Here is a 72089-nt window from a genome sequence, read left to right on the forward strand (position 1 = left end):
CACTCCATGGATTCCTTTGACATGCAATCCCCCACATCGCAATGAGTCAGTAAACCGGATTTATTTAGTCTACAGGTTTTTCCCTCAGGCTCTCAGGTGTATTGGGCTAGGAAAAGACCATGTCTTAGATTTTAGAGTCTCCTTTAAGCACAGTAAATTATCTGTATTTTATCCTATTCCTTAAGCAGAAGTAAAAAAGTGATCTGGTTGCAAATCAAAGTATGTTTATAGCTGAAAGTTTCCATGTTATAAACATAAAAAATTCTTAAGACCAGAGACAGAAAAAAAAAAAATCAGTCTTTAAAATGAAAACAAAATAAAACAAAACAGAGCTGGTTTCCTTTCACTTTGCTAAAACTCAGGCTGTGCCTCTTAGAATACAACAATGGCCAACAAGAGGGGGTTTTCTCCTTATTAATATGATGAAGCAAGTAATAGGATATGACCATTGCATCACTTGAGAGACACTGATAAACTTGAAATATGAACCTCCAAAAACCTTCTTCCCAGTCCTCATTCTTGATCTATCACATTATTTTCTAGCTAACTGAGAAGCAGAAAACAACAATAACAACAAACAGAAGATAATATGCTCCAACTCCCACCACTTTTTCCCACCCTCTTGCAATTGCACCTGGATACTATTACTATGGGTGACCTCTCTGTGCACCTAACAAAGGCTATCCCTTCTGCTCTCTTGCTAGATCCCACCTGCTCATGCCCATTCAAGGGTATTATTCCAGTATTTCGCTTCTTTTTTTCCCTAGTAGTCAGCATCCAGGTCAGTCCCCAGCAATCTCCACTCCTGGTATCTATGCCATCATGTAATCTCTTCTCTCACTGAATCAGGGAAGAACCACGTGACCCACAGAATACTGTGAAAGCAATAGTGTGTGACTTCAGAAGCTACGTCATAAAGGACAATGATACTTCCACTTTTTTAATTTCTCACACTGGGAAAAGCTGCATCATGTCATGAGAACATTCAAGCAGTCCCAGTGTGAAGCCCATGTGAAGAGGAACTGAGGTCTTCCACCACCAGCTAGACCCAACTTGACAGTCACGTGAGTAAGGAAACTTGAAGGTAGAGTCTCTAGAACCACATCTTCAGATGTCTGGAACCTCAGCCAACACCTGCAGCAGCTTTAGGAGACATTCAGTGAGAGTCCACCCAAGATGCTCCTGAATTCTTGACTCCCAGAAACTGTGAGAGATAATAAATGTTTTGTGTTCTTCAAGCCACTCCATTTGGGGATAATTTGTTGTGCAGCAGTAGATAACTAGTACATCTCCTGTGATCAAAATACTTCCGTGGCTCCCAATTTTTCTCAGAGAAAAAACCAAAGTGCTCTTGATGACTTACATCCTATTCATCGTTACCTCTCCAACTTCATCTCCTCTCTCACTTTAGTCCCAGCTAGAGTGACCTCCTCACCATTCCTCAGATATGCTTCAGGGCCTGTGCTCGCCATTCCTTCTCCCTCTCCCCTGCCTCTTTCAGGTCTTTACTCAAGTGTCTCTCTCTGGGTGAGCCTTTTCCTGGCTGCTCTTCCAAGAACATAGCATCCCTACATGCACTCACACCCACACACATTCTCCATTATCCCTTTCTCCTGTTTCTTTTCCCCCAGCATATATTACTATTTAATATACTATATATATTCCTTATTATCTGGTTCCCCTTAGTAAGGCAAAAGCTGAGTCAATGCAGGGAATTTTGTTTACTTCCAATGCCTGGGGCAGTGCCTGATTTTTTATAGTACACACTCCATAAAGATTTGTCCAATGAGTATATGAATGGTAAGGCTGTAGGGATACTCCATAGTAGCTTTAAAAATGCTTCAGACATAGACCTTTTGTGACCCACTCCAACTTTATAAAGCTCCTTCAAAAATTTACTGCTGGAAAGGGCTTTTCTTTCCTAAGTAATTATTTCATCAAAAAATGCAGTTAAATGGTAAACTATCCAAACCAACTGTTTGCCTTTTTCCTTGTAAAACTCAGATGAAAATTGAAATTAAACTATAGTAATTATGTGAGTCCTTAGGGTCTGTGCCTTTTGTTTCATCTTGATTGTTTTTCTTTTTTTAAGTTCCCTGTGTTTTATACTTCATTCTTATTATTTCACTGTGTGTTCCCATTCTACACTGCTTCAAAGACATTATGAAATTAATATAAATAAAAACAAATAATAAATACTGTTTTCTTTAACTCACAACAGGAGATTAAAACCATCATTGGTTTACTATACTTATGGAAATACGAACTTTTTAAGGAACAAAGCTTTAACTCTTTTGCGAACCCTTTTAAAAAGTCAACATAAGGTAATAGTTTTATTATTCATCAAGATAAACTTTATTGTAAAATATTTTACTGACAAATATGCTATGAGTCAAGACAAGAATACTTATTTCAACATTAAGTCATCAATTTTGAGTACCGTAGTAAATTTTATCCAATTTCAAATTATTCTTGGAAAATTTTATTTGCTTTCATTATATAATAAAACTCTTCTTGAAAATTATTTGTGTTAAAGTGTTTCCTTCTTTTCCAAAGAACCTAGGAAGAGTTCTTTTAAACACTAAAGTACAGGATTACACTATCTGACAAATCAGCAGGGGTTTTTTTTTTGTCATCCCACAATTCATAATTTTTCATTATATATAGAGACCCTCAAAATGGGGAGCGGGAGCACACATCCTACAGGATTCTCTAGGATCACTTAGCAACTAGGGCAAAGAGAGAAAATAACTGAGATTTTTTTAAAGTTGTTATATCCATACCTACCCCGATGGATCATAAAATGATAAACACAAGTTTAGAGATTACATATGGGTAACAATTGGTTTTGATTCTATAAGAAAGTAAAATAGTACTTGACAGTAGATGTTTACTTTGTAAATACTTCTCATAGTGAATAGTCGAAAAAGATCAAATAATATATAAATTATATAATATATATACATATGTATGTATATAACCATATTTTAAATGTTATATACTTGGTACAGTTCATCTGACTGAGAAAAGAATATAACTGCTATAAAATAATCACAAACTTAAAGTGATATTTTCATAGATTTTAATTTTTAGAACAGTTTTAGATTTACAGAAAAAATGAGAAGATAGGACAGAGTTTCTATATACCACCTTTCTCCCCTCTCACATTTCCCATATTATTAACATGTTGCATTGGTATATATCATTGCACATTAATGATGTGTTGCATCATTACAATCAATGAGCCAATATTGATAGATTATTATGAACTAAAACCTGTAGTTTATATTAGGGCTCATTTTTTAGGTTGTACAGTTCTATGCGTTCTGAGAAATGTGTAATGCCATATATCCACATTACAGTATCATACAGAGTAGTTTTACTGCCCTTACAATCTCTGTGCTTCACATACTCATTCATCCCCTCCTTTCCTTGAAATCTTTGCAAACACAGGCCTTTTTCTGTCTCTATAGTCTTGCCTTTCCCAGAACACAGTTGGAAACATATAGTGTGTCTTTTTTTCAGATTGGCTCTTTTCACTTAGCAATATGCATTTAAAATTCTTCCATGTCTTTTTGTAATGTGATGGTTCATTTCTTTTTATTTTTAAACAATATTCTATTGTACGATGTACTATGGTTTATCTATCCACTCACCAATTAAGAGATCTCAGATGATTCTCGTTTTTAGAAATCATGAATAAAACCGATATAAACATTTGTGTAGGCATAAATTTTAATTCATTTGGGCAAATACGTAGAAATGTGATTGCTGCATAACATGATAAGACAATGTTTAACTTTGAAGAAACCCCTCAACTGTCTTCCAAAGGAACCATACCATTTTGCATCCCCACCAACAAGGAATGAGAGTTTTGGTTGCTCCACAGACTGACCATTAGGTCACATTGTCAGTTTTTTGGATTTTAGCTATTTCATTATGTATAAAATGGCTTTAAAATGCAATTTAATTTGCAACTGCTGTTTTAATTTGAAATTGCCTAATGATGTATTATTCTGAGCATCTTTTCATATGATTGTTTGCCATTTTTGTATATTCTTTAGTAAGACATCTGTTTGAATCTTTATTCCACTTTTCAAGTCGTATGGTTGGGTTTTAAGAGTTTTAAATAATTTTAGATGAAAGTTGTTTATCAGGTATGTATTTTGCAAATATGTTCTCCTGTATGAGGGTTGCCTTTTCATTTTTTTAATAATGTCTTGCAGGGTAGTACTTTTTTAATTCTAATAAGTCCAATTCATCAGTTGTTTACTTCATTGATTGTGTTTTTAGTGTTGTTTATGAAAACTCATCACCAAACCCAAGTTCATCTAGATTTTGTCCTATATTATCTTCTGCAAGCATTTAAGTTTTGTGCTTTACATTTAGGGTATGGACAATATTAAGTTAATTTTTATGAGAAGTGTAAGGTCTATATCTAACTTTGTCTTGAACATGGGTGTCCAATTGTTCCAGCACCATTTATTGAAAAGCCTATACTTTCTCCACTGAATAGCCTGTTTTCCTTTGTCAAAGAATAGATGATTACATACGTGGAAATCTATTTCCTTGGCTCTATTTTCTGTTCCACTGATCTGTATCTATTTTTTCATTAATACCACATTGTCTTCATTGCAATACCTGATCATAAGCCTTGATCAGGTTATAGGGTTGGGTAGTGTCATTTCTCCAACTTTCTTCTTCTTCAGTACTGTGTTACTTATTCTGGATATTTTGCCTTTCCACATAAACTTTAGAATCGATTTGTCAATTTTCACAAAACAACTTGTTGAGATTTTTATTGGGATTGCATTGAATTGATAAAACAAGTTGGGAAGAAGTGATATCATAACATTACTAATTCTTCAATTCATGAACATGGGATATCTCTCCATTTATTTAGTTCATTGATTTCATCCATCAGAATTTTGTAGTTTTCTTCATATAGATCTTGCAAGTATTTTGTTAGATTTATAGTATTTTTTTTATTTTAGTGAGTGCTAACATAAATAGAATTGTTTTTAATTATAAATTTTATTGTTCATTGCAGGTATACAAGAAAACAATTGACTTTTCTATATTAACCTTGTATCCTGTAACCTTTCTGTAAGTGTTTATTAGTTCCAGGAGTTCTCTTGGCAATTCTTAGGAATTTTCTATATATACAATCATATCATTTCTGAACAAACACAGTTTTATTTCTTCCTTTCCAGTCTGTATACCTTTTATTTCTCTTTCTTCTCTTATTTTATTAAGTAGGACTTTCAGGATAATGTTTAAAAACAGTGGTGAGAGGGATTACCTTTATCTTGCTCCTGATCTTAGGGGGAAAGATCTAGTTTCTTACCATTATGTATGCTTGCTGTAGGTTTTTGCAGATGTTCTTTATCAAGTTGAAGAAGTTCCCTCTCTTTTCCTAGTTTGTTCATGAATGGGTATTGGATTTCGTCAAATGCTTTTGCTGCATTTATTGATAAGATCATGCACTTTTCCTTTCTAACCTGATGATATAATAGATTACAGAAACTTATTTTTATTGTTGAATCAGTTTTACATAGCTGGGATAAATCCTATTTGGTCATGGCATATAATTCGTTTTTATACATTGTTACATATTAGCTAATATTTTGATGAAGATTTTTGCATAAATGCATCTATAAGAGTTATTGGTCTGTAATTTTCCTTTCTTGTAATTTCCTTATTTGATTTTAGTATTAGGATAATGCTAGCTTCACAGAATGACTTAGGAAGTGTTTTTGTTGCTGTTTTCTGGAAAAGATCATAGGTAATTAGTATAAGTTATTCCTTAAATGTATGATTCACCAGTGAACTCATCTGGACCTGATACTTTCTGTTTAGAAGGTTACTATTAATTGACACAATTTCTTTGATAGATATAGGCTTATTCAGATTATCTATTTCTCCTTGAATGAGTTTTGGCAGATGGTGTCTTTCAAGGAATTGGTCTATTTTATCTAGATTATCAAATATTTGAGCATAGCGTTTTTCAGAATATTCATTATCCTTTTAACATCCAGGGGATCGGTAGTGATATGTCTTTTTCATTTCTAATAATAGTAATTTGTGTCTTCTTTTTTTCTTTTTTTAACTAGTCTGGCTAGAGGTTTATTAATTTTATTGATCTCTTTAAATAATCAGTTTTTTGTTTCATTGATTTTCTTTATTGATTTCTGGTTTTCAATTTTATTAAGTTCTACTCTTTTTTTTTTCCTTACTTAGGATATAATTTGGTTTTGTTTCTGGTTTCCTACTGTATACAGTTAGATTATTTATCTCAAAACTTTCTTTTCTGATGTATGAATTCTATAAGTTTCCCTCTAAGCACTGATTTCACTTCATTTCATAAATTTCATAAAGAGCATTTTCATTTTCATTTAGTTTGAACTTTATTTCATTTTGAGAACTTTCTTTGATCCATGACTTATTTAGGCATGTTTTTTATATTCCAATATTTTGGGATTTTCCAACTATCTCTCTGTTATTTATTTCTAGTGTAACTTCACTGTGGCCTGAGAGCACACATTCTATGATATTTATTCTTTTAAACTTGTCAAGATGTAGTCTATGGTGGTCAGTGCTCTATGTGAGCTTAAGGAGAATGTCTAGGCTACTGTGATTGGATGAAATATTATATAACTGTCAATTAGATCCAGATGATGATAATGCTATTCAATTCAACTATATCTTTACTCATTTTTTGCCCACTAGATCTATCAATTACTATTGGAGGGGTGTTGAAGATTCCAACCACAATAGTAAATGTGTGTTGATTTCTTCTTTCAGTTTTAACTGTTTTTGCCTCCTGTACTCTGACACTCTGCTGTAATGTGCATAGATAAGATTGCCATGTCTTCTTGGAAAGTCAACCTCTTTATCATTATGTTATGCTTCTCTTTGTCCCTGATAATCTCCTTGTTCTGAAATCTTCTTTAAAATTAAAGTAACTATTCTCAGTTTCATTTTGATTAGTGTTACCATGGTATATCTTTCTCCATCCCTTTTAATCTGTGTCTTTATAATTAAAGTGGGTATCCTGTTAATAGCATGCATCTGGGTTCTGTATATTATTTGCTCTATTGTTTAATTAGTGTATTTAGACCACTCACATTTAAAATGATTATTGAGGGCGCCTGGGTGGCTCAGTGGGTTAAGCCTCTGCCTTCGGCCCAGGTCATGATCTCAGGGTCCTGGGATCGAGCCCCGCATCGGGCTCTCTGCTCAGCAGGAAGCCTGCTTCCCCCTCTCTCTCTGCCTGCCTCTCTGCCTACTTGTGATCTCTCTCTGTCAAATAAATAAAATCTTTTAAAAAATAAATAAATAAACAAAATGATTATTGATAGAATTGGATTAATACCTACTATAGTTTCCTATTTGTTATCCTGTTCTTTGTTTCCTTTGTCTTCCCCTTTTTTTCTACTTCCTCTGGTTTCAGTTAAGCATTTTATTTTTCCACTTTCTCTCTCTCAGCCTATCAGTTAAACTTCTCTTTTACCATTTTTTAAGCAATTGCTTAAAGTTTGCAGTATACATTTACAACCAATTTAAACCCACTTTCAAATAACACCATACCTCTTCACAGATAGTGCAAGTACTTTATAGTAAACTATTCCCAATTCTTCTCTCCTGTCCCTTCTGACTTTACTGTTATTTTACTTATTCTATAAGCTATGTAACCATGTAAGCTATAACCACCTAGTATGTTCTTGCTCTTTGTTTTGAAGTTATCTATTAGGGCAATTAAGGATGCAAATAAAAGATCTTAGTTTTGCCTCCATTTATTTTTTTTTCTAACGTTCTTCCTTTCTTCATCTTGATCCAATTTTCTGAACTATATTTGTTCCTCTCTATGAAAAACTTCTTTTAACATTTCTTCCAAGATAGGCCTACTGGTGATAAATTAATCAACTAATTAATTTTAAAAATGCTTTAGTTTTTGTCTGAGAAAGTCTATATTTCCTCTTTACTTTTAAAAGGATAATTATACTTAATTCAGATGTCTAGATTGATGGACTTTTCTTTCAATATGAAATATTTCACTATATTCTCTTCTTGCTTGCATGGTTTCTGAAGAAAAGGCTGATAAAATTCTTACCCTTGTTCATCCGTAGATAAGGTATTTTCCCCCAAACTGCCTCCTTTCAACATTTTTCTTCATCCGATTTTCTGCAATTGAATATGATATGCCCACATGTAAATATTTTCTGGTTTTACCTTGTTTAGTGTTTGTACTTCCTAGACCTCTGATTTGGTATCATCTGTCATTAATTTTGGAAAATTTTCAGCCATTATTACTTTAAATATTTCTCTTCCTTTCTCTTTTTTCTTTCCGTATTCTCATTACCTTGTGTTACACTTTTTTGTGTGTAATTTTCCACAGTTTTCAGATATCCTATTGAGTTCTTTCAATACTATGTTCTCTTTACATTTATGTTTGCAGAGTTTCTATTGCCAAATCTTCAAGCTCACTGACTATTTCTTGGCTGTAAAAAAGCATTCTTCATTTCAGTTGCAGTGTTGGTTTCATTCTTAAAATGAATGAAAAGCACTTTCTTTTCATTCTTAAAGTTTTCATCACCCATATTACACATTTTGTCTTGTATGTTAACTTTCTCCAACAGAGCTCTTACCATATTAATAATAGGTATTTTAAATCTGAAGTCTGATAGTTCCAAAATCTCTACCATATCTGAATTTGGTTATGAGGCTTGCTTTATCTCTTTAGATGTGTTTTTTCTTGCCTTTTAATATGTCTTGTAATTTTTTTTACAAGCCAGATACGATGTATCAAATAATAGGCACTGTTGTAAGCAGGCCTTTAGTGTATATGTCATAGGTTTCAGTTTCTCCTAATATCCTTCCTTCTGTCTCCTGTTTTGTTTTTCAGCTTTCCTAGAAAGTCCTTAAACTGTGTCTGTGTCTTGAAGCCCTCTCAGTTGTAATCCACTGTTATTGTTGGAACACTTTTAATATGCTCATGAGGTATTGGGGAGTGGAAGCACTCTATACTCTTATGAGTAAATCTCCATTTTTAGTGAGCCAGGATCCCTGAACTGTAACCCTCAGAGAAGTTTCCTAACCCTTTTTTTTCTTCCTGAGAGACAGGAAAACTAGAAGGGGCTCAGATCACCCAATTATTCTTCTTCCAAGTCTGATAAAGCTCTGATAAAGATGTTTATCTAGAAGACTAGGCTTTATTTCAGAGAACGGAGGTTCTGGGCATGTTTCATAACGGCTACATTTCCCCTCCCTTTGCCTGAAGCAAGAGGAAATTTTTCTCTGATCTTTACTGTGAGAACCTAGCAAGACTCCTGAAGGTCAACTCCTGAAGGTATGGGTGCTCCCTGGTCACTGGGTCCTCACCATTACTGTTGAAGAGCCCTCTACCCATTACTGGCTCCAGTGAGGTCATAAGGTATGATTCTCTGCATTTACCCACCTTTGCAGTTTTCAGGGAGGTGATTTACCTTGTGACCTCAATTATCTGGTAGATGTAAGAAGAGTTGCTGATTTTCAGTGTGTTCAGCTTTCTTCTTATCTGCATGACAGGAGTGATAACTCCCAAGGTCTTCAAATGCCATAGCAGAAACCAGAATTCTAATGATATTTTTTAATACATTTTATCTTTCGACCACATAAAAGGATGAGGTACACAGATCTTATTATGTCAGTAATAACATAAAAAGGCAAACAGGTTTAGAGAGAGCAAATGAATTTTCTAGAGATAAGTGGCTAGTATACACAGCTAACCTGGATCTTCTATTGCCTTCCCAAACTTTTCCAATATAGGCTTTTATGTTTAGACATTAATGCATATGAAACAACTCAAAAGAAGAATTTTAGTTTAAACAGAGGACCATCTGGGTTTGGATTAAGTCTATGGCATGATGTGAAAAGCACTGGACTTGAGACATCCTTTAATAAATGTCCTCAATCCTGACTCAGCCCCCAACTCACTTTAAGATTTTAGGAAATTCACAATAATGTGAGTCTCAGTTTCTCAATGTGAATCTGAAGCAAGAATGAACCACATGATCATTGAGGTCTCCTGAAATCATGAAGTGAAACAATTCAAAGTTGAACTTAGGCACTCACTCATATTTTGGGGTGAGAGAGGGTTTGTGAGGAAAGGAGAATTTGTTTCCTCAAAATTTTTCTGAACTCTGAATTTCTGAATTAATCTCTTACCTTAGGTGAAAAGCCTTAGCTTCCTTAATTCTTTATATAATGTGATACTTTTCCTTCCTATCTGCTGCTTACACTATTGGGTGTGTGTTGTGTGTGTGTGTGTGTGTGTGTGTGTGTGTGTGTGTGTGTGTGTGTTTTGAGAGAGAGAGAGAGCATGAGCAGGGAGGGGCAGAGGAAGAGAAAGAGAGAGAGAGACAATCCCAAGCAGGCTACACACTCAGTATGGAACCTGAGGCAAGGCTCAGTTTCACAACCCTGAGGTCATAACTTGAGCCAAAATCCTAAGTCTGCTGCTTAACCAACTGAGCTATCCAGGCACCCCTGCTTTTTCATTATTGTTTATGAATATGACTACTATTAAAGATTTCATTTTTATTTATTTATTTGACAGAGATCAAAAGTAGCAGAAAGGCAAGCAGAGAGAGAGGAAGGGAAGCAGGCTACCTGCTAAGCAGAGAGCCTGATGCGGGGCTCAATCCCAGGACCTTGAGACCATGACCTGAGCCAAAGGCAGAAGCTTTAACCCACTGAGCCACCCAGGTGCCCCATGAGTACTGTTTAAAGCAGGACTTCCTTCCAGGATACCTCATCTTTGAGCAGTCCTTATGCTTCCTTCCTCTTATAACTCTACAGTCATTACCAACTACTGAATTGTCTCTGTTAACTGTCACTTCCTCAGAGAGGCCTTTTTTGATCTCTTAGACTAGGACAAAACCCAGCACTTCCCCTTTTCTGAACTTAATTGTTCATATCTATGTTTTTTGCTCTTCTGGAATCCATATCAAGGCAGGACTCCTATAGGTCACTGCTGTACTCCCAGGGCTCTTAAGTCCAGAACAGTGCTGTCCAACAGAACTTCTTGTAATGAGAGTAATATTCTGTAATCTGCATATGTGACTATCGAGCACTTAAAAAGTTTCCAGTACAAATGAGCCACTGAATGTTTACTCTAATTTGAATTCAAATAGCCATATGCAGTTAATGGCTACATCCCTGACTAGAGCAATGTTTCTCAAAATCAAAATTGAAATGTCAGGAATCAGTATTTTAACTCCTTCTCCCGGTAATTCTTCCCACCAATAAAATTTGACTGTTGATCTAGAATGTGATTCTCAAGACTGGCTACACATTAGAATCATCTGGAGGAGAAAATGATTCCTAAGCCACATTGCCAGAGATTCTATTTCAGCTGGTCTTTTAAAAAACTAAATAAAGCAAGGGCTCCTGGGTGGCTCAGTGGGTTAAAGCCTCTGCCTTTGGCTCAGGTCATGATACCAGGGTCCTGGGATCAAGCCCAGGATTAGGGTCCTGGGATTGAGCGCATCCGGGCTCTCTGCTCAGCAGGGAGCCTGCTTCCTCCTCTCTCTGCCTGCCTCTCTGCCTACTTGTGATCTCTGTCTGTCAAATAAATAAATAAAACCTTAGGGGGGAAAAAAAAAACTAAAGCAGAAAATCTCTTCAGTGATCATCATGTACAATCAAGTTTCAGAGACCTAGAACATATGTTCTCACATGGTACTCAGTACCTATTAGATAAATACACAGAAAAACTAGTCTGTGTGCATTTAGAAATGATCAGTGATTACCAGTGAAATCTTGTGATGCCACAGAGATGTTACTGACATTAGTGATTCAGAAGAATTTCTTGATGGTGATAACAAATTCAGCTTTAGGCAGCCTTTTATGATTGTATGAAATTCCTTGGCCCTTTGTTTCATTCATAATTAGTACAAATACCACCTAACTCTGTCAGCTTTAGAGGATGACTCGCACAGAGCTCCCTGAAGGATCATCTCTTAAAATATACAAAAGCTTTTCTAGTTTGCTGGTTGATCCACACAGGGCCTGGGGACGCCGCCTCAGGGTCACGTGAGTCACAAGACCATGCTCTTCTGGCTGCAGTTGGAGAAGGTGTTTCTCAACCTGCAGCCCTGGGCGGCCTCCACGTCTCCTTTATTGCAGAGCTCCCTCCTTCTCCAGGCGTTGCGCCCTAATTGTCCCCGCAGGAAATAATGGCTGGCGGGGCAGCCGGCTCGCGCGGAAGCAACAGACCTCCGGGTCATAAGTGCTAGAGCCCGCCCTTCTCCCGCCCAGTCATAGATAATATGTCCCGGCAGGAAGTAAAGGCCGGCGGGGCTGTCCCAGCAGCTGGGGAATAGGCGGGCGCGGGCTCAGCCGCGGCGCAGGGGAGACACCGGAGAAGGTGCTGAGCTGGAGGGAGCTTCAGCGCCAGCCCCGAGCGCAGTGAGTACGAGCAACCAATTCCAAGGAACCCAGTAGCTTTGCAGTGGAGGTCTCCTGATTTTTCAGAATGCGCTGATGATTAAAAAAAAAAAAAAAAATCAAAGCTCAGAATAAAAAAGAAAAAAAGAAAGATCAAAGCTCAAAACAAGTATGTTCAAGCACTGAGAATTTTACCGAGGAGGTCGGCAGATCTTGCCAGGAGAGTTGAGGAAATCAACATGAAACTAAAACTGAAATCTTAGTTGCCGTAGAAGAAGCATTATTGATTAGAACGTGCCAAGTCCTAACAAAAAAAGGTCTACATAGAAGTTTAAATTGACAGGGAAAATTGAAAGGAAAAACATTTACAAATAAATGAAATAGAAGTACAAAAATAAAAATAAAGGACTAAAATATCAGAGGACACTTGAAGGCAAGCACTTAAAAACTCTTTTATTTAAGTGGTTTGAGACTTGTTAACAAGTCTGCACTAAAAAGAATTGGGAGTTATGTGCTAAAAGTGATATTGCTTCACTTTTGCATATAAATTTTATTGATTTAGGAAGGTAGATTCTTCCTTAACGATGGTGCATATTGCCAACTTGCTAGCCCACATTGAAATTAGGTCACTTGCTTTCTGAAATGTACTGGAGCTGTATGCAATAAATTTCATTTATTTGCAGGATATAACTTTAATATTGATAGTGTTCACTAAGCAGTCAAAATGCAGTTCATGCACTCGGATTAGCTCTTCAAATTATTACTGCAATATCAATGAAATCTAAGAGGGTTGTCAATGGTCTTCAATAAAGCCATCTTTTCACTTAAATAATTTGCCACTTCTGAAAGTTAGGCGTTCTCTTAACAGTTTGTGTTTATAGAGGTTTTGTTTCACTTTGCTTATTTTAATTTAAATGGAAAGAAACTAATTTCTTAGCTATCACCAAATCATGTGTCTTCTTAGTCCCGTGATATCCTTCCCAGGTAACTCCAGTTCCTCTGAGCTATTATGGTCCTGATATTTTAGCAGCAGTACACCTGCTTTAACCTTGAGCGATATTCCATGTAAGCCATTGCAGGGCTAAACTTTACTTGTGCCTAACAATAAGAGTATTATTTTTATTGAAGTAGTGTTATCATGTCAGTGTTTCAGTGTGTCTCAGGGCCTCTTCCTCAATTACGTCCCTAAGGAAGATATTGCCTTACCAGCATTTGTTTTGGTTTGTTTTAAGAAAGCACATATAATTTCAAATAGATGTTTTTCTTACTAAGATTTATTGAGTAATTTTAAAGTTATCCCTGTTTTCAGTTAAATTATCCTTAATAATGCCAAAGGATATATGTCATAGGCAGTTCTATATTTAATATTCTCTGCAAGAACACATAAGGAACAATACATGGAAAAATGAAACACCTTTATTTTTTTAAGATTTATTTGTTTATTTGAGAGAGAGAGAGAGTACACCAGTAGGAGCATGGAGGGGGGTGCAGAGAGGGACAGAGGAAGACAGAGCATCTCAAGCAGACTCCCCACTGACCATAGAGCCCCATGCATGGCTCAATCCCAGGATCCCGATATCATGACCTGAACTTAAACCAAGGTCAGACGTGTAACTGACTGAGCCACCCAGGTGCCCTAAAATACCTTTATCGTAAATATCATTGTAAAATAAAACAGCAAGGAAAGCTGATTTCAGGTATACTTTATTCAACACATACCCCAAGAAGTCATCATAACTTTAAATTTGGAGGGGAAAAAAAGACTGGATTGATTACCTTCCATTCCAGAGGGCTTAAGGAGATGAAGTGAACCAAAAAGTCAGTGCACAAAATATGATTTCAAAATGATATTGTGGGAAGATTCTGATTACCTCTTATGATAAAATGACTCATTTGTGTTATTTTTTCCTCAGGTAGATTATACAACTAAAAGAGTAAATTATATTCAATAGCCTTTTCTAATGTTATGAAGAATGTCTGATTCTTGGCTATTTGCGGTTTGGATCCTTTTCTTTAAAGGGAACCAGAACTTTTTGATAAGCTTAGCAGGGCTCTCCAATAGAACTACCTCCAATATCGGAAATATTCTATCATCTGCATTGTTCAGATAACTACTGGCTATATGTGACTATCAAGCATTTCATATTAATTACCTTGGCTAAGGAACTGATTTTTTTTTTTACCTAATTTTAATGGAAATTTAGTTAGCCACATATGGCTAGTGGCTACCAGATTGTGCAGATGTTTAGCTGCCTCACATTGTTCTGCTGACCAGGTGATAGTATTGTGCCCCATACCACTGTCATTCTTGTATTTTAGGAGATTCCTTTTTTTTTTTCCTTCCAAATTTTTATTTAAATTCTAGTTAATTGACATATATTGTAATATTGACTTCAGGAGTAGAATTTAGTAATTCATCACTTACATATAACACCTAGAGCTCATCACAAGTATCCTCCTTAACATCGCCCGTTTGTCACCCCCCCCACCCACCTCCCTCCATCAACCCTCAGGGTGGCCTGGGATCAAGTTCGGCATCAGGCTCCTTGCTCAGCAGGGAGCCTGTTTTTCCCTCTGCCTGCCACTCCCCCTGCTTGTGTGCTCTCTCTCTCTCTCTCTCTGACAAATAAAATCTTTAAAGAAAAAATGTTTAAAAAAAAAAGAGCTTACGAGGTTCCTGAAGGGATATCTCAAGGACCTAAACCTTGAAAAGATTTAAGAAATTCTTTAAGAGATCTTTAAAGGATTCTTTTATCTGTTTAGTTATTTTTCTTTTTAAGTCATAAAGATATAAGGTTTCATGAACTACTTCAACTAATACACACCATGAGGGTACTACCGATGGGGACAGTGCCTTTGTCTGTACGTAATCCCTGAATCTATAGCAGCAACACAATCTACACGTGCCCTTTGTCGCGGCCGGCACAACAATCGACCAGGAACGTGAGGGTAAGAGGATGGTGAAAAGAAATCAAGAGACAAAGAGATGGGGGCAGGAGGAGCACCAAGGAGGATGCCCAATAGTGCGATTTTATTCAAGGCTGCGAGGCATTATATAGCTAACAGAAACAATCATAAGAAAGTATCTATTTTTAGCTGATTACTAAAGTGTTTGCAACATGCACAGAAAATCCTTCAAGCTTTCTTATTATCTCTTTCCCAAGCACCAATAGCAGACCCTCTAGTGCCAGATGTACTGACTTCAAGGCCACTCAAGACAGTTTGCGTAAGCACAGCACAGTCTTACAGTGGTGTAGTCTATGGCCCGTGCAAGGCCACAAGGACCAGCCAAGAATTTCTGACCCTGGCCAAATCCTCGCTATCTGACTAGCAAACGTGTGGTAAGTCATGTAGGTGAGTGCACAACACAGAGCACAGACCCTTTCTCAGTGCTACTCAATTTTATCGACCCAACCCTTTTGTTCGGCTATTCAGCCTTTAAAGGAGGCACAAGTCAGGGCCTGGTTTGGTCCTCATCTCAAGGCTTACCATGGCCTCCCACAGCCCTTAAGCAACTATCTGAAATTTTTTAAAAGCTTTTGCTTTTGAAGCACTGATAGTTCTTTTTTTATATATTTATATAAAAAAAGAGGGGCAGGGGCAGAAGGAGAATTTCAAACAGGATCCATGCCTAAGGCAGAGCCCCAAATGGGACTCGATCTCATAACCCTGAGATCATGACCTCAGCTGAAATCAAAAGTCAGATGCTTAAACAACTGAGCAGCCCAGGCTCCCCAGACTGTAAGTTCTGAAAGTCTTCACATTTTTAATTGTCATTAATTGTCATTTCATTTTTAATTGTCACAACAACCGTTTGAAGTAAATTGAGTCTTGGTCCACCACAAATCTTTTATTATGCCAGTCCATGTACACAAGAGAATTTTTTTATAATATAATAAGAATTATCTGCAGAAGTGCCTGGTTGGCTCAGTTTGTTAAGCATCCAGCTATTGGTTTCAGCTCAGTTTGTGATCTTGGGGTCCTGGGATGGAGCCCTGAGTTGGGCTCTGAGCTCAGTGGGGAGGCTGCTTTAGGATACTCTCTCTCTCTCTCCTCTCCCCCTCATCCCCACTCTCTCTCTTTTTCTCAAATCAGTGAATGAATCTTAAAAAAAAAAAACAATTGTCTCCAGATTTTGGAAGTTAGATTTTCAAGCTCTGAAGACAAAGTTGTTTTTTTTAATTGTAGATTAATGATCAAAAACTATTTGTTGGTAAAATAAAAGAAAAAAACAAATGAACATGAAGTATGAACATAATACATAATTTCATAGTGTCCTAACTTTTTATCTGGAAGAAGGAATTTTAGCATTACTTTTTGAAAAGCTCAATAAATATCACATAGTAATCACAATTTATTCATCGTCTCACAACTTCTTACTGGTTTTATTTTTATTTTATTTCAGAAGCTCTTGAAAAGGACATCAAGTGCAAAGTGAACCAGCTCACTCCCAGGCAGTACTGGAACCATGAGCAGTAACGGAACAGACCTGACCGTTGGTTTTGTGTCCTCTTCTGTAGCTGTCCTTTTGTTTGGCTCAAACTTTGTACCACTTAAAAAATACGATACTGGTGATGGTAATTATTCTTCCTTCATAGTTAACTTTAAATGATGTATAAATGTGAAGTTCTCTTTTTTGGTGGTTTTTGTGTGTGTGTGTGTGTTTTTTTTTTTTGTTTTTTTTTTTTTTTGCTGTTGTTTGTTTGTTTTTAATGATGGCTACAAATTTTCTTCCACCTGGCACCACATGAATAGAACTTATGAATAAATCCTTCGATAATGCTCATTTCATTTTTTCTGAGATTTAGTCAGTATAGATTAGTCTTAAGGTTGTGTTTCACGGTAAAGCTGGGAGAGTGACTATCAGGAAAGACGTTTAGCCTTATCTATTATGTTTACAGAAGAAGAAAGTTAGTCAGTTCTACCAATATACACTTGTTTTGAAAACGCAAATTGCAAAAATACTTCATATAATAGAGAACAGTTTGAGCACAACATGGATTTTGTGCTTATGTGCCATTTTGATTCTGATACAACACTAGGTGAGCACAGAAAATGGCACCCAGAAGAATAAAGGTACATAGGAAAGCATGAGATGTGCTTGCTCACACACCCCTCAACATTCCAAGGCTCCCTCAGTACCACACCTGTTCACATCTGGTATTAGGATCCCCCCATCCACCAGCTTCACAATAGCTCCAAACTGCCTCACTTCTGATGCCCACTTCCATAAGCAACCTTCAAGTCTTTTTCAAGTTGAGGTGCCATATTTATTGTAATACTTGTGAATTTAAACACTTAGCCAGTGTAAAACTGTACTTTTTTTTAAAATTGGGTTCCTGTCTTTTTTTTTTTAACTAGGTTCCTGTCTTTTTCTTTAAACACATTGTTGATGAAATGTTTTTTGAGTGTTGTTCCCTTTTCCACATAAAAACTGTGGTTTTTATTATGTGATTTTGCATAGTGCGGTGTTTTTAGGAATGCACGTGGTATGTTAAAGTTGACCTGACTGTAATGTGAACGTCAGGAAAGTGAAGCAGGAGGTTTATTGTTTGTTTTTTGTTTTTTAATCCACCTGCCTGTAAATAGCCAGGAGAAGAAGACGTTCAGATGTTATGCTGAACACCTGGTGGGAAGACCTTACTTTATCACCTCTGTTCCTTTTGTCTTGCTACTACTTAATAGAATTACAAATCTTTTCCCCCAGAGCTTTTCTCCTCTTTTTCTTTGGAATTAGGATGGAAATGGAAACTACTAAAAGAAGAACAAAATCTATAGCAAGGGGTAGAGGAACTGGTTTTCAGGTATCTCCCAACAACTGTGATCCTGGACAAGTCTCACCAGCTCTTCTGTTCTCAGTTCTGAATTGTAAAATGAAGAACTTGTAAAATGAAGAACCTGTAAGATGAAGTTCGCTTTCATCTCTGTGATCTTCCTTTTTTGCCCTAGGGGCTAACAGCCACTTTTTTTTTTCTCTCTCTCCTCCACCATGAGATTGAATTGAAATAGGCAAAAATCTTCCACAGGTAGAGTCAGAAGTGCTACACTGAGTTATCCCTGCCCTAGTATTTCTTCCTATATTGACTATTTCTTTAACCTAGGAATCCCTAAACCCTTGAAGGAACAGAAGTCTGGTACAGCTAGACTTCCTATCACCATGTCATCTTCCGCTAACTGGCTGGCAGCCCAGAGCACAGAAAGGAGAGTGCTCCAACCCAGAATGCTAATTCTCAGGTTTGGATTGTCAGGCTCATCACAGGCATTCAACTCTAGCTGTGAGGGGTCTACCTGTGGCCATAAGTGGCTTTGTTATTATCCCAAAGGTGGTATAAATGATCCCGAATGGTCTAAATTACCATTGTGCTATTCTGAAGTTCTTAATGCTGTGTTTTGGTGAAAGAAGGCACTGGGTGTGGCATTCAAATAAAAATATATAGATTTGGGCTTACCAAAACTCTTCGGTAGAAAATTCTTGATTTGTCTAACAGGTGATCGCTTCTCGGCCTTTTGGCTAAGATCAAGTGTAGTGTCTAACAGGTGAAACAAACAAAAGAATGTTAAGCAGGAATGCACTGTCCTTGGCAAACTCTGGAGTAAATTCCAGCTCTACAAACCGTTAGCTGTTGAGACACGTTGCTTCATCTCACATTCATTTTCTCCGTCTTTAAACTAGGGTTAACTATGATGCATAGTAATTGTAAAAATTACATTACGTGTAGAAAATACCTTATAGGCATTCAGTAAGTGGTGACCATTCCTCTAATAATATTGCTTTGATACCCCTAAGGGTTAATTTACTCAAATCAGTTTGAACCACTGTAACCGATTTCTTTTATTTCCAGGAATGTTTCTCCAGTGGGTACTGTGTGCTGCCATATGGTTGATTGCCGTGATGGTCAATCTGATATTACATTGCCCTAAATTTTGGCCTTTTGCAATGGTTGGCGGCTGCATTTGGGCAACAGGTAATGCATGATTTAATTTATTTGGTAATCACTTAATACTATGACCAAAATAACTCTGGTTCATAATAAAAAGAGATAGCACAAACAGCAATTCTGAATAATCCGTAGACATAGATACTAGAAATTCATTTCATTCAGATGCTCAATAAATATTTTGGGTACATTTGCTGACTTTTTCCTCTTAATGATTTCTTTCTTAGTTCCTGATAAAAATTATAGCAAAAATGTTTCAGTTGCTCTCTTTCTGTTCAAGCATGACTCATATATTAGTTTAAGTGCTCCAGGCTTTCTTTTCTCTATGCTAATTGGAAAATATTTTTTTTAAATAGTAGTCTCTACTAATATAGTATTTAAGACTTGTTCTTAAAAGTAGGCAGACACATTTTCATTTCAAAAGCATTGGCAAAAAAAAAAAAAGGCAAACAAAAATCTTCCCTCTGTTGCTTTATCAATATCTGAAATTATATAACTGGAATTTATACCTTTGGCCCATCAGGACAGTTTTTCTTCTATTAATATAAATATATCCCAGAAGAATTCTATTCTATTTAGAAAAAAGATTTCCAAGTATCAAGGATTTTTTGAGGTTAATTTGATTAAAAGCAAATAAATTTAAAAATATTAAAAACTTATTGGGTACCCACTAAATTTGAATCTCTGCAGAATTAAATGATTTAGTGAAGTTCCTGAGTTGGAGGACAAAAGAGTTCACTTTTAAATTTCCACTGGAATTTAAATTATTATACCTCATTTATACCTTGGTACAATTATGTTTATCACATCTAATGGGGAGAGGGAAACAGAAAGCTCACTGTATCCTATAGCTCTTTATAACAACTATAATATTTGTAATTACCCAGCAGGCTCTATTGGGATTCAGTGGGGAGGGTTGTAATTTGGGAAATGTTGCAGATGTGGATGCTATAGGTCATAGTAATGGAATGGAGATGGGGAGTAGAGGAAAGGGAGCAGCCAATGATGATGTAGGGATTTTATCATAGGTGATTAGGAGGGTGGTGGTATCACTGATACAGATGATGAAAATAGAAGTATGTGTCCAAAAAGAAAAATGATGAGTTCAGTTTGGGACCTTTTGAGACTGAAGTTCCTGTTGTTCCCACGTTGGGGGACATCTGGTTGGAGATCTCTTGTTGGGAACAGACAATAAAACTGTGGAGAAGGTCCAGGCTAGAGCAATAGCACTGGGAGTATGTGTCTCTAATTGATAGCTGAAATCTTGAAAGGGCAAGTGCCCAAAGAAGGCTATATAGCAAGAGAAAAAATGTGTTCAAGGGGAAATATTTAGGGGGCACCTAGATCCAGACAGTATGACAAGAAAGAGTAGCCTGTGACAGAGAGAGACAAGAAGGAATCAGGAAATGAAGGCATCTTGGAAGCCACCAGAGGAAATCTTTCAAGAGAAGATTGCAGGACCGAGGCCAGACTGCTGAGTGGTTAAGAACTATTAAAAAAAAAAAAAAATCATGCATTTGGCCTTGAGTGATCTTCCTGAATACAGGGTTCTAGAAGGTACGTCAGTGAGCATGGGAGAGCATAGTCTGGTGCCATATTGGGCCAAAGACTTCTGGTCTTTGGCTCTGGTTCAAGTCTAAGAGGACAGTCACCACTGATTTATCATTGAAAGTTATCATATAACTTTCTACAAGAAGTTATAGAATAGAGACCTACTTTAAGGATAGAGTGTTGGTGCAATTAGGCAAAGAGTGAATTTATCATTTTTCTTTATAGGATTTTGTTTTATGCCTAGTTCTTTTAGCAATCATCAACCTGAGTTTAATGCCCAAAAGTGTAGTTATTTTATTTAAAAACCAAGGAATTGTGCTTGTGCTTTCCTAAATTTGTCCAAATCCCATAAACTTCATCTGAAGTTAAAAATTAATTCAATTTGGGGCACCTGGGTGGCTCAGTGGCTTCAGCTCAGGTAATGTCTCCGGGTTCTGGGATATAGCCTCTCCGCTCAGCAGGGAGCTTGCTTCCCCCTCTCCCGCTGCCTGCCTCTCTGCCTACTTGTGATCTCTCCCTCTGTCAAATAAATAAATAAATCTTTTTTAAAAAATTAATTCAATTTATAAATTTATTTTTGTATTAGAAATAACATATTTTTTTCTGTATGTTCTATCTCCAGGGAACATTGCTGTTGTCCCAATTATCAAAACCATTGGTTTAGGCCTTGGAATCTTAATCTGGGGATCATTTAATACCTTAACTGGCTGGGCAAGCTCAAGGTAACACAAAGCAATTTCAACTAAGATTCTCTACACTGATGTAAGGCAAGTCCTAGGGATTGGGCTAGCTGAGGGGAATAACCTGATTATTACCCTCACAGAGATTATAGCTGTAAGACATACACATGAAATATGCTACTTTTAATTATTATTTGCCTGAAATTCTAATATCCCATCTCAATATTTGGTTAAGATACAGTAAAAAATTAGCGCCTCAGAACAGAAGAAGGAAGAGAGGAGGGAAACTGAAGTGTATTTTCCTTTTTTATTGTGTGACAATTTCTTGGACATGTTATATGCATAATTCTCCTCTCATTTTCACAAACATGAGGTAAACACTACCTTATAAGAGAGCTGAGAGACAAAGAGACTGAGTAACTTGCTGAATGTCATGGAATGAATAAGCTAGGCTTCAAACCCAGGTCTTCTAGTTCTAAAGCACATATTCCTTCTGGAGCCTGGGCCATGGTCAAAAAACCATGCCCCACCTTCCCAGCCACTTTTGTAAATAAAGTTTTTTGGAACACAACCAAACCCATCCATTTCGTATTGTCTCTGGCGGCTTTGACACTATAGTGGCAGAGCCGGGTAATTGCAAGAGATCATCTGGCCCACAAAGCCTAAAATACCTACTCTCTAGCCCCTGGCAGCCCCAGCTCTAGAGGGGTCCAGCAGGGTCACCATAAGCCACATGGTGTCCATTTATATTTCAAGTTAAATTAAAATTTGATAAAATTAAATATTCACTTCCACACTGCACTGCTCATAGATCAAGTGTTCAATAGCCACAGATGGCCAGAAACTACCCTGTTACACTGGGCACCTATAGAAGACCCCCCCCCCATTATCATAGAAACTTCTATTTGATTGTGCTGCCCTTGTTCGGTATTCAAAATTAACACTCAAGTGGAGTTTGGGAAAAGGAATAGAAAGGAGGGTGTCACTCTTACCTTAATTTGGGGGCTCCTCTTCCCTCCCAAAGCATTATAACAACCTCAGTAATAATAAAACAAATTAACTTCCAATCTGTTCTTTCCTGGCCTTTCCCCTTCTCCACCAGCTTCTTACAGGTGCTATTTTCTTTTGCTTCTTCTACTTGCCTCTTTCATTCTTGCCCTGAATGGGCAACAGTGCCAACAGTAATTGTTAGTAACAAATGCTACAGTTGATGTCAAGGCATTAAGAAAAAAAAAAAAGGTGATGCCAAAACGTTGTGATCTTTAACCAAGCAGTTACTTAAACGTCTGTCTCAATAAACACTGTACAAAATTGCAGCCAATTAATTAGGATTCACTTAGCCACTAATGTATTTTGTTTTCCTTCTTCCTTAATCTTAATAAGAAAGGACACTAGCAAGAATACTATGTATACTAACTCATTTTAGATATCTGCATAAGAAGAAAGGGATATATATATGACAATTATACTACCTTATAGGTATCCCATTTTAAACATGAGGAATTGAGGCACGCAAAGAGATGTTCAAGTCACAGTTAGTAAGAGAGGGATGTAGGATTTGAATCCAGGAATCTGACCCTGAGTCCATGTTCTTGAACACTGTGATGAACACATTTTCAAAAATCGCTACGCTGATGCAGCTTTCTCAATTCCAGGTTTGGCTGGTTTGGAATGGATGCAGAAGAAGTATCAAAACCGGTGCTAAATTACGTCGGAGCTGGATTATCAGTAGTGAGGTACACAGTCGTTTCGGACTTAACTCTTCTTCTAAAACTTTAGAACGCCTTTTAGAGATCCCAATGTGTTTACATTTTTTTAAACCTGCATTTCATAAAAGTGCCATGATTTGCCCTCTGATTCTTCATTTATATTTACAGATTTGGCTTTCGAGGACGAAAGTGTCAGCTCTGGGTCCCAAGCCCCAGCTTTAGTTCTCAAAAGCTCTGAGACCCCCGGAAAATCATTGAGCTGCTTTGAAGCTCATTTTCATTTATCTGTGATCTTTAGAAAAATCTTAGTACATAGCTCCTAAATTAGAATCAAAAGGCACATTATTTTGCAAACTCAACTATACTCTATAAATAAATGTTATGCTGTCTCCCCAGTGCCCCTGGAATAGTCCTTGATTCTCTCCTCTTATCTCCTCTCATTACTCACTTCCTCTTTGCCCACCACCCCCCCCCCCCCACCACCCTCTGGTTTCCACATTCCTGCTGTCACTTCATCTCTGCTCAACCCAGTCTGATAACTACTCTCTCACATATGAAAACATGTATTCATTTAAATATGTGTTTTGGGATGTATCTGTGTCTAGTCATATGCACTATGTGAATGAAGATGAAAATGACTTTAAATCTCCATAGGTCAGTGTTCAATCAATAAAACTCCAGCAGGAATTAGGTCACCTTAAATTCAGTCCCTTTCCTTTCTAGTCTCCATTTATATTCCCTGTCAGTGCTTCACATAATGGATAGCCGTGCCTGGAAAGATTTTAGTACTTTTTTATTCTTCAGGGAAAGAACACTCTATTTCTCTTCCTCCCGCAATGATGGCTTTTTCCCTGCCACATTCAGGAACAATCTCTTTGTCATTGAAATATTGCCTAAGAGAGTGGTTCCAGGCCAATCGGAGAAGAAATAACATAGATTATTCTAAAAAAGCAGATTCCTGACATTTTTGGTTAGAGGCAATTTTATGTATTTTGTACAATTCACATGGCATCCTAGCTTTGAATAGCTCTCCCAAAAACAATTTCTTTACACCCCAAAATTGTTATGTAGCATGCTTTAGTTTTGACTTAATAGTAATTTAAGGCCAATTTACTCGGTCTGTCAGGCATTGTTTTTCTCCATATTTCTTCTTTCTTTAGAAAGTGTCCATCCTCTAAAATCGCAAATTATTCATGTTCTACCCACTTCTATCTGTATGACCTTGGACAAATCACTTAATTTCTCCAAGTCTTGGTTTCTTCATCTGGGGCTAAAGTGAGGGAAATAATTGTGTCAGCCTTATAAAATATTTTGAAGATGAAATGAAAAGAAATATGCTAAGTGTTTTGTATATTGCTAGGTAGATGGCTAATGCTCTAAAATTTGGGTAATTTGTATTATAGTAATCATTATTTGTATCAATAGCTAGTTCATGTTCAATTACTGGTTTCCCCTGAGGGGTGTGTTACTCAGCTCTGTAGTAAGCTGTCGGTGCACTTGGAGATCATACGGTTTGGTTTGGAGCTTAGTCTATGGCACAGAAATGTGATTATCTCTTCCTATAGGGCATTCCAACTCCCTTCTGGGTTTCTTTACCAAAAGGACCTCTGGAAGCTTTTGTTTCATTATTTTAACTCCATTAAATCAGTTAGTTCAAAAGGCATTCATTGAATAAGCTTGGAGTTTCATGTCCTGTATAAGGAAACTTAGAATATGGTCACATTTGTTTAGTCACCTCCTATTGCTTTTCTTTTTAAAGGGATAGGTGAGATAGATTGTTTCTAGCCTTACATTTTTCCTATATGTGGTATCACTCATTTTCTACAACTAAAATCACTCTAGGTGTTTTATTTTATTTTATTTTATTTTATTTTATTTTATTTTATTTTATTTTATTCGGGAGCCCCATGAGGGGCTCAGTTTCATGACCCTGAGATCATGACCTGAGCCATAATCAAGAATCGGATACTTAACAGACTGAACCACCCAGGCACCCCAACTCCAGGTATTTTAAACAGCAACGCATTTCACACAGGAAAATTTTCACAAAATTGTGATAAGGCCCAGTGGTGCAAAAGGAGGAAGGGCGCTCTGCCCAAAGCCCTGGAGCCGATGCTCCAACCAGCCCAGCTGCCTCTGCCCGGAGTTACCACCACTGCTGAAACTACCGGAGCCGCCATCAAAACAAAACAAAACAGTCTCTCCCAACTTTTAAGCCTATTCTTATGCCTCCTGTTGGCAAAACTTAGCTGCTAATAGAGTTTGGGAAGTCACGGTTTTCAGCTTTCTAGCCTCCATGGTTCAGGAGAGAATATGTAAGAGTGGGTGTGAAGCAGACACCAAGAACAGTGTTCTCTAAAACAAACTTAAATGAAGATCCAGGAGTCAGAGTTCATCAAAAAGCCAATTTCTTTTCCAATTAAAAAAAAAAAGTGCTTTGGATTATCCTTGAGTCTGCTCCCTATTTCTTTCTCAACTTGCTGTTCCTGGAGAGTTGTGTATAAGGAAACCAGTTTTTGTTTCCAGCCCTTACCTTTCTTCAGAGCCACGGACTTATGTCTAACGAGGGTCAAACTCCACATGTCTACCAAGATGCCCCAAGGCACCTCCTCCCCAGCCTGAGGTGAGATAACCAGTGGAAGAGAGAACCCTGCTGGGTCAGGACATGGTCAGCAGTCTACGGACACTAGCCATTAGTTCTTTTCTCTCTACCTTCATTATTTCCCAGTCAGAATTACTTTTCTTATTCTCCCCTTCCCTGTCAACTGGTTCCTCCTCCTGTGTTCCCTGTCTCATAGAATGTAATAGCCATACTTATTCAAATTCAAAACCTAGTCATCGTGAGTTTTTTCCCTTTCATATCCCATCTTATATCTAATCCTGTAAACATTTTTTTCCTAATGTTTCACAGGTTCTTTCTCTCCTTTCCCCCAGTTCCTTAATATAAATTCACCTGTAGATGATTGTAAAAATCTCACATCTAGGAGCCCTTGAGGGGCTCAGTTGGTTAAGCATCTGACTCTTGGTTCTGGCTCAGATCATGATATCAGGGTCATGATCTTCAGGGTCATGAGATGGGGCCCCTAGTCAGGCTCTACACTCAGCTTGGAGTCTGCTTAGGATTCTCTCTCTCCCTCCCTCTCTGCCTCTCACCCTGCTTGCTTGTTCTCTTTCTCTCAAATAAATAAATAAAAATCTTAAAAAAAAAAAAAATCTCAGAGCCACTGCCAGGAAGTAGCAACCCTAAAGGCTTAGGCCTTTAGGGAAGAGAGATGGCAGATGACCTCAGTGCTGCCAACAGGAACATGGAGGTCTGGAAGATCAAGAAGCTCATCAGGAGCTTGGAGGCAGCCCACAGCAATGGGACAAGCATGATATCATTGATTATTCCTCCCAAAGACCAGATTCCACCAGCTGCAAAAATGTTAGCAGATGAGTTTGGAACTGTATCTAACATTAAGTCCCAAGTAAAATGTCTTTTAGTTCTGGGAGCCATTACATCTGTACAACAGATACACAAGCTTTAAACAAAGTACCTCCAAATGGCCTGGGTGTTTACTGGGGTACAATTGTCACAGAAGGAGGAGAGGAAAAGAAAGTCAACATTGACTTTGAACCTTTCAAACCAATTAACACATCATTGTATTTGTGTGACAACAAATTCCATACAGAGGTTCTCACAGTGCTCCTTTTGGATGACAGCAAATTTGGCTTCATTGTAATAGATGGTAGTGGTGCACTTTTTGGCACACTCCAAGGAAACACCAGAGAAGTCGTGCACAAATTCACTGTGGATCTCCCAAAGAAACATGGTAGAGGAAGTCAATCAGCCTTGTGTTTTGCTCTTTTAAGAGTGGAAAAGTGACGTAGCTATGTTCAGAAAGTAGCTGAGACTGCTGTTCAGCTGCTTATTTCTGGGGACAAAGTGAATGTGGCTGGTCTGGTTTTAGCTAAATCAGCTGACTTTAAAACTGAACTAAATCAATCTGATATGTTTGATCAGAGGTTGCAATCAAAAGTTTTAAAATTAGTTGATATTTCCTATGTTTGTGAAAATAGATTCAACCAAGCTATTATGTACTGAAGCCCTCTCCAACGTGAAATTCATTCAAGAGAAGATTTTGATGAAATCAGCCAGGACACAGGCAAGTACTGTTTTCGGAGTTCAAGATACACTAAAGACTTTAGAAATGGAAGTTGTAGATATTCTAATAGTCTATGAAAGTCTGGATATAATGAGATACAGTCTTCATTGCCAAAGCACAAAGAGGAAAAAATTATCTAACTCCAGAGCAAGAAAAGGATAAATCTCATTTCACAGACAAAGAGACCAGACAAGAACATGAGCTGATTGAGAGCACACCCCTGCTGGAATGGTTTGCTAACAACTATAAAAAATCCAGTGCTGTATTGGATCGTCACAGATAAGTCTCAAGAAGGATCTCAGTTTGTGAAGGGATTTGGTAGAAATGGAGGTTATCTTGCAGTACCAAGTAGATTTCCAGAGAATGGAATACCAAGGAGGAGATGATAAATTTTTTGACCTTGATGACTACTAGGTAGTCGACATGGGTCTGGCAAAACGTGCCTCACCCTCCAGCATGCAACCCAAGGAGCATACCTGTGGTGGAATCCAAACAGTTCAATTATATAAGAGAATATTATGAAAATGTATACAGCAACAAACTGGGCAACCTGGAAGAAATGGACAAATTCCTATAAACTTACAAACTGCCAAAACTGAACCAGGTAGAAACAGAAAATTTGGACAGACTCATAACCTGCAAAGAAATTGAATCAGTAATCAAAAATCTCCCAACAAATAAAAGCTCTGGGCCAGATGACTTCCCTGGAGAATTCTACCATACATTTAAAGAAGAGTTAATACCTATTCTTCTCAAACTATTCCAAAAAATAGAAATGGAAAGAAAACTTAAAAACTCATTCTACAAAGCCAGCATTACCTTAATTCCAAAACCAGGCAAAGACCCCACTGAAAAGGAGAATAAGAAGCCAATATACTAATGAACCTGGATGCAACACTTTTAATAAAATACTAGCAAATTGAATTCAACAGTACATTAAATTATTAATTTATTAATTATTTTTATTTATTAATAATTATTAAATTTTTCACCACAATCAAATGGGGTTTATTCCTGGGTCTCAGGGGTGCAGATCTCTGCCTTACAACTCGAACAGTTCCAGAACTTAATCCTTGAGCATTGGATATTGAGAAGAAGACTGAAACAAAACCAGACCCTACCCTGCACTTTGGTTTGTCATGGTGTCACTGCAGCAGCCTAGAACTAAGTTCCTAAAATGCCACTTTGGACTAATTTAGAAAAGAATTCCAGTTGTAATTTTTACTTGGTGGTAAAATTGATTGTTCCTCTATTTTATGAAAGAAAATTATTTTTTTAACCTACATACATAGAATCAAAGATACTTTAACTACTGTAAACTTTCAAAAGGTAATAGAAATGAGATAATTAAAAACAAACTCACATCTACTTTACCTAGTTTCATTTTTTTCTATTGCCAGTGTAACTTTCTTGTATCTTGTATCAGTCATCACTCTTCTAAGAACCTTGGAAGACTCCCATTGGATTCAGAATAAATCTGTCTCCTTAGTCTGGTATGTCCTCCACCATCACAGATTCAACCCTTCCTAGATTAGCCTTCTCCTTGTATTATCAATTCATTGACCCAGATTATTTATTACACCATACCCCAGACACTTCCCCCAGTCCAAAGACACTTTCCTCAGCTTCCTTGGCCTCCTATAAATATCAGTTGAGAATTCTTGGGTTGTTTTCTTGTGTTATTTTCTTTATTTCCCTTCTTCCTAATTAGAGTGAGTTGCTCCTAAACTTCCATTGCATCTTGAACTCTTATTATACAAGGGTCTGTTTTCTATTATTCTTACAATTCCTTTATCCTTGAACTGTGAGATCCTTTGAAGGACGAAGTCTGTTATTTTCTTAAAATACCATATCTCCCACCATCACCATTAGACTTTGCCACACAGTGCTTGAAATTAAAAGATGCTCAATATAGGCTTGTTAAATTGTCAGGGTAAACACATACAAACAAGTTCTATTAATAGTAAGATGTATAGAGGTACGAATCTAGGGAAACGGGAAAGATCAAAAATGTAGAGAAGCACTCCTATGTATAGCATTGATTTTTTTTTTAATTTTCCATGCTTTTGACAATATTCACAGACTTTATCATATATCTTTGTATCTTAGACACTGTACCAAGTTCTGTAAGCTTGTAGCCCAAAAGGCCTTGTGATCTATTTGGTTTTATGTTTGTATACATAAGATAAATTTCATTACCTTGTCCTAACTTAGTGCCCTGCACCCCCTCTTGACCTAACTGATCTGACTTACCTATTTGTGACAAACACTAGTCACATGAGCTCAAAACCACTTGGTCCTGATTTTTTTTTCTCATGCTCAAAACCCCCCTCCCATCCAATATTCTCTTTACTTCCTAACATATTTTAAGATTTTACCATGTTCCCAAAAGTACGCTAAGAATTTTGCATGCATTGTTATTTAATTCTCATCACATTTCAGTAAAATTGGCCCATCCCCATTTCTTTAGATGGAAAAAGTTGAGACTTAGAGAGCCTAAGTGATTTGGGCGAGGTCAGACAGTTGTTTGAAGAAACACTCAAAGACTTTCTCTTGGTACCGTTCAAGTATTTCTAATATACCATCTTATATTGTCATTAAAAAAACATACTCGTCTATACAAAGTTGAGGGTTTTCATGATAATTTTGAGAAGAAAATGCAATTAAGATGACTAATAATAGCTTTGCAAATTAGCAGTTATGTAAGTACACATTTAACTAAGATACACACGTTTACTTAGGTTTCATGCATTCATTTTTACTGAGTGTTAAGCGCTTTGAGGATCTTCAAGGAGATCTTATCTTCCATTGAATTAGAAAATCTGTAGAGAAAAAAGTTCACAAGGACTTGTGGTAAGTGGTCTGGATTATGTGATGACTATTCTTAGTATTGTGGGAATTCAGAGAAGAGGAAGAGTCAGTGAGGACCAACCCGGGAACAGGGAGGATTCTTGTCACATTCAGCCTTCAGTTCTTCTTTAGTGTGGATAAGAAGAGGAGAGTGTGTTCTGTGTTCAACTAAGAAAGAGAAACAAACAAGAGCAGGTGGTTGTGGAAGATGGGAGTGGAGAGGTTGGAACAGGGACAGGTCAGAGACGGAAGTCGCTGTGGAGAATTATGTGGAGTAGGTTATGGGGAACATAATGCAGAGAGTAATAAAACTCAAAAAGGACAGTTACATTTGCTAGAGAAGGGAATATGGAACCATTCAACTTTTGAAAGCAAGTAAGAGGCTGAACTAAGGAAGCTAACTAAGAAATTTTAAATTCATAGTAAAAAAATCACACATCAGCACTTGTCTGCACTTTGATACCTACACTATTTCAGCCTCCTCTGTACTTTGAAAACTCCTCTTACATCTTTAACTTTTGAACCATGCAAACATATATATTTTTAAAATTTTATTTATTTATTTGACAGACAAGGTTTACAAGTAAGCAGAGAAAGAGGAGGAAGCAGGCTCACTGCTAAGCAGAGAGCCTGATGCGGGGCACTGGGATCATGACCTGAGCTGAAGGCAGAGGCTTTAACCCACTGAGTCACCCAGGTGCCCCCATGTAAGCATATTTTTAAAAAGGAATGTCAAAAGTTTACCAGAGTTGTTAATTTCCTTAAGTTAATTTAATATTTTAACACATTTTAGCCTATTTGCGTGGTTCAAAAGTCAATAATGGTAAGCAAAGCATTTGTTACAAAGATACTGGACATGAATAGAAAATGCAGTATGCAAGAATGTCAAAGAGTGGGGAGCCTGGGTGGCTCAGTGGGTTAAAGCCTCTGCCTTAGGCTCAGGTCATGATCCCAGGGTCCTGGGATCAAGCCCCGCATCAGGTTCTCTGCTCAGCAGGGAGCCTGCTTCCCCCTCTCTCTCTGCCTGCCTCTCTGCCTACTTGTGATCTCTGTCTATCAAATAAATAAATAAAATCTTAAAAAAAAAAAAAAAAGAATGTCAAAGGGGGAAAGTCATTAGGCTTATGCATGTGTTTTCATCTCTTAAAATATACTCTGGAGATCTTTCCATATCAGAGCACAGAGGGTGTCCTCATTCCTTTTTTTATATCTATGAAGCATTCTGTTGTGTGACCATGAAGACTGCCTCATCTGAGTGTGGGTGTAGTGGCCACAGCATCTCTTCTTTGGGGGCTGTGCAGTTCTCTGCTCACACCCATAGTACCTGTCTGCTGAAGTTTGTCCATCAAGGATGTTGTTAAACGTCTAGGGTTTTGTCAGTATAACAGGTGGTTTTCACTTGTATTTTTTTTTTTTAACCATGTGATTCCAGAGTTAAGCAAGAATAAAAGATGCAGCTATAGACTGAAACAAGAAAATCAAGAAAAAGATCTGATTTGAGGGCAAATTTCATGAGTTAGGTTTCTAACTTGTTGTAGTTAAGGACACAGGAGACTTCAAAGAGAATGGCATCCTAGAGAAACGGCAGGACCCCTGGGGAAGCAGCGTGGCAGTAATCGTCCGAGCATTAGAACTGGATTTAAGCTGTGTTTTCTCATAAAATGCAGGCAGCTTGCTATGAACCAGGGATATAATAAACATCACTAAAATTTATTTTCTTTACAGTGCTTTCATATTTTTGTTCATCAAAAGTGAAATACCAAATAACATGTGTTCTGTGGACACCACACCATTAATGACAGATCATGTGAGTACAGTGTGAGAAACAGTATGATTTGAAACATAAAACTTAGATAAAAGGAAGATTTGAAATAGATGAGAAGGTTTTTTTTTTTTTCTTTCAAGGCCATTGACACTATGTTTGTGTATTTATTATAGTTAGGTCTATGTGGCAACCAATCAAGATTGCCACAGGAAAGCTTCTCAGAAAATTCAGAGGTCTATTTATATCTGTTAATCGTAGATCTCAACTAGAAGGTGTATATACAAGCCCGTATTTTGGAATGGCTTAAGGATTTCTGCAGTGGGAGGATCCTGAGTACAAAAGAGTAATACGAAAGTTACTGAAGAAAGAGGGAGGAGAGAGGTCTTAAAGTAGGCCAGGGGAGAGCAGTGAGGAATAGCTCAGAGGCAACCAGTGAAAGGAAAAATCAAGTTGTATGAAAGGAGGAGTAGTACTTGATTTTCTTCCTTTTTCTTTTTCATCACATCCTGTTCCACTCAAAGGTAATGACAAGAAATATGTAAGAAGATGTTGTTTGACCCTGAAGAACCTGGTTAGTCTGGGATAGCAAATCTATATTAAACAGGAACAACCTATAAGAGATCTGACAAAGCACAAGGGCCAGTGGCTACATATACAGAAGTGATTGCAGAGCAAACCCCCATGGCCATGAGCCAGACTCCAGTCCTTCCTGTTTCAAGTCTCTCTTCTGTCTGTTGTGGGTCCAGTGCTATCCGACTGCCCTCGATAAAACCAGAGCCCTACACCCCCACAGCCACACCATCTCCCCGGAAGGTGCCGGCTCTACTCCGTACTTCAAAATTAACATTTTCTTCTCCCTTCCTTCTTCCCCTCTCAAAACCCTTATCGAATAACGAGACTGAAATGTTAGTTAAGTTGACACTAAAGTTAACTAATAATTAGCTTTAGGATAAAATGAAAGAGATTTATTAACCTATAGACATTTCTAATCTGGAAAATGTTGCAGAGAGAGAATGGAGGAATTGAGACAGATTAAGGTGTCCAATATTCCTTACCTCCCCTGGGGATTCAGATACTTCTTGACCAACCACTCCTCACACCTAGGGAGAGAAAAAGAAAGATGCAACTCTGTAAAAGATACATAATAGGTTAACTGCCTTAGTTTTTCTAGGCACGGTGGAAAGGTATAAGCAAACCAAGTGTAAAGATACATAAACGGCATGATTGGGTAATATGCAGCCATACATTATGAGCTCCTCATCCTTGAAAGAAAGCATTGTTGCCAAACTTGCGTGAACACATGACAAGTAATTCAAATCCAATATCTTAGCTCTTACAAAGGCATCAGGAGTATCACATTAAAGTAATTTCAGCTAAAATGCGAAAATAATTACATTTGACATTAGAACTATTATAAATTGGCCTATAATTTTTCTTGACTTAGAATATTAACCTAAAAATGAATCTTAACCTCATCAAGAAACATGGCTGGAAATGTTTTATTAACTAATTCAGTTAAAGAAAACTGAATTTAAAAAGTACCTGTCAATTTTTTAGTATTCCATAGAGGAGTATGAGTTTTCCTTGGTTCTAATTTATTTTTTTTAGATTATTAAAACTTGCAGATGAAATACAAACATTGTTAACTTATGTTACTTTTGATAGGTGTATCAAAATAGCCATAGGTTAAACTGAAAAAATGTAAACAGAGAAGTTGCCAACTGCCCAGCCTTTTCTGAATATAAGAGTAACAGAATCACAAAAGTTCCAGTCTGAAGATGGGCCCAGGATCAGAATGCATAGTGTCATGTGCTCCTATTTTAAAGTCTGTTTGAGAAAGAAAGATTAAAAACATTGAAAATCTTCTTGACACCAGGGTGATTATCAGTTGAATGCTGTTTTTGTTTTGGTTTGTGCCACTATTTTCCATAGGTGATCAACAGCACTCAAGATTCCTGCCCTGACTATTCCTGGGTGGATAAACTTTCTACAGCACAACAGCGCACAGTGTAAGAAGAGGTTCTGTTACCCTCTTTCTTATTTGGGTAAAGTAAGGATTCCCGGAGTGAAGTGGTAGTCCTCTAAGTTCAAGAAGCAAATGGTAACATAGCTTTTGACCTTCATAGTTCCATGGTGGACAGACTTTCTTGTTTCCTGCTGAACTTTTAGGTAGGGAGGTCTGTGATCTCAGTGTTTTGAGAAATTCCTAAGCCACTGCAGTATCTCTAGCCAATAAGTAGCTGACAAAACCAATCTCCTTTTGCAGCACTTTTGTGCCTAAAGTAAAAGAGGTAATACAGGCCACAGCATATATTAATCAACAGGCTCTCAGCAATTATAGTCAAATTAGGCAATACAATTCTCTAATACTGCTTGGCCTCCATTGGAAATCCCTATACTCATATTGGATGATTTTATAATCTCAAGATATTCATTTTCAAATATAGTAATAGAGTATTTGGGGTCCATAACAGTTATACCCCTCACTGTCATATAGACTGAGTTTGGCTCACCAGGAGACCCTGTATTTTAGAGTTTCTTGTGGTATGTTTTTGGATTAGCAGAGAAATATGGAAATATGTAAGTGGTACCTTGCATTTTACAATCGGTAACTGTTTTGAACTTTATGTGGAGACACACATAAGCGCTTCAAGAATATAAAGCATTTCCTCTGTTAGTATCCACACTAACCTCACAGTGGGGAAGAGGCTGTGCCTGGTACCTAAGAAATGCTCAATATTTGAATCAATTGAGTGAAAGAATGAGCTCACAAACAAGCTTCAGAAGATAAATACATTGCTGGTTTTGCTTAGAGTAAAACAGCTCTCAAAAAAAGGCAACAACAAAAACAAGAACATTTTTTCATAAAGTGTCTCCCTTTTAAGGGAATATTTGTTAAGAAAAACATTTTTGATTGTCTCATGATTAGCCAGACCTGGTGTGTTAGTCTGGTCTGTGTCTGGGACACCCCTTTCAGGACGATGGAGTCTAGGCTTCCCCATGACACAGGGATTTCCAGTGTGGATGGAACTGATTGTCAGGTTGGCCCTGTGAGTTCCTATTGAAATAGACTTTAAGAATTTGTTTTTACAGAGTGCCTGGATGGCTTAATCATTAAGCGTCTGCCTTCAGCTTGGGTCAGGATCTCTGGGTCCTGGGATTAAGACCCCTGTGGGGCTCCCTGCTCTGCAGGAAGCCTGCTTCTCCCACTCCCACTCCTCAAGCTTATATTCCCTCTCTCGCTGTCTCTCTCTCTGTCAAATAAATAAATAAAATCTTTAAAAAAAAAAAGAATTTTTTTAAGCTTGAAAAGGAATTTTTTTTGTTTGTTTTTGCCTAAAACTCTTGCCTGTTTCATGCCATTGCCCTTTGTATTAAGTTAAAGGGACTGTTCCAAAATATTAATCATCTCTCCCCAAAATTATTGGGAAACTTGCCTCATGCAAATGTAGCACAAGTCTCAGGAGTCCACATGGTTCCATTGCTTAAGATGAAATATTTTCTTTTTACGATAGGAAATGTTTTACCCAAAATAAACAAAATATTTGATAAAATCCTGACCATAACCTAGTCAATGAAGGCATGGGCAAGTCCAGGGATATCAACAGTTCTTGAATGAGCATGCATTTAGTATTTTGTCTATCCTAGCCCTGTACTAGATATTGAGTGTTCAAAAAAGAAGTGTAAAACATACAGTCAGTCCACAAATAGTTCATATTTAGAGAGCCAAGTTCATTATGCAGACAGTATAATGATAGCAATGGTTACGTCTATGTAAGAACCATTTATAATGATAACCCATTATAATTTCTGTAAATTGTATACTTCTAAAACTAGGAAGTGGGGGACAGAAACTGCACTTTCAGTCCTGATGCTGCTCTGACCCTAGAGGATACTGCATTGACTTTTTGAGGTCATAGAGCTTGAAATAGATGTCTGATTTCTGCATAACTGCCTGTGATTTACACTTAGAAGCATGCTTTAGTTATGATTCCATTTGTGTGTTTGTCAGAAATATTGCTGTGGGCCAAGATTAACAGTGATGTGCTTGTTTTTTAAGGGGCTGCATTCTTGCAGTGATATCTGGAATACTCTATGGGTCTACATTTGTGCCCATCATTTATATCAAGGACCACAGCAAAAGAAATGACAGTATATACGCAGGGGCAAGCCAGTATGGTAAGAGTAAAACATTATTTTCCTTTATAAATGAACTCAATACCTGTTTTTCTATTTAAGCATATAAAAAGAATGTGATCATAGTAAATCCTGGTACATAGATTCGACTTACTTTTTCATTGTAAGTGGTAGATTAGAAAACCACCGAAGACTAAAAGTAATAAAGGACTGTTTGAGTCTTTTCATGTGATCGTCAAAATACAAATATAATCAACGTTATTCTAGTCAGGGTTGATATAGGCTACTTGGATCTTATCACACAGTTCCTAGATTTATAGTAAGATTTGGCGATTATTTTCCAGTTAGGTAATCTCTGAGAAAATATGTATTCTTCTGCTCTTTTAAAAAAAGCTAAAGTGCAATACATACCACTTTAAAATCAAGTAAAGGCCAAAGTATAACCTGCCTAAAGGTCAAAGTATAGCCTCGTCAGAGGATATTGTTTTTAAAGCCCAACATAATGCCCTCAGATTATATCAGTTTCTAGGGATAGATTGAGTCTGTCAGGTATAAACAACACCACGTGCAATAGCCCTTGTACAGACTCATCAGGAGATGAAAGAAGGTCTACTTCAGGGGTCCTATCATTTTGTTGAAACGTGGCTTCCACCCATGAACTCATAAAGGAATGAGATCATAGGTAATAAAGTTCTAAATTGGATGGAACAGAAAATTAATGTGATCTACATTTAGATAAGGGAGAAATTTGGAAGGCAAAAGTCATGAGGGAGAGACTGATGACAAAACTGGGATTTAAAAGACTTTAATTGAGTGGCTAGACTGTGTAGACACCATTGTTTCTTCGTTCTTTTTTATATTCAGTCCAAATAACATTCAAATCTTTTATGAACTTGTCTTTTTTTTTAAGGTATTCTACAAATACTTTTTGGGTTTTTAGTATTTTCATCTGTAAAGGATAAGAACCAATAAAAATACAATAACATAAGATAAATTAAAAGAGAAGGAAAAACAAGAATGAAAAAAGTAAAACAGAATCAGGAATGAGTCTAAAAACTGTAACATATTTTTACACTTGCTAGAAATGAGCCGTAAATTTGGCTCTAAGATTTCTTATAGACACAAGGGAAATCAAATCTGTCCCACAATTCAGTGAACACAAGATAAAAAGAACTAATCATCCAGGAGTACAGTTGTTCTTGGTCCTGGGCCATAATAAATAATTTCAACGATCTCTTTGCATAAATAGTACAATCAATCCTTAGGGACCTTTCTTACGACAACTTTAATGCCATCTAATAGGAACACACTTTATTCCACTTTATTAAAACATAATTCTGGGGAGGTGCAATTTTTTATTTCATTTATTTAACAAACACATAAGTATTATATGCACTGTGCTAGCACTCTTCTAAGCACATTACAATAATAACTCAGTTGACCCTCATAACAACCTTATTAGTTAGGTACCATTATTATTCTTGTTTTACAGTTGAGGAAATTTAGACTGTGAGAGATTAGGTAATTTGCCCAGTTCTCAAAATTAGCAAGTAGTGGATTGCAGATCCCACTTATGTGGTATGTGCTTTTATTAACGATGTTATGCTGTCCCTTGTGGTAGTTCATACACATGTTGTTCTTATATGATCCAGAAGTAGGGTTTAAGATTTTGGAAGAACAGACACACTGGTTGACCTTCAAGCTTTTCTCCTTAAACATGACCCCTCACCTTTGCCTGAATTTCCTTTGAGAGAAACATTGAGTCTAGTATGACCTTCCCAGCCAAGAACCTATCATAGACACATCTGTATGACGAAAGGACAGTCTGCTCAAACAGTCGGTGCAGTTGGGGTTTCTCAGATATGATACCACCATCATGTGTCATTAACTCCCCCATGTAATCAGGCCTATAGTAAACAACTAAATAAAACCCTCTTTGAGAGAACTTCCTGAATATCCTCTCACATAGTTGTCGTCTGCAACAGAGATGCTCGTCTCCAGATTGGTCACCATACAAAATTAGCACTCTCTCGTATTTTTCACACCACCCCCACTTTGTCTGCTTGAAGATTTGCTACATTGGCATTAGTAAAATTAAGTCTGCAATCTATTTTTTAAAAGAAGATGGTTTTCACATAATATTCATAGTTTCTTATTTATCTTTCCAAGATAACCATAAAAATCAGCCTTCTAGATCTGATTATAGTAAATAATTTACTACTTAATATTTCTAAGTTTTAGATATGTTAATTAATATTCTTTATAAACAGCACATAGAAACCTAAAATCATAAAATATAATTAATAGTTCCTTTACTTTTGAGGTTAATTTTGGTGAGTTTGTTTTATTTTTGGAACCCTAAATATATTTGAAATGAATAAAAGAATATATTGGAAAGTCTTATGGTCTGTATTTTCAGATTTAGACTATGTTTTTGCACACTTCAGTGGCATCTTTTTTACAAGCACAGTCTACTTTCTGGCCTACTGTATAGCCATGAAAAATAACCTGAAGCTATATCCTGAAGCAGTCTTGCCAGGTAAGAATATTTACCACAAAAAAAATCTTCTTACTCTGTGAAAGTATTCTCTACTCACTTAGCTTGAATAATCATCTCCTGGAAACCAAGCCACCCTATGTGACTTTGTCTGTGTATATATGTTAATTCCCTAGTTGCTCTGGCCCAACTCACCAGTAAATGGGAAAGATTTAAAAACCATGAAACTTGATATGAAATGCCAGTTATTATAGAACCTGAAACTTGAAAAATGAATCTGAGGTAATTTCCTATGCCAAAATACCTTGTGTATTGACAATCAGACTCTATTATTTCTTCTTCATTATCTAAGCATGGTTATTAAAAGTCAGAGTCAATAGAACTTTGTAGTCACTTAGGTAAACAAACATTTTCTCTGAAAAGGAAGGAGAAATCCATTTTAGAGTTTAAAAAGGGTATATGATAAATGCACATGCTTTGGACTTAATACATTTGGCACTGGTGGTCAAAAATATATATATAGTTTCTTATTTTTTAGAAGTTTGCCATAAAGCAATATGGAATATAAGTCCACAAGGAAAAAATTTTAAGAACAAAATAAAGCATATGTCAGAGATTCATTTTGAATACCTGATTTGTTTAGGTCAAAGTATGCCCGTGGACCATTATAAAAAATGATAGAGTATTTATTGAATACCTAGATAAGTATCCTGAAAATTTTATCTGGTATTTCCATTCAAATTCTAGGAGCTTCCCCCCCCCCCTTAAATGGTGTTCTCAGAGCATGCCCAGATCCAGTATCTTCCCTAGGTCCCTCTCCACTACGAAATCTTTATCTCAACTACAACTTTGGGTATTTTATTTAATGTCAATAAACTGAAAAGGTTGATAATTATACCCACAGCCATCAAGAAGAAAAAAAAAATGACTTGGTTTCCAAATGGATCCTAAAACCATGTTGGCCAAATATGTCGATAAGAATGCTTTGATAGGGGGTGCCTGGGTGGCTCAGTGGGTTAAGCCTCTGCCTTCAGTTCAGGTCATGATCTGAAGGTCCTGCAATGGAGCCCCACTTCGGGCTCTCTGCTAAGTGGGGAGCCTGCTTACCCCCTCTCTGTGCCTGCCTCTCTGCCTACTTGTGATCTCTCTCTCTCTCTGTCAAATAAATAAATCTTTTTAAAAAAAGAAAAAGAATGCGTTGATAGGAGAACTTTAATATTCCCACTGTATCTAGAGTGTGGACTTTTCAGGAGAGGAATATGGCTTATAAGTGTGCACTGTTTGCGTGTGTTTCAGGATTCCTGTCAGGAGTTCTTTGGGCAATAGCCACCTGCTGTTGGTTCATAGCTAACCATGCTCTCAGTGCTGTGGTCAGTTTTCCGATAATCACTGCTGTAAGTAGCTGAATGTTTTCCAAATTGTTTTTCAAATATAAATCTGATTTCTCTGAAGCATTCTTAGTGAATCACTGGGGACTATCATGGAGTTCGATTTTTTAGGAGTACAGTTTGTATGACAGATTCATGTAGATTCACCAACACCCTCTCATCTCATGTCCCTAATTGCTCAGGAAACATCACTAACCTCATTTTAGCAGGTTTGTTCATCCTTGATATCCTTGCAGTTTTTCTCTGGTCATTTTACTTACTGTCATTTTGGATGCATTGTAATTTTCTGTCTATAACAATGCTTATCTCTATGTAATATTTACAAATTAAAAATGCATTTGTGTATATTCTGAATCTCCTGACAACCTTGTGAGACAGAAAGGACTTCAGACTCCTCATATGATCCTTTGGTATTTTTAAAGGCTTTCAGAAAGTCCTAAAGCAAACTATTGTCTCTGGATGAGTCATGTGATTAAACATTAAGTTTTGCTTTGTGTTTACAACAGGGAGTAAATACAATGGGGTAGTAATTCTTTTTTTTTTTAATTTTTTATTTTTTATAAACATATATTTTTATCCCCAGGGGTACAGGTCTGTGAATCACCAGGTTTACACACTTCACAGCACTCACCAAAGCACATACCCTCCCCAATGTCCATAATCCCACCCCCTTCTCCCTAATTCTTTTTAACTGGTAACATTATTTCTTCAGAAGATATTATTTATTTTCTAGCACTAAATTCTTAATAGGATGTACCATATGGGGCCTTTTACAAGGGACACTGACTAACAATAAATACTATTTCTTAAAAAAAAAAAAAACTTGTAATGGACAAGATTTGGTTTTTCTGTCACTGTTTCTTATATTAAATTATGGTAAAGACTTAGGATAAAACATTAATGCCTAATTCCGTGGAAATAAATTGCTGAGGTAGGTGAAGTATGGGCAGAGAGTTGATGGGAGTAATCACCGTGGCTCTTGGAGACTTGCCTGTCAGATTAACTATTCTCCAGCCACCCAGTTCTCCAGCCAGTTCTTGTGAGAACTGGATTTTTTTTTTGACATCAACTTTTTTTAGTGGAAAATTTTAAACATACCCATCATCTAGCTTCAACAGTGATAAATATGGTCAATTTTATTTTATCAAAAGAGCACATTTTTTGTTATTCTAGCAGCGCTGTTCTTCCCAGGTACCTCTATTTCCACTGTTACATACCCATTGGTAGCTAGATTGTGAATTTCTTGAAGGTAGCATCTAGAGTTTATTACCAATAACATTTAATTAAAAAGGAGAGAGAAAGGAAGGAAGGAAGGGCGGGAGAGGGAGGGAGGAAGGAAGGAGAGGAGGAAATGGAATGGGAGGGAAATGGGAGGGGAGGAGGGAAGAGGTGGGGAGGGAAAACAAAGAAAGAAAACAGAAGAAACGATGTAGCAGCAACAAGGGCTTGATACCTCCGCTTCAAGTCTTCACTGAGAAATCTCAAAGGTGACTCAGTTTATCCCGAAGTTCAGCTTCTCAAGGTAGCTCAAGCTCACCTTGTTTTCAAAGGTTCATTTACAAATATGTAATTTATATTCAGTTTACGAAAGGAAAATATGCAATCCTAATTGCCAAAACAGCTATCTCTTATCTAAGATGTCCTTCCTCTTTGGCTCTTTTGCCTGAATCAAAGAGTATGTACACACTTTGACCTATGCTTGTTTTACTTTTAGCAAAGCATCACTTTCTATAACCACATTACTCCTCACAATAACCCTTAGACCATGTCTAAAGTAATATTTAGGAAATGATCAGCCAACAAGCCTCAAAGGTCAGTGATACCTTTTGGCATTGTCTTCTATCGTGTTCTCTGAAGAGAAATAAATTTCCAGATTAGAGAGGATAAAATTCTTGAGCGAGTGGCCTGATACCATTAGTATTATATTTCCTTTTCTATTGTTTCCTTCCATCCTGTCCAAAGTCAGTATGGAATTGCCTAAGGACACAGATGCTTCTTGTTTGGTTTGGATTTTGAGGCTTAACATCTTACGTCATTGATAAAAGACAGTTCCTTTGACCTATTTCTCTGGCACTTTTGATGTTGAATTTTCCAGACACTGATAAACAGAGAGTAATGTATTTTTATTGCTTCGCTCACATCCCTGGAGTGGAGTCAAACTTTGTTGACCCAGTCATGTAGACAGTTGGAGTAGTGGAGGGCAAAAAATCTGTTGGAATTGTTTATAAGAAACCCTCCCAGAGTTTGTGCAGGGCTTGAAAAGGAATCATAAAAATGCTGATACAATATACTTTCTCCACAAAGACCATGATTAATCCAAATACCATTTTTTTTTCCTTCTCAGCTAAGAAAAGTTAATAAACTTGAATAGCTTCAAGTTTTAAATTGCAGAATCATTCTTTCTTTCCACCTCGTTTCTTCTCATTTACCTTTCCTAGATTATTTCATTCCTGTCTGAATAAACCTTTTGTTTATTTTTCCTTACATGGCTTTGCTATCATCCTATAATACTGTCTTTAGCATCCATTGGAGTTTAATGTCAGATATATTTCACCACCATGCAATAGTACCAGTTTAAGAATTTTTTTAAGAGTACAGTATTTGACAGGTCCAAAATAACATACTTCAGTTATGAGATTCTGTTTCTTCAGTTATGAGATTGCTATATGGCAAATAAAGTTATAAATTATTCCCACACTTTGGGGGCACCTAGGTGGCTCAGTCGGTTAAATGTCTGCCTTCAGTTCAGGTCATGATCCCAGGGTCCTGGGATCGAGTCTCACTCCAGGTTCCCTGTTTGGTAGGGAGTCTGCTTCTCCCTCTCCAACTCTCCCCTGTTCATGCTCTCTCTCTCTCCCTATCTCTCTCTCTCAAATAAATAAAATCTTTAAGATAAATTATTCCTACACTTTCTCCTATTAGTCCCATTTCTAGAGTCCTAAGCTCACTAGAAAAAAAATAAATCATTTGCTTATTAAAATTTACTATAAATAAATCACATTTATTTGTGTAAATCACATAATATGACATCATCAATGTAATAAATATGAAAACTATAAAGAAACAAGAAAAATCTTTATTTTTTTACTGGCTGCTACCTTAGTTTAATGTTGAGTTAGTGTTGAGATTATGAATAGTTTTCCCTGACAATACTGTTATACTGTTTTTACAGTAGAAAGTTATTCAATGGAAGTATTAGGCCAGCTCTCCAATATACTATATTTATGTAGAGTACAGGTCACAGAAAAAGTAACCAATTTAATTACAGTTTTTCTTTTTGTTCAAGGGTCCAGGATTTATAGCTGCAATGTGGGGTGTCTTCATGTTTAAGGAAATACAGGTATGTATAAGAAAGGGGGCAGATTAAGAAAACAGGTGTAGAGTCAGGTAAAAAAGGTATTTCATACTATGTTTGTGTCATTTTCTGAAAACTGTATGTGACCCCGAAGCACTTCTGCCTCAGATGTTCAAAATGTTATCATCCCTAACAAGGAAAGAAAATACTAAAGATATGATAAGTATTATGAAACCTGTTTCTCTCCACTCCAGTACCCAGTAAGAAAATGATTTAGTTGACTTTTTATTTCCCATAAGAGATTTTGGTTACATAATCCAATAAAATATGATAAAGGGAAATTTTATTTAATGTAAAATATGATAGATAAACAAGATGAAAGTGTTTTTATCCTAAAGATTAAAATATCCTTGACATAAATGGAATTTGGGAATAAATTCTTCTGTTGGTTCTCATGCCTCCCAAAGGCCTCCATATTAAACCAGCAATTTTATAGGAAAATAGTATGGTAGCAGGTAACTACTACCCCTTGTCTTTCAAGTGTAAATGATAATGATTTAAAATTTTATTTATTAAATAGTCTAGGATGTGTGTGTGTATTTTCACTAGAAATTGTTGTTAGGGACGCTTGGCTGGCTCAGCTGGTGGAGTATAGGACTCTTGATCTTCAGGTTGTAGATTGGGTGTAGAGATTGCTTAAAAACAAAATAGTTTTCAAAATATTTTTAATTGTTTTAGAATTTTTCCCGTTAACCTTTATTTGAGGAATATATGTGAATAGTATTTTGAAATAGTTTTTATTATAAATATATATAAATCAAAGACAGTCTGTCAAGGTGGCATAGATATATTTTCTGTCTTCATATGCAGCTGTAATAACAAATAATTTCTGCTTCTAAAAAGATCTGATGTTTCTGATCTCTGGGAACCAAAAAGTAACCTGTGTACCTGGATAATTCTTAAAATGATTATTCAATTTTAGATTTCAAATATCATTTCATTTATCCTAAGTAAATGTTTTGATTTAGAAAGCCATATTTTGATAACACAGGATTCTCAGACTTAAAAAATAATAAATTTGCTTAGGATATATGCACCAAGATCTTAATTTTTGTACTTTTTAAAATACAAAAGACAACTTCAAACATTTATAGACCCATAAATTGCTTCCATCCACATTTCTCATTTGTTTTAGTTAGGGTTGTTTTCCACAAAAAATAATTATATGTCCAAAACATGCCATAATCTCTTTGCAAATATTTCTTCTGCCTCCCAAGGGATAATTATTGCTATTTAAGAATTAGGTTTTTATTAACCAGTATAACATCCTGAAGCCTTAGAAAACCACAAGTGAGCATAGCTTATTTGCAGTTACAGATAGAAAGAAGCACAAACGAAGAATAGATTTAATATAAAGGATTTGGAAAATTCTTCTAGTCACTACTACTGTATTAATTACACAAACTTAAAAAACCCACTTCCATAGTTATAAGAACTTGAGAGAGAAAGAACCTCTAGCCATTCAGCTAATGGTAATTCCTGAGTCCTCTAAAATGATACCAAAAGTCATTTAAAGAAAACTTTCTTTTAAAGGCACCTATAAAAAGACAGCTCAGATCGAATAGAAAAGAATTTTCTGAAAATGATAAGCCATGACCAAGTAGGGCTTAATTCAGGAGTGCCAGGAAAGTTTATAATATGCAAGTTAATCAGAGTATTATAATATTAGGTAAACAGAAAAACCATGTGATAATATATATTCAGAAGACTTATGCTGGGGCGCTTGAGTGGCTCAGTGGGTTAAAGCCTCTGCCTTCGGCTCAGGTCATGATCCCAGGGTCCTGGGATCTAGCCCCACATCGGACTCTCTGCTCTGCAGGGAGCCTGCTTCCTCTTCTCTCTCTCTCTGCCTGCCTCTCTGCCTACTGGTGATCTCTGTCTGTCAAATAAATAAATAAAATCTTTAAAAAATAATAAAAATAAAACAAAAGACATATGCTGAAATTAAAAACCAGTTTTTAATTAAGAGAAAACCTCTTAGAGTGCTACAAATAGGAGAAATCTGTCAATCAAAAACAATAAGAAACACATAGCTAAGATAAAACCTAAAAGTTCTCTCCCAATTATACCTCAGTAAAGCTGAGGAAAAAAGTTTGCTGTAAGTTGAAAGTCAAAGATTTCTCCATATTATTCAGTATTTTCTGGAGATCCTAGCCAGTATGGTAAAATAAAATTAAGAAAGAAGAGAAATAGATGTAGGAAAGAAAAATGAGAAAACTGTCATTTGCATGTAACATTATCTGCTTTAGAAATCTAAGTGAATCAGCTGAAAATCTCGAGATCTAATAAGATCATTTGGTAAGTTCTGAAATAGGATAAATATAAAATCAAGAGCTTTTTAATATGCCACCAATAACCAGTTTTAAAAAAGAAAATAAAGGAAATGGATGGTTAAGTAGGTTAAGCGTCTGGCTCTTGACTTCAGCTCAGGTCATGATTTCAGGGTCCTGGGATCAAGCTCCATGTAGGGCTCCATACTTAGCGGCAGGGGGTCTGCTTGAGGATTCTCTGTCTCCCTCTCCCTCTGCACTTTCTCCTGCTAGTTCTCTCTCTCTCTCTCAAATAAGTAAATAAATCTTTTTCAGAAAATGAAAATAAATTGCTATTAAATATTACAAAAAAATATAAAAATATAAGAAAACAATCAACAAGGAATTGCTAGATTTAGAAAATCATTCACTTCACCACAAAAGTTTCCTATAGAACATAAGAAAATATCAGAAAAAATGGGGAAGCTTACCACATTTCTGACGGAGCAACTCACAGTTGTTAGTAGGCAGTTGTTTCCAATTACATTCAGTGTGATTCCAACCAAATTCCAACGGAGTTCTATCTAGAATTTTGAAAGTGTGTTCTAAACTTTGGCCAAGTTTGTATGTAAATGTAAAGAGAAAGAAGACCAAGCTGGAAGCAAAGAATGACTTTTATTGACTTCTGGACTTAAAAAAAAAAAAAAAAAAAGGAAAAAAAAAGCCTACTTACAAATCTGTCTACAAACAAACTTCAAAATTTAAGAAATATCCAGTGAGACTTGTAATAAAGTGCAGGTGCCTAATTGCCTCTTAACAGGTAGTTTAAAGCCAAATTTTAAATACTCTACATGCCAACTCCTTTAAGAAAGAGCTAGGAACTAAACACTGAAACCAAAATCCTATTGGAATTTTTTTTTAAGATTTTACTTATTTGAGAGAGTGAGAGAGAAGGCAGGATCAGGGGGAGAAGCAGGCAGAGGGAGAAGCAGTCTCCCCACTGAAAGCCCAATGTGGAAGTCCAACCCAGAACCCTAGGATCATCACGTGAGCTGAAGGCAGACATTTAACCAACTGAGCCACCCAGGCACCCCCTATCGGAATTTTTTGAATTATTTTTCTTAGAAACAAGATAGGACCCTAGAGGAAAACAAAAGCAAAACGTGTATCTTTCCTTTTAGGCCCTATTAGTTATGTCTTAAAGCAGTACTTGAAGACACATGTTTGAAAGTCTACAACCTACAGCAGTAAGAACTTCATCTGAGATCCAAGCACTTTTTGTGCTAAAGAGTTTTAATGATTTTAGTTAGTCTTAATGCCATCCAGGCTTTTCCAGTTGGAGGATTTTCCACTTTCCACAATGCTCTTTTGTATCTGGTATATGTTCATTTTGGGGAAGTTTGTTTTAGAATTTTACTTTTAGCTATTTTAAGTTATATGTACATTATTATCTTTAGAAACAAACTTCAGACACAATGTCTACAGAAGTAACAATGCAGGGAATTACTACCACAATATAGAGTCAGTAGCTACTCCCAGATAAAGAATAGGATTATCTGTTATCTTAGTAGGTGTTTCAGAGATCCAAGTTTAAAACTTTTTGCTTTGGGTAGAATGTTAGCATGATCCTTCTAAGTGTTAATATTCACTTTTGACAAAGGGAAAATATTGCTATCGCCCAAATATAACCGGTCTTTTTCTTTAGGAGACTGGGTAGTTTAGACAGATTCTTAACCTTAAAGGGGAAAAATATTTTAATCTCTGAGAACATCATTCTTCTGACTACGTAGACAGTAAAGGAGAGAGCCCAACAAAGTATTTACATAATTAGGTTGTATAAAGTGCTGATAATTGTTTTTCTTATTTTTTAAAGGTTTTATTTATTTGACAGAGAGAGAGACAGCAAGAGAGGGAACACAAGCAAGGGAAGTGGGAGAGGGAGAAGCAGGCCTCTTGCTGAGCAGGGAGCCCAGTGCAGAGCTTGATCCCAGGATCCTGGGATCATGACCTGAGCCAAAGGCAGATGCGTAATGACTAAGCCACCCAGGCACCCCTGTTTTTCTTATTTAAGTCATTGTATCAGTTGTCTAATTCACAAAGGAGATTTGGGAATCACCTGATTGTATTCCTTCTTTAAGCATATATTTGAGTGCCTACTCTCCATCAGTGCTGATATCTAGGTAAAGGTTGCAGTCTTTAAAACTGACAAGATGTCATGGAAACTTAAAGCTCAGAAGGAGAGAGAGAGAGAGAGAGAGAGATGTTTGGGTGCGTACGCACATGTGCCCAAGCACGTAAATAAGCTGCTCTGTACTTGGCAAGGCTTTGTGGTGCTTTCATTTGTGGAACTTGCATTGGAGCGACTTCTGGTAGTACTCATACTCAGTGAATCAGAAAACAGTTGGCCCCAGCCCAACTTAAAAGACCTCTCCCTATCATCAAATACAGATCATTTCATCCATTTCCCCCCCCCCCAATTCTTTATGAAGTTGAAGAAAAAATATATGAGCTTTTGGAATTTCAACTATGTATTAATTGATATTAATATTAGTAAGAGATAAAAATAATATTATATGATTTGACTGTCAAGAGATCTCAACGTTGTTTTAGAATTTTATCTGAAGTTAGGGAGGTACTGGTACTGTTTTACTCTGTAATGTTCAAACCTTGCTTTAGAGCATCAGGACTTACAATTAAAGAGGGACATAGTGTGACAACCATTAAGATGGAAACAGCCTGGGAGCCTGAAACTATTTCATATGAAACATGGTCAAAGAAGCTAAAATAATGATCCAGGAAATATAAGCTTTAAGAGCATAAGACAGTTATTTTTTTTTAATATTTGAGGATTTATCTTGTGGGATAGAGATTAAAATCGATCTATCTGTACCCCTGGAGATAGATAGAACTTAACAGTAAATAAGAACACCTGGGTGGCTCAGTTGGTTAAGCCTCTGCCTTTGGCTCAGGTCATGATCTCAGGGTCCTGGGATCGACCCCCACATCAGGCTTCCTGCTCAGTGGGGAGTCTGATTCTCCTCTCCCTCAGCCCCTGTACAACGTTCATGCTCCCTCCCTCTCTCTCAAATAAAAAAATAAATTTTTGAAAAGGAGAACTTAAAGTAAATAAAATATCTCTACTTAACACAGAAAGATACTTCTTTGTTAGGGACACTAGAGTGGACTGTCAGTTAAGCATCCAAATCTTGATTTCAGTTCAGGTCATGGTCTCAGGATAATGAGATGGAGCCTCGTGGTCGAACACTGAACTCAGTGGGGAATCTTTTTGAGACTCTCTCTCTCCCTCTGCCCCTTCCCTCTCTCTAAAATAAATAAATAAATAAATCATTAAAAAAAATTAGATACTTCTTTGTTAATCAAAGGTGGACTGGCTACATTGGGAAGTAGTTGTCAGTGTTTCCTGTCTTTAAGACCAGTGCACGTACCCATAGCTGGGCAAAGCAAACTTAGTCTCTGTTTCTTCCTCACCCTTCAGATCCATCTCTGTCTTTCCATCTGCACCTCAGCACCTGTGCCCAGGAAGCCTGTCGTTGCTTCCTTCATTATCTCTTTTTTCACCCATTCTGGACCCTTCTAGTCTGTTCACCATCTGCAAAAAAAGAGGTAGACTTTATGAAAGGTGAACCCCATCTTTCACCACATCCAGCTGCCTGTTTCTTTAAATTCTGCCCATGACTTGGAAAAATAAAACCCCAAAGTGTACATGGACTATGAGATCCCCGTCAGCTCTGACCATAGCTCTCCAACCTGGTTTTGCTCCGTTTGACTCTCATAATCTGTGGGCACACTGCCTTCCTTTCAATCCCTGGCAAGTATCACACTTAATCTTACAACAGAGATTTGCACATAAAATTCCTTCTACCTGGAACCCCTACTTGTTTCCCGACCCGATTAATTGGTACTTATGGTTAGAAGCTTAATTCTTCACCCTCCAGATCAGCCTCACTAAGACTCCTTTGTAGCTCCCCTCAGAAACAATCATGGTCATTTACTTATTAACACCCCTCTCACTTCGTAGCATTCTTTCTGTGATGATTAACTTCTATCTCCCATCAGGGCACATTTCCTGAGCATTTTAACCCCCGCATATGTTACTGCAAAGTGGGTGTCCACATGTATTTACTGAGTGGATGAATTAGGAAGGTTCTAGTGGGTTTTTGAGGGACTCTGGGTGATTACTTGGCAGGATAGCAAAAGGCATACTGGTGGCTAGAGCAGATGGTTAGTAAGGTCCCTAGAAATCTTGACATTCTGTGTTTTCTGCATGTTTGATTCATGTTTCCTTAATTACACTTACTTTTTTTTAATTATTCAGGGTCTACAAAACTACCTACTGATGATATTTGCATTTTTCATCATCTTGACTGGAGCATTATGCACAGCTTTCTCCAAAATCTAACAATCACAAGACCAGCAGATGGCAGCAGTGGGTAAGAGAACCCTGCTACAGGACTTGAGCGATTTATGCTGAGAACAGAGTTTATTTTCTTCCAGCAAAGGGATCTCAACCTGTCTTGGATTGGGTAAATGATTTTTTTTTTTTCCACAAACGTGTGAATAAAGGAGAACTAAGTTTCAGTCAAGTAAAAAAGTGGAAAATTTTTCTAATGAACTATTTATGATGGTAGGACTTTACTGGGGGACTAAAATGTCGGCCTTCTTGCAGCATTATAGCCAAGAGTGCTCCTTTTACCACAATACACACTCGATGTTGCATAATCAGCAAAACGGTGAAGTTCATATACACAAAGAATTTTGTACATGTCCAAGTTTCCAACGTATTACCCTCGTTAATGAAAAGAGGCAGAAAAATGTTGGGGAGAGAAATGGAAAGAATATCTTCCTTAAAATAGAATTAGACTCCAAAGCTATCTAGATCCTTTGCCAGAAAAAGTAAATGTCAGAGTTAGTAATTGAATATGAAAAAGGCCATTTCATTTTTTGCCCAAACTTATTTTTACTTCAAATTAATATTGCTCAACTCTACATCATCCCCTCATCTTAGCTCAAAATGCTTTTGATTATCTCCAGATAAAATCCATCTTCAGAAAACAAAAAGTTCCAACCATTGAGAATATGTGTCTAATACACATACAGACATTAGCAGGTAGACACACGTAAATACACACACGTATATGTCTGTCTGATTCTAGACTTGGAGGGAACTCTAGAGTTGCTATAGTGAGGGTCCAGCTTATTAGAGTAAGAATTTGCAGGCGTCAAACACTTTGAATGTAAAATTTATTATTATTTTTCTGAACTATACTTTTCTAAAATCCCTTTTTAAACTGGAAGTTTTCTTCCTGTTTTAACTGGTGGTTTCCATTAGGGAAAGAAAATTAATGGACATGTTATTTTTATATATATATCAAAAGAGACAGAATAGCATTCTGCTTATGTGTTTGTACTCTGGTACTAACCCAGGTGGGTTTCATCTTCATTGTATGACTTTGAAGAAGTTCCTGAGCCCCCTGTATCAGATTCCTCATCTATAAAACGGACATAATGATAATGATAATAGTTATCGTAAGGCTCAAATTAATTAAAATCCATAACATGTTCATGAGTATCTGGCACTTGGCAAACATTGTATAATTCTTAGCTATAATTATTATCTATTGTTTAAGAAAGAAGATGTGTCTATAGATTGGAAGATATTCTGTAAGAGCTGCTGGTCTCACCACCAACAATCCAAACAACTAATTATTATTCATTCCTCTATTTGAGTACAATTTAAATAATGATACTGGAATCTCTATTTCATTATTGAATTCTTTGATTGTAACACCTTACCAAAACTCATTTGAATTTTAACTGGAAGTATTAAATAAATTGACATGACAGAAAAGCTATTTTGCTTACTTGAATATATTTTCAAATTTCATATTGATTTAATTTAATTATTTAATTAAGCATTTAATTATTCTGTAGTTGAGAATGCCAATTTATACACAAAATTTTAAATGTGAAGTAAAGCAATTGCAGAAGAAAAATGAGGAAAAAATCTTATTACCCCTTGCAGTCTCTGCTACCACACAATGCTTTTAGTGTTGAGTGTTAAGAGAAAAGAGTAGTGGGGTGGCGGGGGGACAAGCTTTTCAAAATGGTTACCATGTAGAAAACTTGCTATGTAGAGATTAGTCTAAACAAGTGATTATCAAATTTCTACTTTCTTTTGCTCAATTTATGAAATTAACACCTATCTCTCCAGAACTTTTGAGGCTTTGTTTTTCCTTGTCTAGTATGGTCAGATTCTTGTATTTTAACTTTTTCTTGCTTTGCTTTCTGTCTATGTGTACAGAGAAGGCAGGCAGTACCTTAAGTAGGGGAGTGGCAGGCCAATGAGGCTGGCATCCAGATTATGGGAATTGTTAATTATCAGAATAAAAACTTCTAACTTCTCAAAATTCCTAATGGGTTTTATGGAATTAATAGTACAACATTTCCCCAGAGTTAACAAATAAATCTCCATTCCTCTTGTACTCATTTATTTGCACTATCTTATATGTATCAATATTTGTGAGCTGAAAAACACATTTGAGTTAAAAAGGCAAATTATAGAACCATGTGCAAATATGATACCATTTAGGTAAAATTTTAAGAATCAAAATAGTTTATATTTTTCTACAAATACTTATATATGCAAGAAAATCAGAAAAATACATATACAAAGCTCATAATAATGTTTGCCTCTAATGAGGATAAATGAGATAATGGCAACACTGGGGTCAATGTGAACTTGAGCATTATCTGTAATACTCTAATTTTTATGGCAATGAATTCATATTTTTTTCTTTAATATCTGTTAAAGAGTCAATAGCAAAAGAACTCCAAACACATGTCTAAATGTTGAAGTAATTAACACTAGGTAAGGAAAATATGGGTGTATGTTATTTTCCTCATCTTTTTTAGTACTTTTTAATTTCAAAGCAAGCATGAAAATGCACAGGCAAATAAAAGAGATCAAGGCAAAGTTGGGAAATTTTCCAACTTCAAAGTCCCACCTTCTAAGGATAGAATCTAGAAACTCACTTTCCTAGCCTCCCTTACAGTAAGATGTGTCGTTCATGATTATATAGCCTCCAAATAGACAAAGTAATCTAGAATGACAGAAAACAAATTATGGTAGCCTGGGACATGAGGGTTAACTACGAAGAGTATAAGGGAAACTTATGGGTTGCTGGAAGTGTCCTGTATCTAGATTCTAGTGGTGACTACATGAGTGTGTATATTTGCTCATAATACTCTCCACCTGAGTGGGAGAATTTTACTGGATGCAAATTATACCTCATTAAAGTTGACTAAAAGTTTATTAAAATAGGCTATCTGTGTGTGTGTGTGTGTGTGTGTGTGTGTGTGTGTGTTTTAATGAGGCCAAATTTCTGAAACAAGTGTTTTAGGTAGGTCACAGAATATCCAGCAGGACCATGGAATTGATGTTGGAGGCTACATAATCAGAAACAATACATCCTACTGCAAGAAAGGATACTATATTTTATGAAAAAATGTTTTGCCTCTTTTGAGATAATCATGTTTTTTCTTTTTACTCTATCAATATGGCGAATTACATTTATTACTTTTCAAATATTAAACCAATTTTGGATTCCTCTGGTAAACACTACTTAGTCATGATGTGTGTTTTAGCCTTTCTATATACTGTTGGATTTAATTTGCTTTTCTGTTCATGATGAATATTGTTCTGTAATATCAGGGTAATGGCTTTAAAAAGTTTGCAAAGGATTAGTACTTTTCTTCCTTAAATGTCTGGTAGAATTCAAAAGTAAATCTATTTAAGGCTCATTTTCTTTAACATATATAGGTTGATTCACATCATCTATTTCTTGATTGAATTTTCTTAATTTTTTCTTTCAAGGAATTTACTCATTTCATATACATTAAGATTATTAGTATAGTATTGTTTATAATATTTATTCATTCTCCTTTTCATATCTATAGGCTCTGTAGTAATATCCACTTTCTTTTTTTTTAAGATTTTATTTATTTACTTGACAGACAGAGATCACAAGTAGGCAGAAAGGCAGGCAGAGAGAGAGAGGAGGAAGCAGGCTCCCTGCTGAGCAGAGAGCCCAATGTGCGGCTTGATCCCAGGACCCTGGGATCATGACCTGAGCTGAAGGCTTAGGCTTTAACCCACTGAGCCACCCAGGTGCCCCTAATGTCCATTTTCTCATTCTTGATATTGATAATTTGTTCCTTCTCTTTCTACGAACATTCTAGCTGAAAGTTTATGAATTTTATTCATCTATTCAATAAATTAGCTGTAGATTGACTTGAGTTTTCTCTATCCTGTTTTTCTCTTCAATTTCATTGATTTGTGTTCTCTATTATTTATTCTGTTTCTTGTAAGTTTTTAACTTGCTCTTATTCTCCACCCCCCCTCCTCTTTTTCTGTATCTCCAATTATACATACATATATTCTACCTTCCTTGATCTTGCCAAATTCTTATTTCTATCTATGTAACTCAGGAAGCCTTTGGGCTCTGTGTTCCTCCTTATAGCACTGCAGCCTGTAAACTCTACGTAGGCAGTAAAATTGAAAAATTACAGTGCTCAGCTTATTTGATTCCCCTCTGACAGGGATCATGGTCATGTCCTGCGTTTGGTCCAATGTTTCACACGTTTTGTTCATTTTGCTGTTTCTTCAGTGTATAAAAATTAACATGGTTCCTATTACTCCATCTTTACAAGAATTAGAAATTCTCTGATTAGCATTTTGTTATATTTTAATTTCAACTTCTCCTCCATCACATTTTCATGAATAGCAACATCAAAGAATAATTAGGCATTCTAGTTGGTTGAATATGTCTCCCCCCAAAATATGTCTAAGTCCTAATTTCTAATACCTGTGAGTATGACCTTATTTGGAAATAGGGTCTTTGCAGATGTAATTAAATTAAGGATCTCAAGATGTGATCATCTTGGATATAGGATGGACTCAAAATGTAATGACTAGTATCCTTATAAGAGAAAAGAAAGAGATTATTTGATACAGAAACATGAGAAGAAAGCCACATGAAGATGGAGGCAGAGATTGGAGTGATGTAACTACAACCCAAGGAAGGTCAATGATTGTGGGAAGACAGTGAGCTAGGAGGCAGGTTTGGAAAGTGGTTCTCCTTCAGATCTCCTGAAGGAACCAACTGCCCCAGACTTTTATCCACTAACTGTGAGAAAATAAATTGCTGTTGTTTTAAGCATTCAAGTTTGTGATAATTTATTGTCTCATCCCTAGGAAACTAATTCAATGATCTTACAAAATAAGACACACAAATGCAACCCATAACCTTTAATACTGGCAATACTACTATCCAGATAAAGATGTTGGCCAAGCTGCAAAGCAAACACAGAATAAGTAGGAAAATTACATGTTGTGAAGGTCTCGAAAAGTGGCTTTTTGTCTTAACAGAGTTAAGTATTTTATCTTTGGATAATACAGGATGGGGCATACCTCTCTTCCTCTATAAAATGCAATAGAATATGTCAGATGCAAAAAAACTCACCACAAAAAAAAAAAGAACAAGAGGCAATACCAAAGGCTAGGGACCTAATCAATACAGACATTGGTAATATGTCAGATCTAGGGTTCAGAATGACGATTCTCAAAGTTTTAGCCAGGCTCAAAAAAGGCATGGAAGATATTAGAGAAACCCTCTCTGGAGAGATAAAAGCCCTTTCTGGAGAAATAAAAGAACTAAAATCTAACCAAGTTGAAATCAAAAAAGCTATTAATGAGGTGCAATAAAAAATGGAGACTCTTACTGCTAGGATAAATGAGGCAGAAGAAAGAATTAGTGATATAGAAGATCAAATGACAGAGAATAAAGAAGCTGAGCAAAAGAGAGACAAACAAATACTGGGCTATGAGGTGAGAATTCAAGAGATAAGTGACACCATAAGACAAAACAACATTAGAATAATTGGGATTCCAGAAGAAGAAGAAAGAGAGAGGGGAGCAGAAGGTATATTGGAGAGAATTATTGTAGAGAAGGGAAAAGGGAACAAGCATCAAAATCCAGGAGGTACAGAGAACCCCCCCTCAAAATCAATAAGAATAGGTCCACACCACATCACCTAATAGTAAAATTTACAAGTCTTAGTGACAAAAAGAAAATCCTGAAAGCAGCCCAGGAAAAGAAGTCTGTAACATATAATGGCAAAAATATTAGATTGGCAGCTGACTTATCCACAGAGACCTGGCAGGTCAGAAAGAACTGGCATGATATATTCAGAGCACTAATTGAGAAAAACATACGGCCAAGAATACTATATCCAGCTAGGCTATCATTGAAAATAGGAGGAGAGATAAAAAGCTTCCAGGACAAACAAGAACTGAAAGAATTTGCAAACACCAAACAGCTCTACAGGAAATATTTAAAGGGGTCCTCTAAGCAAAGAGAGAGCCTAAAAGTAGTAGATCAGAAAGGAACAGACAATATACAATAACAGTTTCCTTACAGGCAATACAATGGCACTAAACTCATATCTCTCAATAGTTACCCTGAATGTTAATGGGTTAAATGCCCCAATCAAAAGACACAGGGCATCAGAATGGATAAAAAAACAAATCCCATCAATATGCTCGCTACAAGAAACTCATTGTAGGCCCGAAGACACCTCCAGATTTAAAGTGAGGGGGTAGAAAACAATTTATCATGCTAATGGACATCAGAAGAAAACTGGGGTGGCAATCCTTATATCAGATCAATTAGACTTTAAGCCAAAGACTATAACAAGGGATGAGGAAGGACACTATATCATACTCAAAGGGTCTGTCCAACAAGAAGATCTAACAATTTTAAATATCTATGCCCCTAACATGGGAGCAGCCAACTATATAAACCAATTAATAACAAAATCAAAGAAACACATCGACAATAATACAATAATAGTAGGGGACTTAACACTCTCCTCACTGAGATGGACAGACCATCCAAGCAAAAGATCAACAAGGAAATAAAGGCCTTAAGTGACACACTGGACCAGATGGACATCACAGATATATTCAGAACATTTCATCCCAAAACAACAGAATACACGTTCTTCTCTAGTGAACATGGAACATTCTCCAGAATAGATCACATCCTGGGTCACAAATCAGGTCTCAACTGGTATCAAAAGATTGGGATCGGGGCGCCTGGGTGGCTCAGTGGGTTAAAGCCTCTGCCTTCGGCTCAGGTCATGATCCCAGGGTCATGGGATCGAGCCCCGCATCGGGCTCTCTGCTCAGCGGGTAGCCTGCTTCCTCATCTCTCTCTGCCTGCTTCTCTGCCTACTTGTGATCTCTGTCTGTCAAATAAATAAATAAAATCTTTAAAAAAAAAAAAAAAAAAAAAAAAAAAAAAAGATTGGGATCATTCCCTGCATATTTTCAGACCACAATGCTCTGAAGCTAGAACTCAATCACAAGAGGAAATTTAGAAAGAACCCAAATACATGGATACTAAACAGCCTCCTTCTAAAGAATGAATGGGTCAACCAAGAAATTAAGGGAGAATTGGAAAAATTCATGGAAACAAATGATAAGGAAAACACAACTGTTCAAAATCTGTGGGACACAGCAAAGGCAGTCCTAAGAGGAAAATATATAGCAGTACAAGTCTTTCTCAAGAAACAAGAAAGGTCTCAAATACACAACCTAACCCTACACCTAAGGCAGCTAGAGAAAGAACAACAAAGAAAGCCTAAACCCAGCAGGAGAAGAGAAATCATAAAGATCAGAGCAGAAATCAATGAAATAGAAACCAAAAAACCACAATAGAACAAATCAATGAAACTAGGAGCTGTTTCTTTGAAAGAATTAATAAGATTGATAAACCCCTGGCCAGACTTATCAAAAAGAAAAGAGAAAGAACCCAAATAAATAAAATCATGAATGAAAGAGGAGAGATCACAACCAACACCAAAGAAATACAAATAATTATAAGAACATATTATGAACAACTCTATGGCAACAAATTTGACAATCTGGAAGAAATGGATGCATTCCTGGAGACACATAAACTACCACAAATGAACCAGGAAGAAATAGAAAACCTGAACAGACTTCTACCCAGTAAGGAGATTGAAACAGTCATCAAAAATCTCCAAACAAAAGCCCAGGGCCAGACAGCTTCCCAGGGGAATTCTACCAAACATTTAAAGAAGAATCAATACCTATTCTCCTGAAACTGTTCCAAAAAATAGAAATGGAAGTAAAACTTCCAAACTCAATTATGAGGCCAGCATCATCTTGATCCCAAAACCAGACAAGGATCCCATCAAAAAAGAGAATTACAGACCAATATCCTTGATGAACACAGATGCAAAGATTCTCAACAAAATACTAGCCAATAGGATCCAACAGTACATTAAAAGCATTATTCACCATGACCAGTGGGATTTAATCCAGAGCTGCCAGGTTGGTTCAACATCCACAAATCAATCAAGGTGATACAATACATTAATAAAAGAAAGAACAAGAACCATATGATATTCCCAATAGATGCTGAAAAAGCATTTGACAAAGTACAGCATCCCTTCCTGATCAAAACTCTTCAAAGTATAGGGATAGAGAGCACATACCTCAATATCATCAAAGCCATCTATGAAAAACCCACCGCAAATATCATTCTCAATGGAGAAAAACTGAAAGCTTTTCCGCTAAGGTCAGGAACACGGCAGGGATGTCCATTATCATCACTGCTATTCAACATAGTACTAGAAGTCCTAGCCTCAGCAATCAGAAAACAAAAAGAAATTAAAGGCATCCAAATTGGCAAAGAAGAAGTCAAACTATCACTCTTTGCAGATGATATGATACTATATGTGGAAAACCCAAAAGGCTCCACTCCAAAACTGCTAGAACTTGTACAGGAATTCAGTAAAGTGTCAGGATTTTAAATCAATGCACAGAAATCAGTTGCATTTCTCTAACACCAACAACAAGACAGAAAAAAGAGAAATTAAGGAGACAATCCCATTTACAGTTGCACCCAAAACTATAAGATACCTAGGAATAAACCTAACCAAAGAGGCAAAGAATCTATACTCAGAAAACTATAAAGTACTCATGAAAGAAATTGAGGAAGACACAAGGAAATGGAAAAATGTTCCATGCTCCTGGATTGGAAGAATAAATATTGTGAAAATGTCTATGCTACCTAAAGCAATCTATACATTTAATGCAATTCCTATCAAAATACCATCCATTTTTTTCAAAGAAGTGGAACAAATAATCCCAAAATTTATATGGAACCAGAAAAGACCTCAAATAGCCAAAGGAATATTGAAAAAGAAAGCCAAAGTTGGTGGCATCACAATTCCAGACTTCAAGCTCTATTACAAAGCTGTCATCATCAAGACAGTATGGAACTGGCACAAAAACAGACACATTAAAAAAAAAAAAAAGAAAAAAACAGACACATAGATCAATGGAACAGAATATAGAGCCCACAAATAGACCCTCAACTCTATGGTCAACTAATCTTCGACAAAGTAGGAAAGAATGTCCAATGGAAAAAAGACAGTTTCTTTAACAAATGGTGTTGGGGAAATTGGACAGACACATGCAGAAAAATGAAATTGGACCATTTCCTTACACCACACATGAAAATAAACTCAAAATAGATAAAGACCTCAATGTGAGAAAGGAATCCATCAAAATCCTTGAAGAGAACACAGGCAGCAACCTCTTTGACCTCAGCCACAGCAACTTCCTGGGAACATCGCCAAAGGCAAGGGAAGCAAGGACAAAAATGAACTATTGGGATTTCATCAAGATCAAAAGCTTGTGCACAGCAAAGGAAACAGTTAACAAGACCAAAAGACAACTGACAGAATGGAAGAAGATATTTGCAAATGACATATCAGATAAAGGGCTAGTATCCAAAATCTATAAAGAGCTTAGCAAACTCAACACCCAAAGAACAAAGAACCTAATCAAGAAATGGGCAGGGGCGCCTGGGTGGCTCAGTGGGTTAAGCCGTTGCCTTCTGCTCAGGTCATGATCTCAGGGTCCTGGGATCGAGTCCTGCATCGGGCTCTCTGCTCAGCAGGGAGCCTGCTTCCTCCTCTCTCTCTCTGCCTGCTTCTCTGCCTACTTGTGATCTCTCTCTGTCAAATAAATAAATAAAATCTTTAAAAAAAAAAAAAGAAATGGGCAGAGGACATGAACAGACATTTCTGCAAAGATGACATCCAGATGGCCAACAGACACATGAAAAAGTGCTCCACATCACTCGGCATCAGGGAAATACAAATCAAAACCACAATGAGATATCACCTCACACCAGTCAGAATGGCTAAATTAACAAGTCAGGAAATGACAGATGTTGGCGAGGATGCGGAGAAAGGGGAACCCTCCTACACTGTTGGTGGGAATGCAAGCTGGTGCAACCACTCTGGAAAACAGCATGGAGGTTCCTCAAAAAGTTGAATATAGAGCTACCCTATGACCCAGCAATTGCACTACTGGGTATTTACCCTAAAGATACAAACATAGTGATCCGAAGGGGCACGTGCATCTGAATGTTTATAGCAGCAATGTCCACAATAGCCAAACTATGGAAAGAACCTAGATGTCCATCAACAGATGAATGGATCAAGAAGATGTGGTATATATACACAATGGAATACTATGCAGCCATCAAAAGAAATGAAATCTTGCCATTTGCGACAACATGGATGGAACTAGAGGGTATTATGTTTAGCGAAATAAGTCAATTGGAGAAAGACAACTATCATATGATCTCCCTGATAGGAGGAAGTGGAGATGCAACGTGGGAGGTTTGGAGGGTAGGAAAAGAATAAATGAAACAAGATGGGATTGGGAGGGAGACAAACCATAAGTGACTCGTAGTCTCACAAAACAAACTGAGGGTTGCTGGGAGGAGGGAGGCCGAGAGAGAGGGGGGTGGGGTTATGGACATTGGGGAGGGTATGTGCTATGGTGAGTGCTGTGAAGTGTGTAAACCTGGTGATTCACAGACCTGTACCCCTGGGGCTAAAAATGCATTATATGTTTATAAAAAAATAAAAAATAATTAATTAAATAAAAGATTATGTCAGATTATTTTTATTTGTTTATTTTTAAGAAAGAAAAGAACCAATTCACCTGGAATATTGCATAAAGTGTTTTAGCACACATCTCTGTATAGAAAAAGCTGTGACAAGAATTAGATTAAAGGAATATGAATTTTTTTTTAAGTTTCTTGATATTGACAGGAAGATTCTTCTTGCAGACACAGGACACCAAAGCTAACTCTGTTGTTTTTTAGCTACTGAAGTCTTCATTGAGGGAATGTATCTCACTTTTTGTTGAAAACAACAGTTAAACTCCCATCTTTTTAAGCATCCTGAGGAAAGTGAAAAATAAAATTGACCAGAGGATTTTAATATGTGTGTTGTCACCTATTTATCACTTGTTTACCGTGATGCTACTGTAATCTTTAATACTTGACTCACATGATTATGGAGGTTGAGAATTCTTAAGATCTGCAGTTGGCAGTCTGGAGGGAGACCTGGGAGAGCTATAGTTACAGTCCAAGTCAAACACCTGAGAAAGAGAAGCATTGATGGTGGAAACTTCTGTCTCCATTTGAAGGCCTAAGAACCAGGGTAGCCAATGCTTTAAATTCAACTCTGAGTCCAGGTCCTCCAAAGGCAGTAGAAAATCCACATTCCAGCTTAAAGACATTCAGGCTGGCAGCGAATTCACTCTTATCCAGCCTTTAATGAATTGGATGAGGCCTCTCATGGGAAGGGCAATCTGTTCTACTTGGTATACCAATTCAAATGTTAATCTCTTCCAGAAACACACACATACACACACCAACAATAATGTTTAACTAAACACCTGGACACCCTGCGGCCCAGTCAAGTTGACACATACAGTTAACTATCACCAGTATGGTAACGCATTTTGTGGTAATTAGCTCTTTAACCATAAAAAGAATTTGAGTTTAAACCCTTAAGTACACTGCTTGGTATTACTATTCTGTGAAGATTGTTTTATAATGTGTCTGAGACTATAAAAACATGTTTATTATAAACACACAGAAGAACATGGAATTCTTGGGAAGTTCTCCTCTGGGTTATACCTGATCTAACAGTAATTAGAATTTCACTTGCTTATATTGAAGTCAAATTAAGCAAAGGTGTTGGAAGCAGGAAAGTAAGGAACCTAATAAAAAATATGGTGAGAACTTTTTAAAAAATTACACACAGCCTGAAGAAGGAAACAATATAGCCTCTCCACATACATAATGTATTTCTCAATTGAAACATGATATATTTCACTTGAAAGACAAAGTAAAGTAAGTTGTCATTTACTTGACTGGACACATTGTGAGTTTGGTGGTCAATTCATTCATGATAAGTTTTTAAAATACCTAAAATGTTTTATTATATATAAAATTCCATAAATTTTGAGGTTAAAAACCTGTTAAGACTATTTTCAAAAACAATGTCTATATTTGGTTCAAAATATGATATAGTAAGACAAAGAGGTTTTGGGGGAACTTTGAGGATTATTTTCAGTGAGGCAGTTTATGAAGTTTGCTTGTTAATAGAACATGGATAACAAGAGTTGAAGAGACAATAGTGGTCCAATAAATAGAAAAATTGTAATTGAATGTGACATTTACTTTATTGAGGCACAATTTATATACAATAAATGCTCATCCTGATCAATTTTTACAAAGTTAAACATGTGACCTGCCACGACACAAATCAAGTTATAAAGTCTTGCTCTATCACCCAAGAAATTTCCCTCATTTCCCTTTGTGGTCAATTCCCCAGGCCTAGGCCTTCTACCCCTCCCCACGCACATCATTCTGTGCAATAGCTGTTCTTCCACACTATAAATTTTGTTTGTCCATATAATATATATAGTGAAACCATAAAATGTTTCTCAGTGTTTGGTTATTTTCTTCCTGCATAATATTTTTGAGGCTTAGATATTTTGTTGTTTGTCTATGTCAGTGAGTAGTAATCCATCACATTTTATGAATATGCCACAATTTGCTTACCGATTCTTCTGTTCCTAGACTACGAACATTCCTGCACTAGACTTTCTATGGATATATGCAGGCATTTCCTTTAGACATATACTGAGGAGACAAGCTGCTGCGTGGAGGTGAGTGAACGCTGAGAAAAACAGCCCTGATAGCCAGGAACTGAGGCCAGTACTCAGGTTTTGGGTTTCTGTTGAACGAAAACAAATTCACAGAACAACATCAGACAAGGCCTCTCTGTAACCAAATGGATCAAGAGAAAAACTCACAATCATGTCGCAACACAGACAAAACATAAATATTGTTCGAGCCAAAAAATACCCCTTCTGGTTGAAATGAGTGACTGGCTGCTTTACCAACGGACAGCTTTGGCCTCTCTCTAGTCTTCCCCCCTCCTAGACAAGATTTATAAAGACACCCAGTCATGGAATTATCCACTTCCTGACAACATCCAATCCAGAACAAAACTCCACTTTCTTAAACCCTCTCCCAAACCACCTAACAGAGTCTCAACCCTAATTGTAATTACCAATATACACAAAATAGGGAAAGAAGGAAGATATTAAAGACACCACAGGAATCAAAGCAGCAAAATACCAAGTGTGGGAAACTGTACGGGACAGATGATGACTTGATTCCTTCAACAAATACACATGTGTGTGTACATACGTATTTCTGTACATCTATATAATATATATTCAGCTGTTTATATGTATGCATGTGTGTGGAGGTGGACATTCAGAGAGAGAAAGAGAAAAGGATCTATAGATTTAAAACAACTTCATAGACATGTGAATCAAAAGCAGTATGTGGACCTGATTTCAGTCCTTATTTCAAGAATAAAGCAATTGAAAATTTTAAAACTGTCTAAATTACCTTGAAGTATGGTATTTTGAATAATGGTATTTTGGTTACTTTTTAAAAGTGTCCTTTCTTAGAAATTCAAACAGAATTACTTCTGAGCCAAAGCAAATGAGGTCTGGGATTTGTTACAAAAGGCTACAGGGGTGGGGTTAAGTGGGTTGGTCTTTTAATAACAAAGCTGGATGTTCACTGAAAGTCACAGAAAGCGGTTGATGGGTACTTGGTGTGGTGTTATGTTACCATTTTGCACATTTGTGTATGTTTGAAATTTTCCCTATTAAAAAATTAAAAACATTTTTTAAAGTTAATATCAAGTAGACTAAAAATAGCCTGTCATTTACTTAATTTGCCTTTCTTTTATTACTTGTTTTAACATTTTTCTGTCAAAGTTTTCTCTTCCATGAATTGACATTTTGTGCCACAATCCTTTGATCTATTAAAATACTAATGTTTTCTTCTGGATTTGCATGCCTTCCACATTAAGAAAAAAAAAAAAATGCTCCTCCTTCTAGTTTCCCATCTGCCCATCTCCTCAAGGAGTTTTATTTCAGCTTAAGCACACTCCTTGTCATTTCTGTGATACAAGTGCATGTCTTCACCTTCTCTTTACAGTCTCCCTTTCCTTCCATCCTCCGTGTCTCTTCGCAAAGCTCCAGGCATCTTTTTTTTTTTTTTTAAGATTTTATTTATTTATTTGACAGAGAGAGATGACAAGCAGGCAGAGAGACAGGCAGAGAGAGAGGAGGAAGCAGGCCCCCTGCTGAGCAAAGAGCCCGATGCGGGGCTCGATCCCAGGACCCTGAGATCATGACCTGAGCTGAAGGCAGCGGCTTAACCCACTGAGCCACCAGGCATCTTAATCTCAAGATAGGTTTCTGATTTATATTTGTAGTTCTCCCTCACTGAATTAGGTAGCCAACACCATATTTAAAAAAAAAAAAAAAAAAAGGTACGCCATGAATATTTATTGAATGAATTAAAATAAGCCAAATCCCAAAGGCCTTGTTTGGTGCTAAAATTATCTTCTATCACATATCTAGGCTTTATATTGAAAGATGTTGGGTGAGCCTGGTGATGGGTACTAAGGAGGGCACGTACTGCACGGAGCACTGGGTGTGGTGCATAAACAATGAATCTTGGAACACTGGAAAAAATTAAATTAAATTTATAAAAAAGAACCCCCCCCCAAAAAAGAAAAAAAAGAAAGACGTTTATTTGAGAAAGAGAAAATTTGAGATACTAAAGTTCAAGACCATTTATAATTTCACTGTGTGACTTTTTTAATAAGAGCTCACATCCAGTTAATACAGTAGATAAAATATACAAAGTTAACAGGAAATTTTAAATCCTCTAATTATCTGAAAGAACAAAAGTAAAACATAGATTCTGTCCTATCTTCCTTAGTTAAAAACATGTCTTATGATTAGAATAAAAAGAGGAACCAAATAAAATTATTTATACATTTTAGGGATAGGGGGGTTTTGAGGCTCAAGGAATACAGCAGTAAAAAATTTTGTTGGCTCTCGTATGAAATTATACAAGATGATGTTAAAACTAAAGAGTCAAGAAAATGCAAGCTTTAATTTTCTCTAGATAGAAAAATTAATATTCCAAATAATTCATCTATTTATCTATTTTACTTAAGGAACCATACTCTAAGATATGTCCAAGGTTTGTATACTGTAGCCAAAAAGCACTAGGTTTGGTTGCTGGGTGAGATTCTATATCCTGATATTCTTTGACAATCATGTATGTATCTGTGTTCCTAAAATTTTCATTTTAATGTTCATGATAAAATAAGGCATTAAATAAGTCACAGCCTACTTCCCTAAAATGAAGTAGCCTAAGAAATCTAGAAAAACATTCTTTCCTATTATTTCTTCATAAATTGTAATATACATGAATACCTAAATTCCAAGTATATAGGCTGTGTAACCTAATACAACTTACTACTTAGCCTCTGCATTACAGGGGAAAGTTTAGAATAATTATGACCTCTCCGAAGAGAAGCCATACAACTTTAATAATTAGGAGAAATTTTCTAGTCAAGTGAGTTGGTTAGTGAAATATTCACTCAAAGTGAAGCATCTGGTTGCCTCACCTTTAGTTATTAATGTGTATTAAATAATCATTCAATTTCTCTGTAAAAATATATTTTCAATTTTGACCACCAGAGGACAGTGTAGGTTTAATTGTGATAGTCTTTATGTTTTAAAACAAAGTTTGGACTTCCTTTCTCTTTTTCCCCCCCTGCATCTCTCCTCTGAAATGCCTATATTTTGTCATTTATGGATTTTTTAAAATCTGAACTGAGAAACCCTACTTTCTATCTCACACCATACATTCAGTTGAATTGTCAATACGACATCTGATTTTCCGTCTTGGGTTTTTATTACTTTTTTACTTTAGTCTTTATCATTTAAATTTCCTAGCAGTGGAACACATCACAAAATAAATTCATTTTTAGAGTTATGTAAACAGGAGAGTGTGTTGCCTGAGAACATTCAGGGCATAGGAAAATTCTCAAAGCCAGTGCTACCCGCAGTGGTGAATGTGGTTGAATAAATACGGAGCTAGCAGTCACATTATTCTCTGACCTAATGACAGAGAGACATCATTACTACATCATTAGGCTGAATAGCTTCAGGTTTCTCTATGATGCTCTCTAATAACTCTTCTTCAGCTTCATTAGACATTTTAGGTCACAAAGACCTGGGACTATTTGCCCTGCTATTTTTGAAGACCTTTTTGCAACCCAGAGGCGGAAATGTTTTCCCAATAGGCTATTAAGTAATCATTTGCTGTAATTGGATGGATTCTGAATAAGGATTCTTACAGCTTCTTACCACCACCGGGTGGAGTGGCTTGGGGAAGGGGTGTCCTCAGTTCCTATTTCCTGGGTACAAAATGATGTTTTACTAAGGTAAACGTCTGAGGTGAAGTCGGGTACCAAACAGTCCTGTTTGCTTCAGCTCTGAAATGCTTAGTGGAAAATTACCGAGAAGCAAATTCCATGGAGATAGGAAAGTTGGACGTGTCTAAAATACTCAAATCATAAGCTGAGATATTTTCCAGAACCTTCTTCATTTCTCTTCATTTACACAACAAAAGTCATTTCAAATCCTGTCTCTTCACTGGTATCATCTTAATTGTGATGCTTCTTATTGAGGACCTCAGGTCTGAAATTCAAAATCACATATATGTTTTGTCCTGGTAATAGAGCTGTCAATTTTAATATGGGAGTGTTACAGATTTCTCAAATAAGTGGTAAGAAAATATGTAAAAATCTAAATCTCATAACATATTCCAAAAGATTTTTTGTGCATTTTATGTGGGGTCTGGGGGAGCCAATCGGAAGGCAACTTGGAATTAAATGTTTTCTTGTAGGAGGGATTTTCTGCAGAAACCAGGCTTTCTCTACATGCTGCGCCATTTTATGTAAATGCGGGTCTCTTTTCTGTGGCTGTTGCAAAAATTCAGAATGCCTAATTATTTCTGAACTTCAATGCTTTGTGGAACTGATTTCTCCTCCTGAAAAGATGTTTCAAAATTATAAATCAAAGGAAGACAACGTAATTTCCTTCAGCTTTTGTGTGGTTTTACTAGGTTCTGTAGCCCCAGCTGTTTGACTTAACTATTCAGTCAGGCGAACTTTTCAGAAAAGTCTCACAGAATCCAACAGGGTTTTCTTATGGCCCTTCCTTAGGCAGTTCAGTTGTGGAAGAGAGAGAGAGAAAGAGAAAGGAAGAGAAAGAGGGAGAAAAGCACATCAACATATAAATTGTTATTCACATTAGCTGGAGTTTAAACTACACTAAAAGAAATTTCTTTAAAGAGCAAGAACTTGTTTTTTTTTTTTTTTAAATCATAACTTATGATGCCCATCTACATTCTCACTGAAACAGACATAGGTTTTGTTTAAATTGGTTTACCAATAAAAAGAGTTTATTTTAAAACAATGAAAAAGACAAAAGTATAAAACAAAATTAAATAGCATCTTGATTCATTCTATCATTCTTTCCCAATCTCTCAAGTTTCTATCTTTCACACACACACAAACATACAGGCACACACTCGGTCTTAAAGATTATTTCTTACACCTGTTACTAAAAAACAAAATGCTGTTATTAATATACTTGCATGTATATTTTGTGCATTTCTGTGTATATGCTATAAGTCATATTCCTAGTAGAATTATGATATCATAAAATAGATACACATTTTAAATTTTGATAGTTATCACCGTAATACTCTGCAAAAGTTGTAATTGTATTTTAACCCTGCTAACAGATTTCTCTGGGTACTCAAAGTGATTTTTATCAGTTTCTCAATTATTTACCAATATGATTTGATTAAATATGGCATCTAAACATCTAAGTGTGTCTAGGTGTGTATTGGTTTGTGAGCAGAATTGATCATTTCTTTCTACGTATTACTAACTCCTTGTATTGCATTTCTCTGGAAATTTCTTCTTGTTCCTATCTCTTGACAACTATTTCTAGGAAGTTTGGGGATGTAAAATGATAATTCGTAGGATCCTTTTGTATATTAAGGGAATTAAACTCTTTGCTTGTAGTGTACTTTTTGGTAAATACTTTTCTTAGCTTATTTTTCATTTTGCTTTTGTTGATGATTACCACCCATATGTTTAATTCTTACAAGGTAAAACATATCAAGTGTTCCCTTTTAACAGATTATGGTCACACTCTCAAAATAATTTTTATCAATCACTGTAATTTTTCCTAACACTTTTATTTACATGTCTTATATTTAAAGTGTTAGTTCATATGGAGTTAATATTAGAGCAAGAGGTGAAGATTTACCTAGGTAATTTTTCCAAAAACCCCTTAAGCTTTCCCAGCACCAATTGTTGAATAATTCTGCTTTTCTTCAATGTTCTGAAATGTTTTTAATGTATGCTGAGTTCCTATAGGTACTTGAGTCAATCTCTAGATCATGTAATCATTTTTTGTGCTAGGACAAAGAGTTGTACTTACTGTGTCTTAATAGTACATCTTAAAACTGGTTAACTTATTCACTGTGACTCCTCTTCCCTTTCAGGTTATTTCTGGTTATTCTTATATGTTTACTTTTCAAGCTAAATTTAGAATAAGTCTAATAAGCAAACAAATAGCAGCAAAAATACTTCTTTTGTTTGTTTGTTTGTGGTTTTGGAGTTTTTTTTAGAGGAGGGAAGGAGCAGAGAGGAAGAGAATCTTAATGCCAGTTTGGGGAAGAAAAACAGTTACTGCTTTTATTTATTCATTCTATGATTTGTGTTTTATATTTCTGTTGTAATCATTTTAATCCTCTATTTTTAATCTGAGTTGGGTTTTTTTTTAAGGTTTTATTTATTTATTTGACAGACTGAAATCACAAGTAGGCAGAGAGAGGCAGGCAGAGAGAGAGGGAAGCAGGCTCCCCGCTGAGCAGAGAGCCGATGAGCGCTCCATCCCAGGATCCTGAGATCATGACCCAAGCCAAAGGCAGAGGCTTAATCCACTGAGCCACCCAGGCGCCCCTGCGATAAGTTTTTAATTCAATATGCTATTCTATCTGCTGTAGTAAAGTATAAGTATTTACACCTATTAATTTTTCTCTGAATATAGCTTTAGACAAGTCACCTAAATTGTGATATATCTAATTTTTATCTTCATTTTCTAGACATCCTGTACAATCAGTTAAAATATTGTGTTCTTCACAAGAATAATTAAGATCGCATTTTAAAATTTCCAGATGGTTGGGGCACCTGGGTGGCTCAGTCCATTAAGCGCCAACTCGTGATTGCAGTTCAGGTCATGGTCTCAGGTGAGATGGAGCCCTGTGCCCGGCTCTGCACTCAGTGGGGAGTCTGCTTGAGATTCTCTCACCCGCCACCACCTGATCGTCCCCTCTCTCTCTCTCTCTTTCCCTCAAATAAATAAATAAATCCTTAGAATTTCCAAGTGGCTAAAGTTTTTAAATTTTTATTTTTGTAATTTTTATTCTTCATAAAATTAATATAATCCAATTTCTTTCTAGTTAATAAAATTCATTGCTGTTTTCAAGCATTTAAATTCTGCATAAACAAATCAAATCAACCCCATTTATTGTCTTTTCGCACCCTTTAAACCAAATAATTATTTTTAAAATCTAATCTGTCCATTAATGTTTCCTAAAAGGATTGTTTTCCTATTCATTTCCTTTTCTGTTTCTTACAGGTTTGCTTCTTGAATTCTGATGTTATACCATTATTTCAGAAAAATTTATTCCAGTTAGATCTTCGTCACAGAAGGTAAAATTTATCTTTATAAAGTTTCACTGTGTCTTCTGAATGCACTTTTTGACCTACCTTTAGATGAGTCGCTTGTGAACAGAATATAAATGAGCTTTGCTTTTTGACCCAATATGAGTCAGGTATCATTTTATCCCTACAAATCCTGTCTGGTTTCCTTTCTTCCATCTTATTTTATGTTATTTTTTCCATTTTTTGTAACTTCCCTTTCCCCTTCTTCTTCTGTTTAATCTGTATTTTCTGACCCTCTGTCATTGTAATTACAAAGCGTGTGGGTCCCTCTTCACTTTTTGGTGTGGTGTACTGTCTCTAAAAGTGTGAACCAGCAGCTAACAGAGTCAGCTCTGTTCTTGTCACACAGGCAGATCCCAGGGCTCCTGAATCAAGAACCTGAGAGGAGCAAGTCATGTGCTCTTCACAAGCTTACTGTGGTTCTTTTGAACTCAACCCAGTCTTATTTTGCAAAATACCAAACATACTGAAAATTTGTGCAACAAACTCAGGTTTGAAGATTTGAAAGAATACTAATAGAAATACCTGTATCCCCTTCATCCAACTTTAATAATTGTGAACATTTTGCTCCCTTAACTTGTGCGCTCTCTCTCTGTCGCTCTCTCTTCCCTCTCTCCTGCCCTCCCTCCCCAGAGTTCTGAAAGGTAGATTCCACCAATCATGTAACAAATCATGTCACATTATTTTAACAACTTCAGCCTTTATTACTGAAGACTAGAAAACTGTGCTTCATGATCACAATATTATTGACACAGCCAAAAAGTTTAATATTGATCCAAACCCATTATCTAATATGACGTCTGTGGTTGATTGTTCCATTGATGGGCACTGTGAACCTCTGAAACATTAACAAAAGAGCCCATTGCAAGCAGAGACTAGATAAGCATATGCTGACCAGGGCCTGTCCTCATGGAAGGCTGCTGGTGCCACTGAGGACACTGGTCTGGCCCTCTTCAAAAGTAAGAGAGCCTGTGAAGAGAGGATCCCAGCCATCCAGTAGTTCCCTCCGGAGGTATGAGCGAGTGCTAACAATATCAACAGAAGAACCTCCCAAGCCATCCACAGAACCCTGAGAAACAGTAATTATTTAAGCCACTGAATTTGAACTTGTTGCACAGAAATAGCTATCTGACACTTAGTCTATGTTTAAATTACGCTGATTGTTGAAATAATGTCCCTTATAGCTTCTTATCACTTTTTTGATCCAGATCCATTCAAGACTTACACACTGAATTTAATTACCATGTTCCTTTACTACCTTTTTATTTATACCAATTCCCTGTTCTAGCTCTTTTTATCTTTAATGATATTGACTTTTTTATTAAAGAATCTCAGCCTGTTGTCTTATAAAATAGTCTATAATCTTGATTTGTCTGATCATTTCCTTGTGAATAGCTATAGTTTAGATTTTTTTGTCAGACTACAATAGTTAATGTGATAGACTTCCCATTATATCATATCAAGAAAGGTGCTGAGTTTGATAATTTGATTAAAGTGTTTCCTATCAGACTTACACATTGTTAAAAAAAATACTCTGAGTGTTTGTTAATACCCTGTTCCCCACCTACCTTTCACACATTGGCTATAGCACCCAGTGATGATCCCTGCCTGAATAAATTATATCATTGACTGCAAAAGGGTGATTTTGTAATTTTATCATGAATTGTACATTTTCTACCCAGTATTCATCTGTGAAAATAAACTTTTTCTTCTCCCTCCTTTTTCTCTTTTTCTATGGGCTTGGAAACTAGTTGTTGCTGTTCAATGGGTCAAAATCTATTGCAAGCGGCATTGTTTTTAATAGTTCGGTTCAGCCAGCAAGGAGGGTTCCTCAGTGCCCCCTCCATCAGTCTTTGTGTACTTCTTAGCTTTCTGGTACATTAATTCACCCTGCACTTCTCCCACCCAAACCATTATCAATCCTTTCTTCAACAAGATTAATTACTTTTACTGGGAAATGACATTTAGAAACCAAGAATTGTCTAATTCTCTTGCATACTGGAGAAATCATTTTACTTATCTGTATTTTTCATTTGTCATTTACTTCCCACACTTCTTTTCTGCTATTTTATACTATCCAAGGAAAGGCCACGTGTTAGACCTTTCTAAATATCATGCTTTTAATGAGGCTGTTATATTTAGATAGGCAGTTTGCTCAAGAATATTGTGGGGAAGGGGCTGGACCTAGAAAATTATAGCTTTAATTTCAGCAG

At 36.5% G+C, this 72089-nt stretch overlaps 1 protein-coding gene and 1 pseudogene across 4 annotated transcripts; both read left to right on the forward strand.

Moving 5' to 3' along the window:
- The first annotated feature begins 986 nt into the window (after positions 1-986).
- Positions 987-51566, forward strand: TMEM144 (transmembrane protein 144). 4 transcript variants are annotated; one of them, XM_004777315.3, is made up of 14 exons: positions 987-1064; positions 2222-2324; positions 15594-15770; positions 16835-17006; positions 19272-19394; positions 21541-21640; positions 23254-23334; positions 32028-32109; positions 34000-34076; positions 36128-36246; positions 38624-38743; positions 39998-40095; positions 43376-43429; positions 50030-51566. In XM_004777315.3, exons 4-14 carry the CDS (start codon positions 16898-16900, stop codon positions 50111-50113), a joined length of 1047 nt encoding a protein of 348 aa, XP_004777372.1. In that variant the 5' UTR covers positions 987-1064; positions 2222-2324; positions 15594-15770; positions 16835-16897; the 3' UTR covers positions 50114-51566. The 4 variants fall into 4 exon arrangements, with proteins under 4 accessions (XP_004777372.1, XP_004777371.1, XP_004777373.1 ...); XM_004777314.3 differs by lacking the exons at positions 987-1064; positions 2222-2324 and adding an exon at positions 12111-12450 and having other exon boundaries at positions 15594-15783; XM_004777313.3 differs by lacking the exons at positions 987-1064; positions 2222-2324 and adding an exon at positions 12112-12450.
- On the forward strand, positions 26504-28018 carry LOC101681518 (annotated as a pseudogene).
- Positions 51567-72089: the final 20523 nt, after the last annotated feature.

The sequence above is a fragment of the Mustela putorius genome, unplaced genomic scaffold, assembly GCF_011764305.1.
Source record: "Mustela putorius furo isolate JIRA1106 unplaced genomic scaffold, ASM1176430v1.1 tig00000056_pilon_pilon_pilon, whole genome shotgun sequence".
Lineage (NCBI taxonomy): Eukaryota > Metazoa > Chordata > Mammalia > Carnivora > Mustelidae > Mustela > Mustela putorius.

What these genes read in the sequence shown, in the direction of transcription:
- TMEM144 (XM_004777315.3), top strand. Translation starts at nt 16,898, where the DNA reads ATGAGCAGTAACGGAACAGACCTGACCGTTGGTTTTGTGTCCTCTTCT. An exon ending in ACAGCACAACAGCGCACAGT is followed by an intron (nt 34,077 to 36,127) that starts GTAAGAAGAGGT and finishes TTGTTTTTTAAG; the next exon opens with GGGCTGCATTCTTGCAGTGA. An exon ending in GTTTTCCGATAATCACTGCT is followed by an intron (nt 40,096 to 43,375) that starts GTAAGTAGCTGA and finishes TTTTTGTTCAAG; the next exon opens with GGTCCAGGATTTATAGCTGC.